This window comes from Nelumbo nucifera, chromosome 3, assembly GCF_055504915.1.
Source record: "Nelumbo nucifera cultivar China Antique chromosome 3, China Antique-T2T, whole genome shotgun sequence".
Classification (NCBI taxonomy): Eukaryota; Viridiplantae; Streptophyta; class Magnoliopsida; order Proteales; family Nelumbonaceae; genus Nelumbo; species Nelumbo nucifera.
The window spans coordinates 72,654,082-72,726,170 of NC_142651.1; the positions used below are offsets into that span (position 1 = coordinate 72,654,082).

At 39.8% G+C, this 72,089-nt stretch overlaps 2 protein-coding genes across 8 annotated transcripts; one reads left to right on the forward strand and one right to left on the reverse strand.

Annotated features, from left to right (window-relative positions):
• The first annotated feature begins 27,389 nt into the window (after positions 1-27,389).
• Positions 27,390-29,150, forward strand: LOC104590506 (uncharacterized). Its single transcript, XM_010249198.3, has 3 exons — positions 27,390-28,187; positions 28,260-28,369; positions 28,880-29,150. The coding sequence occupies exons 1-3, from the start codon at positions 27,561-27,563 to the stop codon at positions 28,977-28,979; spliced, it is 837 nt and encodes a 278-aa protein (XP_010247500.1). The 5' UTR covers positions 27,390-27,560; the 3' UTR covers positions 28,980-29,150.
• On the reverse strand, positions 28,592-56,675 carry LOC104590507 (kxDL motif protein). 7 transcript variants are annotated; one of them, XR_016084367.1, is made up of 5 exons: positions 56,449-56,675; positions 54,944-55,096; positions 40,621-40,733; positions 29,518-30,709; positions 28,592-29,121 (listed from the first exon to the last, which is right to left on the reverse strand). XR_016084367.1 is itself a non-coding variant. In XM_010249200.3 (4 exons), exons 1-3 carry the CDS (start codon positions 56,658-56,660, stop codon positions 40,631-40,633), a joined length of 468 nt encoding a protein of 155 aa, XP_010247502.1. In that variant the 5' UTR covers positions 56,661-56,675; the 3' UTR covers positions 28,592-29,121; positions 40,621-40,630. The 7 variants fall into 7 exon arrangements, 4 of the variants coding, with proteins under 4 accessions (XP_010247502.1, XP_088757953.1, XP_010247503.1 ...); XR_016084368.1 differs by lacking the exon at positions 29,518-30,709 and adding an exon at positions 35,707-35,751; XR_016084366.1 differs by lacking the exon at positions 29,518-30,709 and adding an exon at positions 35,707-35,754.
• Between the last annotated feature and the right edge of the window lie 15,414 nt (positions 56,676-72,089).

A 72,089-nucleotide genomic window follows, 5' to 3' on the forward strand; every position in this document is an offset into this window, starting at 1 on the left:
TGAGCAAGAGAAGGATATTCTTGAGACATTTCACAAAGTTGAGGTAAATATTCCCCTCCTTGATGCAATTAAGCAAGTACCTCGCTATTCTAAATTTCTCAAGGAGTTATGTACTACTAAGAAAAAGCTGAAAGGTGATGAGAAAGTCCAAATAGGGGAGAATGTTTCAGCAATCCTCCAAAAGAAATTACCTCCTAAATGCAAGGACCCAGGTATGTTTACTATCCCTTGTAAGATAGGAAACGTTAAGATTGAAAGAGCAATGTTAGATTTAGGAGCTTCAATAAATGTCATGCCCCGTTTTATCTACACAACTTTGAACCTTGGACCATTGAAAGAAACGGGTGTGATCCTACAACTTGTTGATCGATCCACTACATATCCGAAGGGGGTTTTGGAGGACGTGTTGGTTTAAGTCAATGATTTGGTCTTTCTTGCTGATTTTTATGTGATTGATATGGAAGAAGATAATTCTTCCAATTCAACTCCAATTATGTTGGGAAGACCATTTCTCAAGACATCTAAGACTAAAATCGATGTGCATAAGGGGACACTTACCATGGAATTTGATGGTGAGATTATCGACTTTAATATCTATGATGCTATGAGATATCCTAGTGATGTACATTCTGTTTTTTCCATAGATATTATTTATCTTTCGTAAAGCAAACTTTTGAGTTGGATGATGAAGATGCACTGAAGGTTGCACTTAACAACGGTTTGGTACATAAAGAAATACAAAAAGCTGAAAGGGAGTTTGTGCTAAATCCTGAATTACAAGACAACTTTTGAGCTTTAATCTCTTAAACCTACAACTCATAATGTGTCTTTTATTAGCTTGCCTCCATCTCACACAAAACTCCCTCCATCTATTGTGCGGGCACCACAATTGGAGCAGTTGAAATTCAAAGTCCAACCACAAACAAGATTTTCATGGTAAATGGTCACCGTTTAAAACCGTTCTATGAAGAATTTCAGGTGTACAATGTGGAAGAAGTAGCTCTTGAAAGCCCAAATTATATAAGTTGAAGCACGGAATTCTGTCCTCCTCACCCACCTTCCGCTGCATCAAAGCTCACTAGTCAGGGAAGTCTCTGTTACCTCTATACTACTAGAATTTTGTTCTAATAAGCTATCTTTTGATACATTGAGGACAATGTAGGGATTAAGTGTACGGGGGAGGGGGGGAAGTATAGGATTAAGTGTACGGGGGAGGGGGGGAAGTATACATTGAGGACAATGTAGCTAGACGAGTAATTTTATCAAAAAAAAAATTCAACTCTTTTAAATCAATTGAAACAATATTCTGGAAAAATTGTTCGTGAACTTAGTAATGAGATATGATTTGGGAATACATGACTTGTTCTGAGACCATTTCCATTATAGCTAATCCTAAATTCAGGTTAAAGTAAATAGGGTAAATGTTTTTATGGCTTATTAGGATGGAGCATAAAATGAACCTATTATTCAAGCATTTCTAAATGTAGGATGGAGCATAAAATGCACCTACTATTCAAGCAAGTGAAATGGAGCATAAAATGCACTCACTATTAATATTACTATTACAAAAAAAAAAGAAAAAGGGAGAGAGAGGGTCCTTCAGTAATGAGGAACTCTCTAATATGAGTGCATGTGATAGGGAGATTCATATGATGAACTCTTTAAAGGCCTTCCATCATTAGCATGAGGATGGGTCCTTCAATAATGAGGAAACGCACCAAAAATTGGGCTATCCATTTGCTGTTGGGCTTGTCTGAGTGTTTCATAAGATGATAGGGGCGTCATAGACCGATGTGGGAGGGGCTTCACCAGAAAATGAGAACTCTCTCACGGTACCTTGGCGTTCACGAATATGATAGGTAAGCAATCACTGGACAGAAAGGTTTACCTGAAAATGGCTCTGAACCTTGTCTGACAGAGGCCAAAGGGAAAACTCATATGATGAGTGGATATGATCCTTCACAGAAAGGTGGTGGGGTTATGCAGCTGAAACAGTTGGCTCCATGCACCCTATGTGATTTCCCACATTTCTAGAGACAACTCGTAGTCTCCATCACTGAGAAAGGATGGAAATCTCATAGATGAATAAATGGAAATGGAACGTAGATTAAAATTCATATCTATGAAATGAACATGAATCAAATTAGGTTGTGGACTGATGTTTGCTCTTTTATCAGAAAATGGCAAACGGACAATTTGCAAAGTTGCTTGATGACAACAAGTTGAAGGGCACAAACTATGCCGACTGGTACAGGAACCTTATGTTGGTCTTAACCTCTAAGAAATTGGATAAGGTGGCCAAGAATCTTGCTCCGGATCATCCGGGAGATAGGGCTTCTGAGGCCTGGAGAAGAGAATACCAAGAATGGGAGGAGAAAAACTCGCTTGCTCGCTGCTATATCATTGCCTCCTTAGACAACCCAATTCAGAGGCAGTTCGATCAGATCGAACTTGCTAAGGACGTATTGGACAGTCTCAAGACAATGTACGAAGAGAAGAATCGTTCTACTCGGTAGAAGGTCTTGAAACAGTTCATGACCGCGCAGATGTCCAAGGGCCAACAGGTTCACGACCATTGTCTCCGGATGATGGGCTATATCAACGAACTGGAGGCTCTTGGATCCAGGCTGGATCTGGTAACACAGATCGATGCTATTCTCAACTCTCTGCCTCCATCCTTTAATCCATTCATCATGAATTACAACATGAACAAGCTGAACGTCAGCTTGCAGGAACTCAGCAATATGTTGCAGAGGGCCGAAGAATTGATTAAAAAGGATGAGTCCATTGCCATGCTTGTTGAAACTGGCAAATCGGGCAAGAAAAGGAAGGCAAAGAGAAAGCCCCAGAAGAAGGCTGCCAAACACAGGAAACAGAGGAAGGACTAGGCATCAGATGCCTGTCATTTTTGCAAGATGACCGGCCACTAGAAAAGGAACTATTCTGCCTAGTTGGAATCCAAGAAAGGTAATTTCGAAACTTGTGTTATAGAAACCAATTTATTGGTAGCTTCTACGTCCTGGTGTATTGACTTCGGGGCTTCAACTCATGCGTGTAACTCACTGCAGAGGTTCAAGGTAAGCAAAAGGCTGAGTGAGGAAGAAGTCACACTCTACTTGGGGACTACTACAACTGTTGCAGCCGCGGCCATAGGAACTGTGGAGTTACTTTTTAGAGAAGGAACAATTGTACTGAAAGATTGTCTTTATGTACAAAATTTAAGGAGAAATTTGATGGTTATTCTGTCTTCTTTAGTAATACGATTACTATTAAAAGAAATAACAGATTCATCGCAAACGGGGAACTGGAGAATGGTCTCTATGTTCTACATCCATCTCTAGAAACTAACATAACCGAAACTACATTGGCTGAAGTCCCCAAGAAGAGAGCCCATGATACAATTAATCCCACATGTCTGTGGCATTACCGACTTGGCCACATCGGTGTTGACCGAATCACAAGGTTGGTAAAGGATGGTCCTTTGGATTTTCTAACTGTAGAAGATCTTCCCACTTGTGAGCCTTGCTTGCAAGGCAAGATGACGAAATGGCCATTTAACGGTAAGCCTGAAAGATGTACAGGCACACTTGACCTAATACATACTAATGTATGTGGTCCCCTGAGTGTTAGGACACGGAATCAATGGGTGTATTTCATCACCTTCACAGATGATTTTTTGTGATATGGTTACGTGTACCTAATGAGACACAAGTCTGAATCTTTTCAAAAGTTCAAAGAGTTAAGACAAGAGGTCGAGAAACAGTTAAGAAGAGAAATTAAAGCCCTTCGATCAGATCAAGGTGGCGAGTATCTCTCTGACGAATTCAGGGGCTACCTAAAGGACAATGGGATATTATCACAATTAGCTCTTCCTGCTACACCACAACTTAATGGTGTCTCAGAGAGAAGGAATAGGACCTTATTGGATATGGTCCGGTCGCTTCTCATACACTCAGAGTGACCCACATCCTTTTGGGGTAATGCATTAGAGACTGCGATTTACCTACTGAATCGGGTTCCAACCAAATCGGTTCCGAATACTCCATATGAACTTTGGACCAGAAAGAAACCAAGTGTCAGACACTTGAAGATTTGGGGTTGTCCAGCGCATGTTAAAAGAACAAGTGCAAACAAGTTGGAATCCAAGACCAGTCGTTGCCTATTTGTAGGCTACCCGAAAGGCTCTGTAGGTTACCTATTCTATGACCCAAGTGAGCAGAAAGTGTTCTGCAGCTGAAATGCACAATTCTTGAAAACCGATTATATACGGGACACCCATCGTCAGGAAGTTGTTCTTGATGAGGAGAACTCAGGAGCAGTGGGAGATGTCCCACAAGTTCCAGGTAGTGACCAACCTAGAAGATCCACTCAGGTATCCAGGCCACCAGTCCGTTATGGTTATGACTAGGATAGTTACCTGGTGGAAACCTTGACTAGTGAGGAGGATCCCGTGACTTACGCGGAAGCTATATTAGACATAGATTCCCACAAGTGGGTGGAGGCCATGAGAGCAGAGATGAACTCAATGGAGACCAATGAAGTCTGAACTCTAGTAGATCCGCCCTCCGGGGTAAAAGCAATTGGTTGCAAATGGATTTACAAGAGGAAGAAGGGCCCTGATGGTCGGGTTGAGACCTTCAAAGCTCGTCTGGTGGCGAAAGGGTATACTCAGAAAGAGGGCATCGATTATGAGGAAACCTTTTCACCTGTGACCATGCTTAAATCCATTAGGATCCTGCTAGCTGTAGCAGCATACCATGATTACTGAAGATATCTATATGCAACAGTCGCAAGGCTTCATTGCTGCAGGTCAGGAAAACATGGTATGTAAACTTAATAGATCCATTTATGAACTTAAGCAAGCTTCTAGAAGTTGCAACATCTGTTTTGACTCTGCTGTCAAATCGTTTGACTTCAATTAGAATCCAGATGAACCCTGTGTCTACAAGAAGTACAATGGAGATAAGGTTACCTTCTTGGTTCTGTATGTAGATGACATTCTACTCATTGGGAATGATGTAGGAATGTTAACTACGATGAAAGTATGGCTTTCACAACAATTCTCCATGAAAGATCTTGGAGAAGCCTCCTATATACTGGGTCTTCGACTCTATAGAGATAGATCGAAGCGGATAATAGGATTATCCCAATCTGCTTACATTGACAAAATAGTCAAAAGATACAATATGGAAAACTTCAAGAAAGGAAATGTTCCTTTCAGGCACGGAGTTACTCTCTCCAAGAACATGTCTCCCAAAACTTCTGAGGAGATTGATGGCATGAAAGACGTTCCCTATGCCTCTGCCGTAGGGAGCATCATGTATGCCATGCTGTGCACTCGTCCTGACATCGCTCAGGCAGTGAGTGTAGTAAGCAGATTTTAGGCCAACCCAGGGTAGGAGCACTGGACTGCTGTGAAAAACATATTTAAGTACCTTCGAAGAACAAAAGAGTTTTGTCTAGTATTCGACGGTAGCTCACTACAGATCCAAGGGTATACAGATGTCGATTTTCAGTCGGATCCAGATGATAGAAAGTCTACATCTGGATATGTTTTCACGATAGGATCGTGTGCTGTTTGTTGGAAAAGCAGCAAACAGGGGTCCACTGCAGACTCCACGACCGTGGCCGAGTACATTGCCGCAAGTGAGGCTGCCAAAGAAGCCGTGTGGATGAAGAAGTTCATTCACGAGTTGGGAGTAGTTCCGTCCAGCACATCACCCATCCTATTGTTGTGTGACAGCAATGGAGCCATTGCTCAGGCTAAGGAGCCACGAGCCAACTCGAAGTCGAAGCACATCAAGAGGAAGTACCACGTACTACGAGAGATTGTTGGTAGAGGGGATGTCCTGATTCAGAAGGAAGCATCAGTGGAAAATGTAGCAGACCCATTGACAAAGCCACTATCATAGAAAGTGTTTGAAAAACACGTGGAAAGCATGGGACTCCGGCTTGTACCTGATTGGACCTAAGTGCAAGTGGGAGCTGTTAGACAATTTTGTATGCCCTTAATTCAATCAAAATGATGTGCTTTATGAGTTTATTGTAAATGAATAAAAGTGCATATTTTTTTATTCATGTTCCCTTGGTATGTTTCTGTGCAATACCCTTAAACTAGACACTTAATGAGACTCGTGTTAGTTTAGAATGTTCACAGCCAGTGGGTCGGTCTGGGGAGACCTATCCTGATAAGGCTGACACTATGGTGCCACCAAGTCGGTTGGGGTGGCCTGTCTCAGCTGCTAGGGTGAGACCCTAGGCACATACAGTGTAGGATTAATTGAATCTTTGAATTGGACCATATATCCAATATTGCCCTGGACCTTGAAGATTAATGGGCAAAACTGGAAAGTTACACCCGACCCCTAGACTCGATTATGATACTGCACTAGGTGTCAGATTGGGCTATCTTTAATGTGCCAATTAGTGAGATCCTTAGCGGGAGTCAAAACCTGGGTATGTTGGGACAGTCTGAGAATTCATCTGAGTGGGTGATCATAGTGACAGGATCAGCCCCTTTGTCGGACAAAGGTAATGATCGGGGATGCACTCTCACTGATGGAAACCAAGACTGCCTGCAGCCGATTTCAGTCGTTGAGATTTGTTTTGCAAAATATATTTTATATGAGATATAAAAGTATATATATTATGATTTCTAGAATTTTTGCAAAAGGTTTAATTCCCGGGATCCATATAAGCAGAGAGTGCAACACTATTCCTTGTAGTCGAGGGAGAAGTCCTCTTTTGTCGGGCAGTGTTTGATCATTAAGGGCTGAGAGGTTAAGTTTAAGACCATTAAGGGTAATACCTGATGGGCTAATCTTGCATCTGCCCACAGTCCCTGGGTGTTACAAGGTGGCTTGGCCCAAGGACCACTTAGGGTAAGTGTTGGGCCCATAGAGCCCATTTGATGGGTTTCACGGGGTGCACTGTCCATAGTAGTGTATTCGGCCAAGCCTTGTGACAAAGGCTAGGCTGAACCCATGTGGCTGATGTGTAGATCAATGCTTGGGTCCCACGCCATACAAGGAAGCCCAACTGGGTAGCAGTTAGGAAGGTTAAGTGAGCACATAAGCTTAATGGGCCTAAAGCCCATTTCGAACTGGACTTATTTAATAAGTTAAATATGGGTGAATTCTGAGATGGATCAGCAGATAGGATAGGGACTTAACCCTATCCACTCAGAGTGTCCAGATCTAAATGTGATTTGGATCTAGAAACCTCTTAATAAGATTAAGAGAAGGTTGATCCAATCTGTAGATAAGATAAGGGTTTATCCTTATCACCTAAAGAGATGTTTTGATCCAAATAAGATTTGGATCAGCAACTCCTAATAGGATTAGGAGCTTATCCTTTGGGGTTACAAATAAGGAGGGGGTGGCAGCCTTTAGAGAAGAAATACTTACATCCTCTTCAGAGCTGAAAACACAGAAGAAAGATTTCTGCAATCCCTGCAAAGATCTTTCTTGCCGCCTCCTTCCTGCAGCCGCCAGACGTCCAGTTCTATCTCCAACTTTGTGGGAGAAGTCAAGATTCGATCTTGACATCAGTTCTTTGTGAAAGAAAGCTGTGTTTATGTGTCATCCTGTTGTTTCTTGTGAAGGACAAAATTCTTGGAGAAGAATACTACTGATTCTGCTCCATCCTGCACTGCGCCATCTTCAGTGGGAGCAGTCTTTGGATCCTTCCTTGGGCGTGAACACCTTCATTGGGAGATACTATTTCTCTGTATCAGGTATAATTCTCTCCTACTTCTTTTGGTTCAGATCTGGTTCAGTTTATGGTTCAAGATTGATCCTTGAAAATATGATTTTCTAAATAGGGAATGCGATTCCCAGTTGAAGGGAGAGAAAAATTTTTGAAATTCACCCCTTTATTCCGCAAGATTTGGGTGTCCATACGATGGATCTCTCATCCCTTCAAAGCAAACTTTTGAGTTGGATGATGAAGATGCATTGTAGGTTGCACTTAACAATGGTTTTGTTCGTAAAGAATTACAAAAAGTTGAAAGGGAGTTTATGCTAAATCCTGAATTACAAGACACAACTTTTTAGCTTTAATCTCTTAAACCTACAACTCATAATGTGTCTTTTATTAGCTTTCCTCCATCTCACACAAAACTCCCTCCATCTATTGTGCGGGCACCACAATTGGAGCAGTTGAAATTCAAAGTCCAACCACAAACAAGATTTTCACGGTAAATGGTCGCCGTTTAAAACCCTTCTATGAAGAATTTCAGGTGTACAATGTGGAAGAAGTAGCTCTTGAAAGCCCAAATTATATAAGTTGAAGCACGGAATTCTGTCCTCCTCACCCACCTTCCGCTGCATCAAAGCTCACTAGTCAGGGAAGTCTCTGTTACCTCTATACTACTAGAATTTTGTTCTAATAAGCTATCTTTTGATACATTGAGGACAATGTAGGGATTAAGTGTACGGGGGAGGGGGGAAGTATAGGATTTTGACTTGAGAATCTAGATGAGTAATTTTATCAAAAAAAAAAAAAACTCAACTCTTTTATATCAATTGAAACAACATTCTGGAAAAATTGTTCGTGAACTTAGTAATGAGATATGATTAGGGAATACATGACTTGTTCTGAAACCATTTCCTTTTTAGCTAATTCAACATTCTGTTTTTTCCATAGATATTATTGACTCTTTAGTGGAGCAAACTTTTGAGTTGGATGATGAAGATGCATTGAAGGTTGCACTTAACAACGGTTTTGAGTTTGAAGCATGATAGGATAGTTTGTTTGTTTGTTTTATTTTTGTTTTGTTTTGCCCGAGGACGTGCAAAGTCTAAGTGTGGGGGGGTTTGATAGTGTGCATAATCTCCATATTAATTATATTTTTGCTTCTTATTTTTGCACTTAATTGATAGATTTAATTGTGTTTTATTTTACAAAATTGGAAAACGGAGCTGAAAGGAGCTTGAAGCACATCGATTGGATTTCCAACACCTTGAAAGGAGATTAGCACGATTTCAGTAGAGGACTTGAGCATGCAAGATGTGGGCCCGCTCTATCAATCTCACAATTGAAGGAATTCAGCTAAATTGGAGGCGTGAATCACTAGAATTTAGTAGAATTTATTTTATATTGTACTTCTGAAAAGAGTCAGAGTCCCATTTTTATTAGAATTCTTATTTAGGGATAAGAAAAGATTAGATAAGGGGATGATCATTATCCCTTAATGAGGATAGACTTCTATTTGAGGAAGAACTCCAAAGAGATGCTGGAAACAACCTCTCAACGGCTAGAAAAGGGGGATAGAATAGCTAGGACGATCATCCTTGGGAAGCTGAATACATACTTCTTGCCATGGAGCTACGATCTCTCCATGAAGTGCGATTAAGCTTTTATTTTCTGGTTGAAGGTTAAGGAAGCTTTGGTTCTACTAAAATTGTGAGATCTAAATGATTTTATTTCAGTTCATTGTTTCTTGAGTATTTATATATTTTTTGTAATTTCCTGTGATGATTATTTTTATTGATTGAGCAAAAAGGATCCATTGTTCAATCGATGAAATAATCTATTGCCGATTGGATCATCAAATTCGTATATGTTTGTTAGATTTAATCTTTGTGGCAAATAACATAAATTGATTATGGACAAGTTTTTGATTTATGTTATGAAAATATATGATCTGATTTAGATGAACCGAGCTTGCGTGTTCATCGATCAGAATTGGTTCTCTCTAACTCTTAATGCTATTAACAGATTAATCCTAAGAGCTTGTTTAGGGTTGTCTATCAATAAGAAAGGTAATCGAAGAGCTTGTTTTGGTTGCCAGAAATGCAATGAGAGATTGGCTATTAGAACTTGTTAATAGCTATAACCAATTTACTCATATGCACATGAATTCGTCCATGCATCGATGATCAATTGCAAGAATCAAAGCTGAACTTATCCCTTCAACCAGAAGCTGCTTCCTATTGATTTAATCCTTATTTTATTTTCCTTTTCTTTACAACAACCCCCTATTTCTTTTTACTGATTTTCTTGGAAATAAATCAACCCAATCCCTTTGGATACGACCTTGCTCATCGCTATATACAAAAGTATCTATTTTGAGCAAGACTATTATCTTTGTTGAATTCAACACCCATCAAATTTTGGCGCCATTGCCGGGGATTGGTGTCTTTAATAAAGTTTATTTCCTTTTGCTTATTTAATGCCTCGTTCTTCTCATATAGGTGAACTTCAATACGACCCGAAGATCGAAAACACAGTTCATCGGTTGAGGAAAGAAGCCAAGCAACGTCGTAGCCAATCAGCATTGCCCCCATCTCCCGGGGTGAATTCGGCAACAGACCTCATCGATTCATCTAGCAACTCTGAAGAAGAAATCATGGCCAATATCGACGAAAGAACTCTTAGAGAGTTAGCTGCACCAGATCTGAATCAGCAGCCACTCTGCATTGAATATGCAGATCTAACGGTACCTTTTGAATTGAAATCTGGTCTTATTCACTTGCTTCCTACTTTTCATGGACTTTCAGGTAAAGATCCCCACAAACATTTAAAGGATTTTCATGTAGTTTGTTTAATCATGAAACCTCAAGGTGTTACCGAAGAGCAAATCAAGTTGCGTGCCTTTCCCTTCTCATTAGCTGATAAAGCTAAGGATTGGCTTTACTACTTACCCTCATTCTATCACCACATGGAATGAGATGAAGAAGCAATTTCTTGAGAAATTCTTCCCTGCTTCACGAGCTGCTAACATCAGGAAGGAAATTTGTGGGATAAGACAATTCAGTGGAGAAACTCTCTATGAGTATTGGGAGAGATTCAAACAACTTTGTGCAAGTTGTCCTCAACATCAGATTCCTGATCAACTCCTCATCCAATATTTTTATGAAAGATTGTTGCCAAAGGACAGGAGCATGACCAATGCTGCAAGTGGAGGTGTGTTGGTAAATAAAACTCCTACTCAAGCAAGGGAACTAATTGCAAACATGGTTGCCAATGCACAACAGTTCGGCAATAGACAAGATTCCATTCCAAGGAGAGTTAATGAGGTAAGTACTTCTTCCATTGATCAACGATTAGATACTCTCACTTCTCTTGTGGAAAAATTGGTTGTAGGTCACATACAACAAGTAAAGACTTGTGGCATTTGTTCTACTACGGATCATCCAACCGACATGTGCCCTACTCTTTAAGATGAACCCTATGAACAAGCCAATGCTGTTGGAGGATTCCCACAAAGGAGATATGATCCCTATTCAAATACTTACAATTCAGAATGGAGGGATCCTCCTATTCTTAGCTATGGAGCCAAGCCCTTCGGTCTCCAACAACAATATCAAGCTAGACAACCGGCTCCACAACATTCATCTTCCAAACCAGGTATGTCTTTAGATGAAATTGTTAAAGCACTCACAACTAACACCCAACAATTTCAGCAGGAGACAAGGACAAGCATCCAGAACTTGGAAAATCAAGTGAGTCAATTGGCTACTACTGTGAGTCGATTGGAATCTCAAGGATCAGGAAAACTACCGTCACAGACCATAGTCAACCCTAGAATATTTGTGGTAAATGATGAAGGAGAGTTGAGTTTGAAGGATGGTAGGATAGTTTGTTTGTTTGTTTTGTTTTGCCCGAGGGCGTGCAAAGTCTAAGTGTGGGGGGGGGGGGGTTTGATAGAGTGCATAATCTCCATATTAATTATATTTTTACTTCTTACTTTTGCACTTAATTGATAGAATTATTTGTGTTTTATTTTAGAAAATTGGAAAATGGAGCTGAAAGGAGCTTGAAGCACATCGATTGGATTTCCAACACCTTGAAAGGAGATTAGCACGATTTCAACAGAGGACTTGAGCATGCAAGATGTGGGGCCGCTCTATCAATCTTACACTGGAAGGAATTCAGCTAAATTGGAGGCGTGAATCACTAGAATTTAGTAGAATTTATTTTATATTGTACTTCTGAAAAGAGTTAGAGTCCCATTTTTATTAGAATTCTTATTTTGGGATAAGAATAGATTAGATAAGGGGATGATCATTATCCCCTAATGAGAATAGACATCTATTTGAGGAAGAACTCCTAAGAGATGCAGGAAATAGCCTCTCTAGGGCTATATAAGGGGGATAGAATAGCTAGGATGATCATTCTTGGGAAGCAAAATATATATTTCTTGCCTTGGAGCTACGATCTCTCCATGAAATGCGATTAAGCTTTTATTTTCTAGTTGAAGGTTAAGGAAGCTTTGGTTCTACAAAAATTGTGAGATCTAAATGATTTTATTTCATTTCATTGTTTCTTGAGTATTTATATATTTTCTGTAATTTCCTATGATGATTATTTTTATTGATTGAGCAAAAAGAATCCATTGTTCAATTGATGAAATAATCTATTGCCGATTGGATCATCAAATTCGTATATATTTGTTAGATTTAATCTTTGTGGCGAATAACATAAATCGATTATGGACAAGTTTTTGATTTATGTTATGAAAATATATGATCTGATTTAGATGAACCAAGCTTGCTTGTTAATCGATCAGAATTGGGTCTCTCTAACTCTTAATGCTATTGACAGATTAATTCTAAGAGCTTGTTTAGGGTTGTCTATCAATAAGGAAGGTAATCAAAGAGCTTGTTTTGGTTGTTGGAAATTCAAGGAGAGATTGGCTATTAGAGCTTGTTAATAGCTATAACTAATTTACTCATAAGCACATGAATTCATCCTTGCATCGATGATCAATTGCAAGAATCAAAGCTGAACTTATCCCTTCAACCAGAAGTTGCCTCCTATTGCTTTAATCTTTATTTTATTTTCCTTTTCTTTACAACAACCCCCTATTGTGTTTTACTGATTTTCATGGAAATAAATCAACCCAATCCCTTTGGATACAACCTTGCTCATCGCTATATACAAAAGTATCTATTTTGAGCAGGACTTTTATCTTTGTTGGATTCGACACCCATCAGAGAGTGACTCCTTGCCTGAAAGGAATATTTCCTTTCTTGGTGTTCTCCATGCTGTATCTCTTCACAATTTTGTCAATGTAAGTAGACTGAGATAATCCTATTATCCTCTTCGATCTATCGCTATAGAGTCGAAGACCTAAGATATAAGAGGCTTCTCCAAGATCTTTCATGGAGAATTGCTGTGAATGCCACTGTCTTCCTGTAAACACAGGGCTTATCCAGATTCTGCTCAAAGTCAAACTGTTTGATAGTAGAGTCAAACTGAATTTTCGAGCTTCTAGAAGCTTGCTTACGTCCATATATGGATCGATTAAGTTTACACACCATGTGTTCCTGACCTACAACAATGAATCCTGGTGATTGTTGCATGTAGATATTTTCAGTGAGATCTCCATTCAGGAACGTTTTGACATCCATTGGCCAAATCTAGTAATCATGGTGTGCTGCTACAGCTAGCAGGATCCTAATGGATTTAAGCATGGCCACGGGCAAAAAGGTTTCCTCATAGTCGATTCCCTCTTTCTGAGTGTACCATTTTGCTACAAGACAAGCCTTGTAGGTCTCAAACTTACCATCAAGGTCCTTCTTCCTCTTATAGATCCATTTGCAACCAATTGCTTTTACCCCAGGGGGCGGATCTACTAGAGTCTAGACTCCATTAGTCTTCATTGAGTCCATCTCGGCTCTTATGGCATCTATCAACTTTAAGGAATCTATGTCCAACATAGCTTCCATATAAGTCACGGGATCTTCCTCATTGTTTATGGCTTCCATCAAGTAACTATTTTGATCATAGCCGTAATGAAATGGAGGCCTAGATACCCGGGTAGATCTCCTAGGTTGGTTATTATCTGGAGCTTGTGGGACATCTCCCACTACCCCTGAGCTCATAACTTCCTAATGATGATTGTTCTGGATGTATTCTTCTTCCATGAAATGTGCATTTCGACTACAAAACACCTTTCACTATTTTGGGTCATAGAATAAATATCCTATAAAGGTTTTGGGGTAGCCTATAAATAGGCAATGGTTGGTCTTGGATTTTAATTTGTCTGCACTAGTCTTTTTAACATGTGTTGGATAACCCCAAATCTTCAAGTGTCTTATAATTAATTCCTTACTGGTCCATAGCTCATATAGAGTCTTAGGAATGGGTTTGGTTGGAACCTAGTTCAGCACGTATATCGTAGTATCTAATGCGTACCCCCAAAAGGATGTAGGTAGTTCCTAATGTACCAAGAAGTGATCAGACCATATCCAATAAAGTCTAGTTCTTCCTCTCTGACACACCATTTAATTGTGGTCTAATAGGAGGAGCTAATTGTGAAACAATCCCCTTGTCCTTTAAGTAGTCCCTGAATTCGTTAGAGAGATATTCACCTCCTTAATCTGATCGAAGGATTTTGATCTATCTCCCTAACTGTTTCTTGGCCTCTTGCCTAAACTCTTTGAACATTTCAAAGGATTTAGACTTATGTCTCATTAGGTACATGTAACCATACCGTGAATGATCATCGGTAAATGTTATAAAATAAACATGCAGGTTACGTGTCCCAACAATTAGGGGACCACATACATCAATATGTATTAGGTTAAGCAAGGAAATAAAAAAAAAGAGACTATAAAAATTAAAATAAATAAAAATAACAAAAAAGAAAAATAAAATAATAAAAAATATGAAAATACGAAAATAATAAAAATGATAAGGCCATTGGTTCCTTCCACCTTCCAACAATGCGCCAAGTTTGTATACTGTGGAAAGGCCATTAAGATCCTAGGAACAAGAGCCCCTTTTGCGGTCACCTAGGTGAGTCGGGATCTGCTCCTCACAAATGGGCACCTCATAGGCACATCCACTGTGTATTGGGAACATCTCCCATGAATAATAACTAATAAGTACGAGAAATGTTCCCAATGCATGGTAGGATGTGCGTGTGAGGTGCCAGGTGTGAGGAGCAGATCCGGTCTCCACCTAGGCACACTTGCAGGATTTCGTGTACTACACTAAGAAAGTAACCAAGGAGGATACCCAACTTATCAAGCTCACTGGGCATCCGATCAACAGAGAGCAGTAGGGACCCAAAGCTAATGAGTCACATCAGCACAAACCTCCCCCCAAGTAGTCACTTCCGTGGGTGACAGCTATTATACTATAGTACTAGTTAATGCTTACTACGGCGACGACATCATCTCAATGCACGAGCTGCAGTCACAACCTTTAAATCAGGTATGATACCTTAGCCACTATCATGATAGCTCTAACCATGCATTTGGTACCAACGATGCCAAAACCAGGCCTTGCTGGAAACTTGACTATCTATGACCCACCCTCCTACCACGGATACATCTCAAGTATCAACATCATTCTCGGAACAAACTATATTTGCAGCATTTGTCTCATCTCCCTTCTAGAACCCTCCTCAAAGAAAACTAGCCAAGGGAGTCTGAGAATCTTCAACAACTTCACTTCCTCGAAGCCAAGATCCCGACAGTGGAGCTGCTATCGCAAGCTATCTGTCACATTTTCAGATTTGAGCAAAATATGTTGTCCTTGAAAGTTATCAAAGCATATAACCTATCTGTCACATTTTCAAATGGTACAAGTCTTTTTGATTTGTCAAAAAAGTTTACTTGTCACTTTTTTTTAACATTTACGATCAATGAATAATATAGTTGTAGCATTTCCATGCATTCCCTTTCAATATTTCTCTCAAAGAGCAATCAATGAACATGCCTTTACAGTGTAAATTTATTTTACATTTGGTCTGTAAAATAATTTTTTTTTATTTTTAGACTGAATGTATAGGTATTCGATCTGATGTAATTATTAATAGAAATTAGGATTTCTATTTATTTTAATTTTGGATCGAAGATGGCGGCGCAGAAAAGGAGATTTCGTAGAGGAGATTTCACAGATGGTAGAATTGCAATCTGCGATTTGCAGTTTATGAAACTACAAACTATGATCTAACCTCTGTTTTGCAGGATGGATTGTGCGAACAGCCCTGTTTGACTGATTCATGATTTTCTTTTATCAGTATTTAATTTCAGATTATTTTATTGAATTAAAGATCAAACCCTAGACCCATTCAAACCAAGATTGGTTCAAACTATTTGGACCGAATCTAGGGTTTAATCAAGGCTGAAAGTCAGCCCTAATTTTCCCACTAATGGGCCTGAGGATTGATGTTTAATTAAATGGTTAATTCGGCCCAACCTGTGAAGGCCCAGTTTTAAATAGTTAAAACTGCTAAAAGCCCACTTAACACATAAAGCTATATGGACTGAACCATTCGGCCCATATACCCAAATAACATTAATGGTTAATATTATGGATTTAAAATGGGCTTCAAATGGGCCTTACAGATGATTAATTGATTGGATCAATTTATCCCTACATGAGATGTATGTGTGATGTGCTACGTACATGGGCCATAAGTGCTTGGCCCATGCTCAATCGACAGTGGCTCTTGCGCACCATGGCTGAATGCACATCATTGCCATGGTGTCCCTTTTGGTTATTGGATGACCTCCCTCAGTGGTGGGCCCCACACCTCATCAAGAGGTTACGTGCGGAACCCTAGCCGATTTAGGCCCACCGAAATCTGACTTCATGAAAGTCAGTGGGAGCCACTTTGGTATGACCTAGATCAAACTAGGGTGTAATTAACTGTTCCCTCCAGCTAATATGAGTGCATGTGATAGGGAGATTCATATGATGAACTCTCTAAAGGCCTTTCATCATTAGCATGAGGATGGGTCCTTCAGTAATGAGGAAACACACCAGAAAATGGGCTATCCATTTGCTGTTGGGCTTGTCTGAGTGTTTCATGAGATGATAGGGGCGTCATAGACCGATGTGGGAGGGGCTTCACCAAAAAATGGGAACTCTCTCACGGTACCTTGGCGTTCACGAATATGATGGGTAAGCACTCACTGGACAAAAAGGTTTACCTGAAAATGGCTCTGAACCTTGTCTGACAGAGGCCAAAGGGAAAACTCATATGATGAGTGGATATGATCCTTCACAGAAAGGTGGTGGGGTTATGCAACTGAAACAGTTGGCTCCATGCACCCTATGTGATTTCCCACATTTCTAGAGACAACCCGTAATCTCCGTCTCTGAGAAATGAGGGAAATCTCAGAGATGAATAAATGGAAATGGAACGTAGATTAAAATCCATATCTATGAAATGAACATGAATCAAATTAGGTTGTGGACTGATGTTTGCTCTTTTATCAGAAAATGGCAAACAGATCATTTGCAAAATTGTTTGATGACAACAAGTTGAAGGGCCCAAACTATGCCGACTGGTACAGGAACCTTATGCTGGTCCTAGCTTCTAAAAAGTTAGACAAAGTGGCAAAGAATCCTGCCCCGGAGCGTCCGGGTGATAGGGCTTCTGAGGCCCGATGGAGAGACTATCAGGAATGGGAGGAGAAGAACTCCCTTGCCTGATGTTACATCATTGCCTCCTTAGACAACCCGATATAGAGGCAGTTTGATCAGATCAAACTTGCCAAGTATATATTGGAAAGTCTCAGGATGATGTATGAAGAGTAGAATCGTTCTACTCAACAAAAGGTCTTGAAACAGTTCATGACCGCACAAATGACCAAGGGCCAACAAGTTCATGACCATTGTCTTCGGATAATGGGATACATCAACAAACTGGAGGCTTTTGGATCCGGGCTGGACCTTGCGACCCAGATAGATGCTATCCTTAATTCTTTGCCTCCTTCCTTTAATCCATTCATCATGAACTATAACATGAACAAGCTGAATATCAGCCTGCAAGAGCTCAGCAATATGTTGCAAAGAGCTGAAGAACTGATTAAAAAGGATGAGCCCGTAGCTATGCTTATTGAAGCAAGTAAGACAGGCAAGAGAAAGAGGAAGGTAAAGAAGCCTCAGAAGAAAGCCACTAAAGGCAAGAAGCAGAAGAAATACAAAGCATCGGATTCGTGTCACTTCTGCAAGAAGACCGGCCACTGGAAAAGGAATTGTCCTACCTACCTGGAATCCAAGAAAGGTAATTTCGAAACTTCGGTTATAGAAACCAATTTATTGGTAGCTTCTACGTCCTGGTGTATTGACTTCGGGGCTTTAACTCATGCGTGTAACTCACTGCAGAGGTTCAAGGTAAGCAGAAGTCTGAGTGAAGGACAAGTCACACTCTACTTGGGGACTACTGCAATAGTTGCAGCCACGGCCATAGGAACCGTGGAGTTACTTTTTAGAGAAGGAACAATTGTACTGTAAGATTGTCTTTATGTACAAAATTTAAGGAGAAATTTGATTTCTGTCTCAAAACTGTGTGTAGATGGTTATTCTGTCTTCTTTAGTAATACGATTACTATTAAAAGAAATAACAGATTCATCGCATACGAGGAACTGGAGAATGGTCTCTATGTTCTACATCCTTTTCTAGAAACTAACATAACCGAAACTACGTCGGCTGAAATCCCCAAGAAGAGAACCCGTGATAAGTTAATCCCACGTGTTTGTGGCATTACCGACTTGGCCACATCGGTGTTGACCGAATCACAAGGTTGGTAAAGGATGGTCCTTTGGATTTTCTAACTGTAGAAGATCTTCCCAGCTGTGAGCCTTGTCTACAAGACAAGATGACGACATGGCCATTTAACGGTAAGCCTAAAAGATGTATAGGCACACTTGACCTAATACATACTGATGTATGTGCTCCCCTGAGTGTTAGGAGACGGAATCAATACGTGTATTTCATCACCTTCACAGATGATTTTTCACGATATGGTTACGTGTACCTAATGAGACACAAGTCTGAATCTTTTCAAAAGTTCAAAGAGTTTAGACAAGAGGTCGAGAAACAGTTAAGAAGAGAAATTAAAGCCCTTCTATCAGATCAAGGTGGCGAGTATCTCTCTGACGAATTCAGGGGCTACCTAAAGGACAATGGGATAGTATCACAATTAGCTCTTCCTGCTACACCACAACTTAATGGTGTCTCAGAGAGAAGGAATAGGACCTTATTGGATATGGTCCGGTCGCTTCTCATACACTCAGAGTGACCCACATCCTTTTGGGGTTATGCATTAGAGACTGCGATTTACCTACTGAATCGGGTTCCAACCAAATCGGTTCCGAATACTCCATATGAACTTTGGACCAGAAAGAAACCAAGTGTCGGACACTAGGAGATTTGGGGTTGTCCAGCACACGTTAAAAGAACGAGTGCAGAGAAGTTGGAATCCAATACCAGTTGTTGCCTATTTTTAGGCTACCCAAAAGGCTCTGTAGGTTACCTATTCTATGACCCAAGTGAGCAGAAAGTGTTCGGCAGTCGAAATGCACAATTCTTGGAAACCGATTACATCCTGTACACCCATCGTCAGGAAGTTGTTCTTGATGAGGAGAGCTCAGGAGCAGTGGGAGATGTCCCACAAGTTCCAGGTAGTGACCAACATAGAAGATCCACTCGGGTATCCAGGCCACCAGTCCGTTATGGTTATGACCAGGATAGTTACCTGGTGGCAATCTTGACTAGTAAGGAGGATCCCGTGACTTACGTGGAAGATATGTTGGACATAGATTCCCAGAAGTGGGTGGAGGCCATGAGAGCAGAGACGGACTCAATGGAGACCAATGGAGTCTGGACTCTAGTAGATCCGCCCTCCGAGGTAAAAACAATCGGTTGCAAATGGATTTACAAGAGGAAGAAGGGCCCCGATGGTAGGGTTGAGACCTTCAAAGCTCGTCTAGTGGTGAAAGGGTACACTCAGAAAGAGGGCATCGATTATGAGGAAACCTTTTCGCCTGTGGCCATGCTTAAATCCATTAGGATCCTACTAGTTGTAGCAGCATACCATGATTACGAGATTTGGCAGATGGATGTCAAAACTGCATTTCTGAATGGAGATCTTACTGAAGATATCTATATGCAGCAGCCGCAAGGGTTCATTGCTACAGGTAAGGAAAACATGGTATGTAAATTTCGAGCAGTTAACATACCATGCTATGTAAACATGGTATGTAAACTTCTAGAAGTTGGAACATCCGTTTTGACTCTGTTGTCAAATCGTTTGACTTCGAGCAGAATCCGGATGAACCCTGTGTCTACAGGAAGTACAATGGAGATAAGGTTACCTTCTTGGTTTTGTATGTAGATGACATTCTACTCATTGAGAATGATGTAGGAATGTTTACTACGGTGAATGTATGGCTTTCACAGCAATTCTCCATGAAAAATCTTAGAGAAGCCTCTTATATACTGGGTCTTCGACTCTATAGAGATAGATCAAAGCGGATAATAGGATTATCCTAATCTGCTTACATTGACAAAATAGTCAAAAGATACAGCATGGAAAACTCCAAGAAAGGAAATGTTCCATTCAGGCACGGAGTCACTCTCTCCAAGAAGATGTCTCCCAAGACTTCTGAGGAGATTGATGGCATGAAAGACGTTTCCTATGTCGTGTGTTGTTTCATGCAAAAGCAGCAAATAGGGGTCCACTGCAGACTCCACGACCGAGGCCGAGTACATTGCCGCAAGTGAGGCTGCCAAAGAAGCCGTGTGGATGAAGAAGTTCGTTCACGAGTTGGGAGTAGTTCCGTCCAGCACATCACCCATCCCATTGTTGTGTGACAACAATGGAGCCATTGCTCAGGCTAAGGAGCCACGAGCCCACTCAAAGTCGAAGCACATCGAGAGGAAGTACCACGTACTGCGTGAGATTGTTGGTAGAGGGGACGTCCTGATTCAGAAGGTAGCGTCAGCGGAAAATGTAGCAGACCCATTGACAAAGCCACTATCACAGAAAGTGTTTGAGAAACACGTGGAAAGCATGAGACTCCGGCTTGTACCTGATTGGACCTAAGTGCAAGTGGGAGCTGTTAGACAGTTTTGTATGCCCTTAGCTTCAATCATAATGATGTACTTTATGAGTTTATTGTAAATGAATAAAAGTGCATATTTGATTCATGTTCCCTTGGTATGTTTCTGTGTAATACCCTTAAACTGGACACTTAATGAGACTCGTGTTAGTTTAGAATGTTCACAACCAGTGGGTCAGTCTGGGGAGACCTATCTTGATAAGGTTGACACTATGGTGCCACCAAGTCGGTTGGGGTGGCCTGTCTCAGCTGCCAGGGTGAGACCCTAGGCACATATAGTGTAGGATTAATTGAATCTTTGAACTTGACCAGATTTTTAGTATTGCTCTGGACCTTGGAGATTGATGGAAAAACTGGAAAGTTACACCCGACCCCTAGACTCGATTATGATACTGCACTAGGTGCCGGATTGGGCTGTCTTTGATGTACCAATTAGTGAGATCCTTAGCGGAGGTCAAAACCTGGGTATGTTGGGATAGTTTGAGAATTCATCTGAGTGGGTGATCATAGTAACAGGATCAGCCCATTTGTCGGACAAAGGTAATGATCGGGGATGCACTCTCACTGATGGAAACCAAGACTACCGGCAGCCGATTTCAACCGTTGAGATTTGTTTTGCAAAGTATATTTTATATGAGATATAAAAGTATATATATTATGGTTTCTAAAATGTTTGCAATAAGGTTTTAATTCTCGGGATCCATATAAGTAGAGAGTGCAACACTGTTCCTTGCCGCCGAGGGAGAGGTCCTCTCTTGTCGGGCAGTGTATGATCATTATGGGCTAAGATGTTATGTGTAACACCATTGAGGATAATACCTGATGGGCTAATCTTGCATCTGCCCACAATCCCTGGGTGTTACAAGGTGGTTTGGCCTAGGGACCACTTAGGGTAAGTGTTGGGCCCATAGAGCCCATTTGATGGGTTTCAGGGGGTGTACTGTCCATAATAGTGTATTCAGCCAGGCTTTGTAACAAAGGCTGGGCCGAACCCATGTGGCTGATGTGTAGATCAATGCTTGGGTCCGACGCCGTACAAGGAAGCCCAACTAGGCAGCAGTTAGGAAGGTTAAGTGAGCACATAAGCTTAATGGGCCTAAAGCCCATTTCGAACTGGGCTATTTAATTAGTTAATTATGGGGCAAATTCTGAGATGGATTAGCAGATAGGATAGGGTCTTGACCCTATCCACTCAGAGAGTCCAGATCTGAATGTGATTCAGATCTAGAAACCTCCTGATGAGATTAGGAGAAAGGTAATCTAATCTGCAGATAAGATAAGGGTTTATCCTTATCACCTAAAGAGAGGGCTGGTCCAAATATGATTTGGATAAGCAGCTCCTAATTGGATTAGGAGCTGATCCTTTGGGTTAACAAAAGATGGAGGGGGCGGTAGCCTTTAGAAGACACATAATCAGATCCTCTTCAGAGCTGAAATCTCAGAAGAAAGAATTAAGCAACCCTGCAGAATTCTTTCTTGCCGCCTCCTTGTTCTTGCCGCCCTGTTTGCCAGTTCGATCTCCAGTTGTGGGAGAAGTCAAGATTCGATCTTGACATCAGTTCTTTGAGAAAGAATTGATAGGAAACTGTGCTCACGTGCCATCCTGCTGTTTCTTGCGAAGGACAGAGTTCTTGGAGAAGAACACTGTTGATTCTGCTCCATCCTGCACTGCACTATCTTCAGTGGGAGCAGTCTTTGTATCCTTCCTTGGGCGTGAGCACCTTCGTTGGGGGATACTATTTCTCCATATCAGGTATAATCCTCTCCTACTCCTTTTGGTTCAGATCTGGTTCAGATTATGGTTCAAGAATGATCATTGAAAATATGATTTTCTAAATAGGAAATGCTATTCCAAGTTGAAGGGAGAGAAATTTTTTTTTTTTCGCCCCCTTTATTCCGCAAGATTTGGGCGTCCATATGATGGATCTCTCATCCCTTCAAATCTAATAGAAGCAGAAAAGAAAGAGTGAATCAGCCTACTAGCAAAGTTCAAAGACATATTTGCATGGTCCTACATTGAAATGCTAGGCTTGAACCATGGTTTAGTAGCACACTCACTTCACATAGAACTGTTGGAAAAATGGGATCACTATAACTTTGGAGAAGAAGCTCTGAGGCGCGTCTGAAGACACTATTTTTAGAACGTTATTTGCCCCCACTTAGTTTTACCGAGTTTGCTGTTGGGTTACAAGCAAATCCGTTCCCAGGTACAACAGAGCCTTGGGTGAGAATCTGCAACCAGAAAAGTTGAAGAATCTCCGAAGAAACCTTCTGTGAGACTATAGCAAACCGGACTAAGAGAGAGAGAAAGTGGATTTTGAAATTGTGTGTTTTTGGAGTCTGATTCCTCCTTAAATAGTTTATGAAGAGGCATGAAGAAAAGGTAGGTGCTGGTTCAGAGAAGGCACCTTGAACAGTCACAATTTCAAACATTGTGATTGTTTAAAAAGTAGTTAACAGTTAATGACTGTTAACTTTGAATTGTGCCTCTTGATCACACCCGATCGAATCGTGACCATTGATCTCATCAATGGTGATCAATGGTCAGCATTGCACCAATTCAAGGATCTTAGGTGGCATTCCTTTTGAGAGAGTGATGCCATGGTTGAAAGGAACGAATCCTTTCTTGGAATCTTGCATATTGAATCTTTTGACAATCTTGTCAATGTAACTAGATTAGGACAATCCAATTGACATCTTCAATCTATCTTTATAGAGTCGAAGTTTCATGATATAAGAAGCTTCTCCAAGATCTTTCATGGAGAATTACTGTGAAAACTATACCTTCACTGTTGTTAACATTCATGCATCATTCTTGATGAGCAAAATATCATCTACATATAGAACTAAGAATGCAACATTGTCTCTCAAAATCAAACTATTTGACTGTTGATTCAAAACAGATTTTCCAACTTCTAGAAGCTTAATTTAATTCATATATGGATCTATTGAGCTTACACACCATGTGTTTCGGACCCTTGGCAATAAAGCCTTTCGAGCATATAGATGTCTTCAATAAGATTTTCATTCAGGAACGTAGTTTTGACATCCATTTGCTAGATTTCATAATCGTAGCGTACAACTATAGCCAATAATATCCTAATGGATTTAAGCATGGCCACGAGCAAGAAGGTTTCTTCATAATCAACTCCTTTTTTAGTGTAACATTTCTCCATTAGTCAAGCTTTATAGGTCTCAACTTTTTCATCAGGGCCCTTCTTCCTCTTGTAGATCCACTTGCAACCAATTGCTTCCACTCTAGGGGTGGGTCTATCAGAGTCCAAACTCTGTTTGTATTGATTGAGCTCATCTCGGTTTTCATGGAATCTACCCACTTCAAGAAATCCATCTCTAACATAGCTTTCGTATAAGTTAAGGGATCTTCCTCATTGTTCATGACTTCCATCAAGTAATTTTTCTTGATCACACACGAAACATACAGGAGGTTTAGATACCTGAGTAGATCTTCTATGTTAGATATTGATATCTAGAACTTATGGGTTATCTCCCATTACCCCTAAGTCCTACAAATAGGCAATGACTGGTTTTGAATTCCAGTTTGTCTACACTTGTCTTTTTTACATGTCTTGGACAACCCCATACTTTAAATTGTCTAACACTTGGTTTCTTGCCAATCCAAAACTCATATGGAATCTTAGGAACCGACTTGGTTGGAACCCGGTTCAATACGTAGATCACAGTCTCTGATGTGTGTCCCCAAAAGGAAATGAGTAATTTTGAGTGGATGAGGAGTGGTCGAACCATATCTAATAAAGTCCAATTTTTTTCTCTTTGATACATTGTTTAATTGTAGTGTAGCAGGAGGAGACAATTGTGATTTAATCACTTTGCCCTTTAGGTAGTCCCTAGATTCACTAAAGGGATATTCACCTCCTCAATATGATCTAAAGGGCATTGATTTGTCTCCCTAATTGTTTCTTGACTTTATGTTGAAATTCTTTGAACTTTTCAAAAGATTCATACTTATGTCTCAATAGGTATATGTACCCATACCGAGAATAATCAATTGTAAAATTTATAAAATAAGAATGTTAGTTATGTGTCCTAACATTCATGAGACCACATACATCTGTATGTATAAGGTCAAGTGTGCTTGCATTTATTCCAAGCTAATTTATAATTGACATCTTGATCATCTTGCCTTGAAGGCAAGGCTCACAAGTTGGTAGATCTTCAGAACCATTTTCCACCAATCATGTGGTTCATTTTATGTTTGTGTCCAAGCTGGTAAACATCCTTTAACTATTTCTCGTGTTCTTTTCATGGAAATGTCTTCTGAGGTTGTTTTAGTCTAATTTGTTTCTAGAGAAATGTGGAGTATATAGAGATTATTCTCAAGTTCTCCATAAGCAAGGAATTTGTTATTCAACGTAATTGTAATCTTATTACTAAATAAAATAGAATAACCATTCTTACATAACATAAAACTAAAAATCAAATTTCTCTCAAGTTGCGAAACACACAGACAATTTTTAGGGTAATAATCCCTTCTCTAAAAACTAAGTTTATTGATCCTATAATAGCAGATACAACCATTAAGATGTACCCATGTAGAGCACAATCTCGTCATCACTCAGTCTTCTACTTTCCTTGAACCCCTACAGAGTGTTACATATATGAGCACAATCTCGTCATCTATGACTTGAGTTTTGAAAATACCTTCTTTCTTCTTAATGGATTCCAGGTATTGAGGACAATTCCTCTTCCAAGGCCTAATCTGTTTGTAAAAGTGGCACTCATCTAATGACTTTTGTCTTTTTTGCTTCTTTGATTTGCCAACCTTCTTCTGAGGCCTCTTAGAAAGTTTTATAGAATTTATAGATAATATGAGCATGTTTTTAATATTATATGTTCTTCATGGTGTACAAAAATATGTATGATAATGAGAATTATTGTTATTAAGGATGGAAGTGGCCAAAAATACAAAAAATAAAGAAACCAAAAAAAGAAGGGATTAATGCCTTACCTATGACCCATTGGCCTAATCGTATAGATCACTGGTTCAACAAGAAAAGGTCATTCACTCATTAACCAAGTCAATAGACTTTTTTTTTCTTAATGAATATGGTTTTACTTGAAGCATACTACAAAATTTGTCTAGGCGATTGTGTCAATCAATTCAATTGCCCAATTCAACCCCAAGTTGAAAACATTGATATATATCGTAGGTAAAAAGAGTTGGAGCTAGGTATTTAGGTTGAAAGGCAACAAATCATTAAAATTTTATCATTATCATCATTTAAAATTGACACATGCAATACATGTGCACATTTACTAGTACTCCTTAAATATAAAAATTGGAAATATAAAGAGAAATTGGGGTCAGATGCCTAATAAGAAATGCAAGATAAGAAGATAAGCATCTTATAAATTTTTTCCTAGCGTCTTATAAAATTTTCGTATTTATGAAAAATCTTGGTTAGGTTCCTCTCAAAATGACCTTGGTGGAGGTTTAAGGAATTTTCCTTTTATACAATCACAACTTTTTTAGTAAAATTTCCAATTTTTCTCTATGCAAATGGGACCCATTCAGTACTTATCCCCTAATTTTCTATAATTGAACAATGGCAGGGTACCAGCTCAAAAACACCTCATATTTCTTCTTATGAGGTAAAATGGTACAACAACCTAAACGGTGTCTCCTTAAATAAATTAGATTAAGGTTAAAGATATTGTGAACTACTTTATCTTCAAAAAAAATCTACTTTTCCCTTTAGTAAAGGGAACAAGGGCTTACCCTTCTCAAGCAAACTCAAAATTCTTTCTTTTCTTTGTTATCCAAGCAAACTCAATCTTTTAACTTCTATTAAAGTTCAACCTAACCTAAATTAAAATATTACCCAAATGTTTTTTTTTTTTTCTTTATCAAAAGATTAGATTCTCACGCAAACTAAAATGGGTTTCTTTCTAGTCTCGTCCCACCATGGAGACTCACTAGGCAAAGATTGGGCTTGAAACATTGCTTTTGATCCCACGATTCTACTCCTTAATGAAACTCCTCAAAGCAATCCACAAATCAAAGGGGAAGTGGAGGTTACTGAGCTCTCAAGCTGCTCCAACCCAATGGTAGGCCCTAATCCTCTGACCTAACAATAGAGCTGGAATCAGGTAAGATTCCAATGGATCCAGCTACATCTGAATTCAATCTTATTATTGAAAATTGAAATCCAAATCCAATCGGTCGGTCTTGAGATCTTGAATAGGATTGGACTCGATCACATCTTATTATTGAATATAATTATCTATTTATATATTATAAAATTTAATGGGACTCACATCTTAATCTGATCAGATGAGATTAAATTTACGTCCATCTGAATCCGAAATAATCAGATTGGTTGCCGGATTGTGGGTTTCGGATCTACATACCAAGTTCCCACGGGCCTATAGTAAACTATGGTTCCTGTGCCTGCATTAACCATTCTTTTCTTTCCTTGGGGTAAACGGTTAGTTCCACGTAAACTAAATTCTTTTCTTTTTCCGTTCAATCAGCACACAACCTCTTAACATATAATTAATCATTTCAGCCTAACCCTACACTCTATAATCCTTTCCTTTTTATTCTTGGTATGAACTTTATGGGTAAGCTTCCTCCACAAACATATCCAAGCCCCATTATAAAGCGGAGGAGAAGAGTGAAAATGCATCTCTAATTCTAAATTCCTAAAGAACAAGAAGAGGAGAAAAGAAAAAGTAAGGAGAGACTCAAATTCTCAGACATCCAAATGGCATCTGAAATAAACTTGAAGCTTCTGGTAGATATGAACACCAACAAGGTCCTATTTGCAGAAGCAGGGAAGGAGTTAGTAGATTTCGTCTTCCATCTTCTTAGCTTGCCAATGGGCTCCATAATGAGACTTCTCATCCCACTAAGCTCCAGTAATGGATGCTTTGGCAACCTGTACAATAGCGTCGACAATCTGCATGAAATGTACATTCAGGCTAACACAGACAAGGCCCTTCTGTTGCAGCCTGAGATTGCATCTTCAACATCATCTGGTTTCGGCCAGGAAATTGTTCTACTTCAGCCTCAGAGTGGGATCAGGGCTAATCCTTTGCCAAAACTGAAATTCTACAGGTGTCCGAGGACATGCGGGACCGTGACCAATGTTATGTTTACTCGGTGTACTTGTGGATATGAAATGTCCTCTGAAATGCAACTAATTGAACCAGCGGTGGCGGCCACACCTACCAGAAGAGGTTATGTAAAGGAAGTGGTCACCTACATGATCACTGATGATTTGGAGATATCACCTATTTCTACAGTCTCTACTATCGCCCTCCTCAGCAAGTTTGGTATTAACGGAATAGATGCCTTAGAAGAGATGGTTGTGGAGCTTGGCAGGGACGAGGTAGCACGTAATCTCTACACCCGTCCACCTCTCTCTCTCTCTCTCTCTCAAGGCTGTTTTGGTTTTGTACAGGGGTTGGCTTTGTTAAGGGCTTCATTACAGCCGAAGTCAGTTCTCACAAAAGTTTTCCAGGGGGAGATATCTAAAAGAAGTCGTCTATCAGTTCCATCAAATCCGAGGAGGTCTCTATAATCTGTTTTTCCATTGATATTTGAATAAAATATAATTAAGATGATCAGAAGGCTCTATTTATTGTTACTAGTGTATTTTATTTCATTTACCTTGTGGGGAGTTTCTATTTATTTCTATGATATAGAAACACTTATTATCTTGCATGCATTTCATGCAGTAGCTAAAATCCCCACAGTTTTCCATCCATTTCGAGGTGCACATACCTCAGCTCATAGTCACATGATGTTGCAAAATGCATTAAGCACAGGGTGCAACCTTTAATATATATAAGCTACACTTTTTTTTTTGAATTGAATAGAGTAAAATTTGCACTGTTTTTTTTTTTTTTTTTTTTTTTTTTTCTAATGTCGCTATAGTTCTGTGAAATCTGAATATTCACTTAAGAGGGTTTTGCAATTATAAGCACTACTAGAGAAGCATATAGTTTTGTTTCCTTTTCGAAGTTCCCTCTAGGATGAAAGTAGCAGCATGGCTTCTAACTTAATTCTTTTGGATGCCAGCACATCTGATAAGAATTCTGAAGCTGTTCAAACTGCATCAAATGATAGGAAAGTGCAAACGGAAGACATTCAAATAAGCGTGGTAGATGGGGAGAAGTAAACGGCAGGCCTGGTCATGGAGCCAATTATGAACTTCATTGATTCAACACCATCTGGAAGCTATGGCATTCCATCACATTCGACCATGATTCTTGTTTACAGCCTTCTATTACAAATGTACTCTTCGGCCTCTGGCTTTTATCCTACAATAAAATGAAATGGGTTTGTATCAGTTGAGGAAAAAAACTCTAAATTCAAAATTGATGAAGGCCTTGTCATTTGTGATTTAGGAGCTTCGTTCTCCTGAGTTTTTTTTTAAAAAAAAAAAAAAAAGTAACTGTATAAAACATAACATCCAATTCTGCATTGAGAATATCTCCATACTGGATACTGTGCTCTCATGGTATTTACATGGTTTTTGCTTTCAGGAAATCCTGCCTCGTGTTTTAGTCCTTTGCATAAACAGGAATCAGTGGATGCTGAGACAATTATGAATTGAGATCCACATATGAGAGCTAAACATGGTGTGTCCTGATTGACACCAATATTACGAATAAAACCGTAGAGGATACGAACTTGGGTCTTTTATGTTCGCTCACCCAAGGAGTCTTTACAGAACATATCAAATACTGCATTGCTACAGGAGTTCGAATTTGCGCCCCACCGCCTGGCACCCCAAAAACGTCCCATACAATAGAAACCCACCGCGTGTCCTGCCCCCGCAGGACCGTGCCAAATTTCACCCAAAACAAAAATTTTCCCCCATTCTTGCTCATACTCGGTCTCTCAACCTGCCCAGTTTAACCAACCCTGACCCCTGTACCTCCTCCCCCATCTGAGCTGGGCAAAAAATCCGGCATCGACAACCGTTCCAGCAGACACATCACATACCGGAGGTATTCTCCATCCCTCTCATGATTGAGGAGAAAAAATGGAGAAAGGAGTAGTTTCTTCTATTTCTTAACTTATAGGGTTCATTTTACAAATACTGCAGAAACAAAAACTTTGCGCTTGTGAAACAATTTAACCTTTGTCCTCGCCAAGTAGAAGTCTCTGGTTTCATAACAGAAGAGCCAAGTATTCATCTGTTCATAATTTTCCTATTTTGTGCATAATATATGTTTGATTGAAGTGGGAGTTGATTAAAAACTTGTTTTGAGAAAATGGGCTTGCATTAAATTTCCATTTCTTTCTTGAAAAACGTCTACTGGACGAAGTTGAAGCAAACGGAGGTAGAGTACGAGTATTTAAAGCGTGCTGCGAAACACTGACGGAAGAGAACAGGAGGTTGCAGGAGGTTACAGGAGTTTGCAGGAGTAAAGAGCCCACCCCTTCTACATGCAACTCCCAGCGACCACCCTGACCATGTGCCCCTCCTGCGAGAGCGTTCCCACCACCTTGACAGATCCCTCCACCATGACAGGCACCAGCGCCGCCACCACCACCCCAGCCACAAACAAGGGATGGGAGGTACCTCTAGTGTGCCTACCAGAACAGTCGTCCACGCCAGAATTCTCGCCAATCTCAGATGAGGGAGGTGCAGAGGTCAGGGACTCGGGTAACACAGGGCAGCTCAAGAGACAGTATGAGCAGGAATGGGGGGAAATTTTCAATTTGGATCCGCACGATCTGAGGGGGCATGCGTGTGGGAGGACACGCGGCGGGTTTCTATTGTGTGGGACATTTTTGGGGCGCCAAGCCGTGGGGTGAAGATTTGAACTCTTGCTACTATGGCAAGCAATTGTGCTTTGGAGTTGCAACTTCGTCCAGGTTAGCCCAATGCAAACGGACCTGATCAAATAATCGAATCTTATCCATCGGATTTATATAGGATTCGTGTCAACTCAATTTACAGTCAGATATTGAATAACATAATTAATAAGTTAAATTGAAGCGAAAAAAATTAATAAGTTAAATTAAAAGTGATTGAAATATTATACATCATGAACAAAATATGTTGAAAATAAATTTTATGGAACTTCAATCAATGACTCTTAGAATATAAATTTCAAGTATATATAGCAACATATACATTTGAATATTAATTTGGACAATGTCTAGGGTAAGAAATATGAAAGGGGTGATCCAAGTGTTTGAGAAAATGTCAACTTTTAAAATTACTTTCATAAAGAGTTGTGTGGTGGGGATCAATATGAATGAAAGAGAGGTGACAGAATGTGCAACCATTTTGGACTAGAAGTTTCCGGTGGCCAATGAATTACTTGGGATTACCTTTGGGAGGAAACCCAAGAAATGTGACGTTCTGGAACTTGGTGGTGGACAGGTCTACAAAAACAAATGGAAGGCTAACTCTGATCAAGTCAACTCTGGCCAACTTACCTGTCTACCTTCTTTCAATTTTCAAGATTCTTGTGAGGATTTGTAAAAGCGTAGAAGAGTTAATGAGGGATTTTTTTGGAAAGAATGGAAGGACCACAGGGTTAGATGGGAATTAGTAAGTAGAAGTAAGGAGTTTGGTAGCTTAGGGACTGGGAACATCCACAAGAGGAATATGATGTTGTTAGGTAAATGGTTGTAGAGATTACAAAAGGACAAGGACAAACTGTGGACAGAGCTTATTATAAGCATCCATGTGCTAGCGGCTGATGGCTGGGATGCCAGAGTTTTGGCATGAGTTACTAGTGTGACGCCTTGGAAAGCTATTCATGCCATCCTTCCACACTTCCTACCCTTTGTTAGGTATAATCTGTGTTCAAGGAATTTGGTAAGATTTTGGGAACATGTGTGGGTGGGGAGATTCACCACTTAAAGATCAATTTCCTCTTTATATTCTTTTTCTAGTAGTAGTTATAAAAATGAGCATGTTTCTACCTTCTTATCCTCTTCTGGTTTAGAGCCTGAACTAAATTGGGACTTGGGGTTAAGACGGGGTTTCAGAAACTCAGATGTGGACAATATCTTGGATTTGATCCAAATTCTCTAAAAGGTTCTCTTGGATCCCTCTAAGTTGGAGTCTCGAATTTGGACCCTTTTTTCCTCTAGTTGCTTTACTTGTTCCTCCTTCAAAGCCCTATCACACCTTCCAGTCCCAACATTCTTTCCCTATTAAAGAAGTGTGGGGAAACTGATCCCGCCAAAGGTTGGGGCATTCTGCTAGGAAATATTCTTGGAAAGAGTTAACATTTGCAACCTACCTCAAATAAAGAAGCCTTTTTGGTGCTTGTCTCCTAACCGGTGTACTTGTAAAAATGGCAAGTTTTGTTACTACTTATTTATCTCTTGGCCCTTTATTTCTTCTATTTGGGTTTGGTTTCATTCTCTATTTGGTTGCAGGTGGACTCCCCCACCAAGTCTACAAAGCCTCTTTGACTCTTCTATTGGTAGATGGACAAAAAAAGAGGGAAAAAGATTGTAGAGATGTACAAGGGCAGCAGTTTGTTGGACAATTTGGGAAGAAAGAAACCAAAGAATTTTTGCTGAAAAAGAAAAAAGCAAAGAGGCAATCAAAGAAGTGATCACTTCCAAGGATTAAAGTATCGATATCGGGTATCATATCAGACCACTCGGATACGGATATGGATATGCTTTGGAAACACATGGATACAGACGAAAAGATATGGATACGCCAAAAAATGCATACAAATTCCATAAATATATTAATAACATTATTTTTAAGATCAAAATAGCCATAATTAATGTATATATACATAGAAAATGTATATTCTAAAGGTATATGTGAAGAAATATACTATAATTAATATAGTGGGATGCATAGAAATCATAAAATTTTATTAATATGGTATGAATCAAGAATCCTGGAACATATATATATATATATATATATATATATATATATATATATTACAAATTAATACATGCACAAAGCTATTATTATATTATTTTCTATTTACTTTCAAGGCACAAAACATATGCAACTATTATATGTGAATTACTATATCGATTATTTTATAGCGGGATGCATAAGAATCATAAAATTTTATTGATAATGTATCAATCAAGAATCCTGGAACACATTATATATTTTTTTACAAATTAATACATGCATAAAACTATTATTATGTTATTTTCTACTGAATTTCAAGGTACAAAACATATGCAACTATTATATGTGAATTATTATATCGATTATTTTCTATTTTACTATTTTTAATTTTTAATATTAACCGAAAGTCAACTAAAAATTAATTCTCAAATGTTAAGTTAACAATACTTCTAAGATACACATCATATGAAAATTCAAATTTTAACTACTAAAATAATTATTCCATTATTAATATTTTTATTTCCATAAATTTTGAGATAAAAAAATCATTTTTTGATATAAATGTAGACTAACGACTTTTACAAATTCAATTTATATTATATTCTCGTGGTTTTTGTATATAATATTTTTATTTTTATAAATAATATACTTTTATTTAGTTCAACTTAAAATATTAATTAATAATTTATAAAATGTTAAGATACATATCATGTTCAAATTTATAAATATTAAGTACTAAAATAATTATTCTATTATTAATATCTTTATTCATATAAAGTTCTTGAGATTAAACAGATTTTTTATATAAATGTGAATTTAAGAAATTATTTATTCTATTATAATATTAGTTTTGAATTTTTTTTATTTTGCTGGAATTGTTAAACACAAATGTAATTTATCTGCATTACATGTGGACACTAGAATAGAAAAAAAGCTATTTTATTTCATTAAATTTCATAAGATGAAAAGTGGCCTAGTGGATTAAGCGCGTGGATAAGGCTTTAACGCTGGGGGATATTTAAATCCTTGGTCACTTCTACTTCTAGGGTGGTGCTTTGGGTAAAAACAGTGGAGATATTCAAGGACACCCAGACAACGACACTACTGAATTGGAAGGAAGTAGCAGAATTGGCTTCAAGCAGAAGTGTTGCTCAACTTCTATGGTCTCTACCTTGTGCAAGGTTTGTTAAGCATAACTTTAAGGGAAGCAGTGAAGGTAACCTTGGTCCATCAGGAATTGGTGGAGTTTTTAGAATGGAGGAAGGTTCAGTCATAGCTTTGTTCTCAGGCCCAATTGGTGTGGGAGACTAATTGCCTGCAAAAATGATGGTTTTGATGGAAGGTGTGAAAAGGGATAAGGAATTAAGTGTTAACAAGATGATCATTGAAGGAGATTCTAAAGTGGTAATTGGTTGGTTAGGGAAGGAAGGTGATGGATTGTGGACATACATTAATGAACGAAGACAGTTCACGTGGCTAACTCAAGGTATGGAGGTGAGAGTGCAATGGGTAAAAAGATGTGCCAATTCTTTTGCAGATGCACTAGCTAAACAAGGATAGGGAAGAAATCAGTTACATAGGGCTACCTTGTAATGGTATCTTTTGGGGGAGAGTTAAGAGAACCTCCCCCCACCATTGTAATTGACTATTTCTTTTTAATGGAAAGTAATTGTTATTAAAAAAAAAAAAAAAAAACATATACATTTAAGTTGAATAGAATGGATTATATTGAATGGGATAGGGGTGGATCCATATTCAATCCAATTATAAATATATTGAATTCAAAATCAGATAACAGATTTTGTAGCCCTACGCCCAAATCCAACCCAATAAATTGGGATCGATATTGGTATCTTGAAGCACCATATCTTTGTACACACATATGACTAGCCTCCTCAGAAAAAGAAGCAAAACAAATTTTTGGATGAATATCTAGTAGTGATAAATCAAATCTAATATAGTTTCTACATCTGTTATATATACAAGTATATGGTCCAGGGCCTGGTTTGAGTTAAAAATCTTTTATTTTTGTAAAGAAAATTTCATTTAAAAAGAAAGAAAAAAAAAGGAATACATGACCAGACCACACTAATTAACCAGGAGACAACTCCAACCTAATTAACTCAAGCTTTTATAACATTAACCAAGGCCTTTAGCGGCATTTATATCCTGGGTTCAACTAAACAAACCATAACCTATCTGAGATGGGAAAAAGATTGCTTCTTTATGCCATCCAGTCCATCAGGGCAAACCCTGCATCCCTTCACAGTATTTCAGCTTTGCATATCTTCCAGCCTCCCTTAAACTCTTTCAAAACCCTCAATGTGAGGTGAGAGAAACAGTAGTATGACATGGATTTTGGGTATTCTTTTCTGAAAAAAAAAAAATAGCATGCAACTTTGTGGAGGCATTGAAGCTGGGAAAGGAAAAGAGGGATTACTGACATTGGTAAAATCTCTCTATTGCTGATAACATGGATCAATCTTTTTCTATATCTGGTATAAAGGTATAGAAAGACATACAACCTTTTTGAGGAAGAGAGAATAATTAAACTTTAGAAATTTATAGAGGGAAAAATTAGAACTGAAATTTTAAGATATGGTTAGAACTACCTGAAACTCAAGAGAGTTCTCTTCACACCCCCATCTAACACAATATGCCACAGGCATTGGGTGAAGAGTAGAAAACATTATTTACAATGCCTTTATACATAACAACCAATGTATTCTTCCAGCAATCAAATATTCAATCAATGTACATTAAATCAGCTTACTTATTTCCAGTAAAACATACAAGTAACACTAGACAAATTAAAGAAACTTCAAATGAAGTTACCTTCTCACTTTTCTAATTTCCTTCCAATGGGGGGACTTAAGAGAGAGTTGTGTGGCCAATTATCTGATTAGAGATGGACATTTTGGCCCATCTATTAGAACGGTAACAGGGACTGTCAAAGTGCATTCTAAATTTCAAATTTCTAGTACATACATCTCAATGTAAAAGGCAGACAACAAAATGTTAAACAGTGCTCATGACCCTTCACCTTAAGATGTAAGGTTTTCCTCTTGTACTTGTATCCATGGGTGGTCTACTGTCAACAGAATAGCAGAATGAGACGGAATGAGAAATCAAAAACCAGAGTCTTAGTATAGAATTAGAAAGGGATGAGAAACCTAACAGCATAAAGAAATACTTCTGATGAGTTGCTCATCTGATACAGTCCTTGGGCTAAGGGTACGAGGAAGGATTTTCCTCATTGGTAATTATGTTTTTTCCCAAGATAGATGGACATAAATTCTAAGCAAGGATTTTTGTTTTTGTCTTCTTTAAATATAGTAACAATGGCACTTGCTAAATATAATTGGACTTTTTCTTGTTTTCCCTTCTCTTCTTCTCTTCTCTTTTCAGTTTTGCAGGTATTCATACTGAAAACAATTGTGATGTCTGTCTAGTGGGGATGGTGAAAACGATTGGAAGATGGTGCAACCATGAATACATAATTGGGGCCAGCAAATGGGGATGATTGGAAGATGATGAGAGGCAAATCGAGGAAATCCAAACACTAGAGTGAGTCCTGGGGATGAAACGAGTGGCACGAAAGTCAGAAGAAAGCAGGCAAGTGTTGGTAGTAGTTTAAAGTGTTAGACAGTGTATGCCCTTAGCTCCAATCAGATTGATGTACTTATTATCATTTATTGTAAATGAATAAAAGTGCATAATTGATTCATGTTATTTTGGTGTGTTTCTGTGTAATACCCTTACACTAGACACTTATGAGACTCGTATTAGTTTAAAATCTTCACAGCCGTTGGATAGAGCTGGGGAGATTTATCCTGCCAAGGCTGACACTGATGTGCCACCAAGTGGGTTGGGGTGGCTTGTCTTAACTACCAGGGTGAGACCTGAGGTACATGTAGTGTGGGCTTTCTTGAAACCCTGAACCGGACCAAATTTCAGTATTGCCCTGGACCTTGGAGACAAATGGGCAAAACTAGAATGTTACACCTAACCCCTAGACTCGATTATGGTACTACACTAGGTGTCGGATTGGGCTGTCTTTGATATGCCAATCAGCGAGATCCTTAGGGGGGTCAAAACCTAGGTATGTTAGGGTAGTCCGAGCATTCACCTGAGTGGGTGATCATAGTGATAGGATCAGCCCCTTTGTCGGACAAAATGAATTATCAGGGAATGCACTATCTCTGATGGAAACCTAAACTACCGGCAGTTGATTTCAAACTAGTTGAGATTTGTTTTGCAAAATATATTTATATAGAGATATACATATATTATGGTTTCACAAAATATTTGCAAAAGGTTTTAATTCTCAGGATCCATGTGAGTAGAGAGTGCAACACTATACCTTGCAGCCGAGGGAGAGGTCCTCTCTTATCAGGCAGTGTTTGATCATTATGGGCTGAGAGATCAAATGTAAGACCATTGAGGGTAATACCTAATGGGCTAATATTGCATCTGCCCACAGTCCTTGGGCCTTCATAAGGTAGGACCCAATGACCATTTAGTGTAAATGTTGGACCCATTAAGAGCCCATACTAATGGACTCAAGGGTTCACTGTGTTCTGTAGTAAATTCGGCCAGGCCTTGTAACAAAGGCTGGGCTGAACCCATGTGGCTGATGTGTAGATCAATGCTAAGGTCCCACGCCATACAAAGAGAGCAAAGTTAGCAGCATTTAAAGGGAAAGTGAGCTATGTGACTAAATGGGCCTAAAGCCCATTTCAAACTGAGCTTAAGTGAGTTAATTAAAAGGGGGCGAATTCTGATTTATAATCTGATAAGGATTAGCTAAAGGATAAACCTTATCCATTTAAGAGTCCAGATCCAAATATTAGATTTGGATCAAGAAACTCTTTCCTAATTGGATTAGGAAGTTAATCCAAAGAAGGCTATAAATAGGGGGCAAATTCACCAGTTTATGCATTCAGCAATCTGCAGAATTCTTCCCCAGTTCTTGTTACCCCTACCCAATTCGATTTCCACTCTTGGATCTGATCAAGAATAGTTCTTGATATTGTTTCTTGCTAGAAGAAACAATCTAAAGTCGTGCTCACCTGCCCCTTGCGTGATTCTTGCTAAAGAATTAGGGTTCTTGTTGAAGAACCACTTTGTTGATCCTGCCTCATCATACGCTATGTCATCTTCAGTGGAGAAGGGTTTTGGTCACCTCTTTGGGCATGAACACCTATGTTGGGAGTTACTGTTATTCTGTATCAAGTGCATCCCTACTTGCTTCCTTTTGGTTTCAGATTTGGTCCGGTTTGTTTCAAGAACGAACTTTGAAAATTCAGTTTTCTAAATTAGGGAATAGAATTCCCAGATGGGAGAAAGAAATTTTTGAAATTTCACCCGGCCACCCCACATGGTTCGACCATCCATATGATGGATCTCCCATCCCTTCATAAAGAATGTTTTGGTGGGAAGGGAGTTCAGAAGGAACCTCTTCTCAGGATCGCATATTGTCAATTCAAGAGACAAAGCTGGGAGGCAAAGAGAAAAAGGAGCATTTCGTGGAGAAGGCCAGACTGCCAAGCTGGCCGACAGAAGGGAAGGTAACATTAAAGGTGGGTGCTGAGTGTTTTTACCTTGTATCTGATGGGCAGGGGAGATAAAATGGAAGCAGTTCTTAGATGCTTGTCTAGTGGGGATGGTGGAAACGAAACTTACAGTGGAGGAATTGCAGAGGTGGGCTTCAAGGAATAGGTCAAGACCTGGTTCAAAAGGATACCCCTTTGGAGCTGGGCCAACCACATTTCGGTTTGAACTCAATACTAGGCCAGAGTGGAGGAAGTCTCTCTGACTTAGGAAGTTCACTAAACACCCGTAGAGACCAAAACCAAAAGGAAGAAGCAAGGCATCTTGGATCTGTTGCTGACTCAATGCTTAATCAAGTGGAAGCAGGGTCCGCAATAGACAAAGTTCAAGGGGATCGCCAAAGCTTGACTCCATGAGGAGGGGTAGCTGAAGCTGAGGAATCAATGGAATCAGGAAAAGATCAAAGGCAGATGGAGATCTCTATAGTTGAACATGAAATTTTGAGCTCTCCAGTTGGAACCATGACCTTGGATGAGGTTCCAGTGGATCAACCTTTAGTAGTGATTCCGACAGGTGAGTGGCCCCAAACAGATACGCATTTGCAGGGCTTGGGGAAGCTGAACCAAGGAAGATTGCAGCTGATCCCTAGTGTGACTGGTGTGACTTGGAGGATCCATCTCTATGGGTGTTACCCAAGATGTTGAGCTTCTGAGAATTCTTGGGGGTCTCAATGAAGGGTTTGGAGGAAGAAGCAAAGTTTTTCTTAATGGAAGTTGAAAAAAGGGTGCTGGAAGAGAGGGGAAGAAAAGGGAGGAAAATGGAAAGGGAGTTGTTTAACTATCTTGGGGTTTAAACAATAAAGTAGGCACCCCTTGAGGGGGTGGAAGAGCCAAAAGAAGATGAAGAATAGGGTATAGGGGGAACAAAGTCTCTCGAGAATTCTACCCAAAACCATTACCATGAAAATTATCTCTTGGAATGTAAGAGGCCTAAATTCAGGACGAAGGAGGGTCGTAATCAGTGCCTATATCAGAAAATGGAATCCCAACATACTATGCCTTCAGGAAACAAAGATGGAGACAATGGAAGCAGCAGATATCAGATCATTGTGAGGAGTCAGAAATTGTGAATGGGCAAGTACTGTCAGCAATAGGCACTGTGGGAGGCCTAGTAATAATTTGGGATCCAGATGTTTTGAAGTTGACAGACAAAGTAGTCAGTCAGTTCTCTCTCTCTATTCTCTTCCGTTTTTGCGAAGATGGGTGGGAATGGATTTTTTCAGGGATGTACAGACCAAATGAGAATGCACTAAGGAGATTCTTTTGGGGGGAATTGGATGAGGTGAGAGGTAGCTGGGAGAAACATTGGGTGGTGGGTGGAGACTTCAACACAATTAGGTATGCACATGAGAAGAAAGGTGGGATAGGATGCCAAGAGGGGCGAGGGGTTTTGCAAACTTCATAAGCTGATGGGATTTGGTGGATATTCCTTTGTTGGGGTCTAAATACACTTAGACCAATAACCAGGAAGATCTAACTTAAGTGAAGCTTGATAGATTTATGGTTTCAACTGAGTGGGAAGAAAAATTTGGACAGTTATTGCTAGAAGCCCTTCCCCGTCCCCTATCCAGTCACACTCTTATCTGTTTGGATAGCAAAGGGATCCCCCCTAAACCTTCCCTCCTTTCAGATTTGAAAATCTTTGGTTGGAAGAGGATGGTTTTGTGGGGTTATTGGAAGTCATATAATCGGCAAGAAACTGAAAGGTTTAAAGGAAAAGTTAGAAGTTTGGAGAAAATTGGAATTTAAAGGAGTGGAGGTGAAGAAGAAAGAGTGTTTAGACATCATTGTTGAAGTGGATAGACTGGAAGAAAACTCTCAATTATCAGAAGAAGATAGAAGAAGAACTAAGGCCAAAATAGAGTTTGATAAATTATCATTCCAAGAGGAAATTAAATGGAGGTGAAGATCAAAATGCTTGTCGCTGAAGGAGGGTGAGTTACAATAACCTCCCTGATGAGTTACAGACAGTAACCTCTTCCCAATAAAAATAAAAAAAGAAAAAAAAAACAAACAGAAATACTTCTGATGAGTTACAATAACCTCCCTGATGCAATACATCACTAAAAATACAACTTTCCACGGTTTTACTGCAAATTTTCCATACAAGAATAACCAAATTCTAATATCACCATACGGTTTTGGATCTACATCTTTTTCTTTTTTTTTATAAACTACATCTTTTTTCTTTTCCCTTCAGACAATTCTTGATCTTTTAACCGACAAGCAATAAAATGTATGTTTACCACTAATGTGAAATTAATATGAAATTTCACTGATATTGCCAAAAAGAAGAAAATAGCATAACATGACCAGTTTCAAAAGTTAGCATGACTAACTCTTACATAGATGGTGTTACTGAAGCTTTTCCAGATCTGGCCTTTGGTCAAGTATCTTTTCTGTCGAACCATCAGGAAATGCATCTGGATAGGTAGCCAAGATCTTCCCTTTCATGCTTCTGTTATTAAAATTATCAATACTAAATCAATATCAAGAACACAACCTTTTGGAAAAGAAGATTATCAGTAAATAATGAAGGTTCAAGACTTCAAGAGTATTCTCCTTCCGAGGAGATTATTAGACCCAGTGACACAACTAAACAAACAAAATGTCTGAAATGTAATCTCAATATAAAAGAGGGAGGCATGCAACTTAACTTGGTAACATCAAAGGATTAATAAAAAGAAATAATGGAGGTTCAAGTACATCTGAAGCATTGTATTGAAAGAATAAACTGGACCTATGGTAGGTTTTCCATCAACAATAGGAACTAAAACTATGATGATTAAGTTTTCTATCATTCATATTAGGATACCTGTTTTGTCATGTTTGTTTCACCTACAAAGTCTCAGCCAATTGAAAAACCTTCTATCCCTCATATTAAGTTACAACAACCAGAAAATATTCTGAGGTTAATTAATTCAGCACTTGGAGAATTAATAGCCACTCAACATTGTTGCCAATACAGCAATGGGGAAATAGTTGTTTTAGTTTCCTTGTATGGTAAAAATAAAATTTCATTAAAAGAAAACAAAATGTACAACCTAATAGGTGATAAGGTATCACCACATACAGCTTGAAACAAACTACAAAAAGCATTCAATATAATTCTCCACTTTACAAATTTGAAACCCCAGAACTTCCCCAAGATCCTCCCTCGTGATTTGTCTAAATTCTGGTAACAGTAACACCCAATCTGGCATCAGATTTGCGACAACTTCCACAATTTTATCCAAACTGTGTTTTGTCTTCAAAAATTCTTCTGTTTCTTTCCTTCCATATGTTCCAGCAGATTGCAAATGGAATGCAGCTCCAGATCGCCTTTTGCTTTCTTGCTTCCTCTTATCTTTGGCCCCAAACATAGCAGCAAACAGCCTCCACAAAAAGCCAGAAATCTTGCACAAATAAATGACTAACATTTTCCTCTTGCTATTTACATAGGAAACACATATTGGCCATATTGAACCCCTTAGATTTCAGATGGTCCACAGTCAAGATGCTACCCATGGCCATAAGCCATGCAAATGCTTCTGTTGAGTTTTGGGCTGATAACATTTGTTTTTATTTACAAAGCATAGTTAGAAAAAAGATGGGAATGTTATCTTCATCAACTAATTGGCCAACAAAAATCAGATTTGTAGTGAGACTAGGAACAAGTAAGGTCTTGGTAAGAGGGAAAGATGTAGTGGGTGAAAGATTAAGAGACAGGTCATTACTAGCAATGATGTTTAACTTTTCACCATTGGCAGTAACAATATGTTTGTGATGGGTTTCAGTAAGGTCACTTGGTTGGTCAGGGTAGGCTCCTGTCATATATGATTGGTAGCTCCAGAGTCAATGATCCAAACATGAGAAGGAGAAGAACAATAACTAGAGAACTCACCAGGTAAGCCAATAGTAGAAAAGGCAGAAGAAATAGCAGATGTTACCAGTTGTCGAAGGTTTTCCCTAACCATAGATGCTAGAGAATCACCTTTAACAAAAGAATCACCACCAGTAGTAGATTTCTTACTCCCATGTGCTACAGCAGCAATGCCAATCCCATAGGCCATTTCAGCAAGAAAGCAACAGTCCAGACACAAGGATATCAGAGAACCAAATTCAGCAACAGTTCCCTCTAGTCCAGGACGAAAGACAAGTACTCCAATGCTAGAGAAGGTCAAGGGAACCCAATAAAATACCATAAACAGCTTCAGCAATCAAGGACTTGAGTTGACAGTCCAAAAAAGGCAAGTTTTAGGATTGTCAAATCTAAAATCTCTCAAATTTTGAAATCTGAAACAAAGAAGGGAAGCAAGAAAACCCTAGGACGAGACCAGATCTACTGTTATAGGTTGATCGATTCAGGCCGATTGAGAGATAATTGTGGTTTACCAACATATCAAGTGTCTTTTCCAAGAACAGAGAAGTATCTTGTGCTGATCGAAACAGCCCTTAGAAGATTCCAAACCAGAAACTGAGTGTAAGGATAAAAAGAGCTTGAAAGAACCCTTCAAGTTAGAGAGTATTGCCGCCCCAAGATGGCCTGAAATACAAAGTTGTTGCAGTCCAAAAAAGGAAACTGTATAGTATTGCTGCCCCAAGAAGAAGATCAGAACTCCTTCAAAAACTTCACCCAATCAAATGTTGTTTGTAGGGAGAATAGATCAGGTCTAGCCAACACCAGATCTGAAGTTTGGCCTCGAACCAAAGTCTCCCAAGAGAAATCTAATAAAATCTCTCCTGCTGGTTGCACAGAGAAGACTTAACAGAAAAGGGTTGATCAAAACAGCCCCGATACAACAAGATTACTACTTCTAGTGAGGTTCAAAAGAGAGAGAGGATAGATCAGAGAACAACCTGCTCTGAAACCATGTCAACACTCTGGCTGAATAGAGAAAAGAATAAGAATAATTTTAGAGGTGTCAAGAATGAATTCACCCCCACCTCAAAGAGTCTTTTATATATTAAAAGATATGTACAATTACAAGAATGCCCATATAGGGCTGAAAGAGAAAAAAGAATAATATACATAAGGGACTATACTAATAAGATACATTAAGTCACAGAGTCTCCACAAGTAGTAACTGGGAAATATGGGGTAGTGAGGTTTGGTTGGGAGTCAAGAGAAGTCTCAAATTCCTATGGGGTGAGTGTGTGGAAGGGGATAATGAATTTTAATAGAGATTTCAAAGCATTGGTCAGGTGGGGGGAGGGGTCAAGAATGAGATTTTGGGAAGACAATTGATGTGGGCTGGGGAAGCTGAGGGAGGTTTGTCCAAGACTTTATAGGCTCTATGATCAGCAGGTGAGGGTGGATCAATGCTTTGAGATGAGAGGAGGCCAAGTGGTGTGGAGCCCAAAGTTTAGAAGGCCATTAAGAGATCATGAGATTTAGGAATGCTTGCTGCTGTTAGAAAAGCTATAACAGGTTGATGTTTCTACTGTTGCTAGTAGGGGTGGCTACAAGCCGAGCACTTCACGAGCTACTCGAGATCGGCTTGGCTCAGTTTCAACCGTGCTTCGAGCCGAGCTCGAGCCCAATTTATAGGCTCGTTTATTAATCAGGCCAAGCTTGAGCCTAATAAAGCTCGGCTCGTGAGGCTCGCAAGGCTAATAAAATTATTATTATTTTTTTTTTCATATATAATAATAACTAATTATTATAATTCTTAATTTTTTAAATATCAAATAAAAAGTATTTTTTATATATAATTTTTTTTTATTTTTATAAAACATTTTTCTCAAGTTGAGCTCAAGCTAAAGCTCGAGCTCAAGGTTCTAGCTCGAACTGAGCTCTAGCTCAAGGTTCTAGCTCGAATAGCTAGCTATTCGGCTCGGCTCGAATCCACCCCTAGTTGCTAGAGACGGTCTGTGGTGGAAAGAATGCAAAAATGAAATTTTCACTGTGAAATATTTTTACTTAGCTTTGATAAGGTAGCAGATGACTGCAGATCAGGTGGACGGAGTGGGGGAATCCTACCCCTCCTAGGGTGGAGGCCTTTGCATGGTTGGTGTCGCTGGACAGTATTTTAACTTCTGACCACCTGAAGAATAGAGGTTTCTACATGGCAAGTATATGTTACCTTTGCTGCTCGGATGAGGAAACAGCCTTCCACCTGTTCTACACATGCAAGATGGCTCATATCATTTGGAGTTTCTTCTACTTTTTATTTGGAGTGAATTTATTTCAGCCTTTGTCCACGACTGAGTTATTTTCCTCCTGGCCAAGATTCAATAGGTGCAAGAAAGCAAAGATTGTTTGTAGCTGCATCCCTTTCACGGTTTTCTGGGTCCTATGGAATGAGAGAAATAGAAGGATATTTGAGAACAAACAGAAGAAAATTCAAGGTCTTTTAGCCTTGACTGTAAATCTGGTCTCAGATTGGGTTTTGGTGCATCCAGACTTCAATCAGATTAGTAGAATAGAGCTGGGGAAGAATTTTTGGAATGTTCTTGAGTTACAGTCTTGTAATCTTGATCAGCTCTGCTGTTACTGACTTTTCTAGTGTAATGTAATGTTATCTAGGTTGGGAGCTAGCTTAACACCCCCCGGATGTATGGCTCTTTTCTTTTTAATGAAATTTTTATTCTGATTCCTCAAAAAAAAAAAACATTTTTGCTCTCTTTGGGTGCAGGAAGATCCCTCATTTAAATCTCTTGAGCTCAAGTTTCCTAAGGCAACTGAAGCAAAGAGGAAGAGTAATGTGAAAGGCAGTTAGAGAAGCAGTAGTGTGGACTATTTGGGAAGAAAGGAATGAAAGAATCTTCAATGAAATAAGTAGGCTCAAGGAGGAAGAGTAATGTGGAAGGCAGTTACCCAAGGAGGAGAAAATAGACACTATAAAGATCAAACTGACACATTGGGTAAAGACTAGGGAAATTTTTCAAGATTTTTCAGTGAATGATAAAATAAGAAAATGGGCTGGAGTAGCACAACCCTCAAAAGGCAAAAGACAGGTTGGTTATGGAATGGCAATCTCCTCCAAGTAATATGCTAAAGTTGAACTTTGATGCGAGTTCTATGGGTAACCCAGGGCCAACATGTATTGGTGGGAAGGGGGGGGTATTCAAAGGCACCATAGGAAGTGTGGTGGCCATGTATTCAGGACCTATTGGAGTGGGAGATTCCCTGAAAGCTGAGCTGATGGCCTTACTGCAAGGCCTAAGACCAGCAAAGCAATCAGACTCTCAAAATCTGGAAGTAGAGAGGGCCTCAAAGTTAACCATCACTTGGGCAAAAGGCCTATGGGCTATGCCAAGTCCCTTGGATTTACAGGCTTGTCTTGAGGGAGATTGATTGCTTATCAAGGGAGTTAAACACTTCCTACTTATGAGCCAGAAGAACTACAAATGGGATGGTGAATTCTAGCAAAACAAGGGCTTAATAGACATCAGTTATTTTGGGCACTAATGTAAATCTTATGTATTTGGGTGGTTGTATTATCTCCACAAGATGTACTAAAATTCTCTCATTGAATTAATAAAATCTTTTTTATTGATCAAACAAAAATGTTGACTTTGACTGTTTTTGTAATTTTTCTCTTACTCTACCCGTAGTTCTGTGTACAGAAACTCATTGTACACAGGGCATAATGTATACCATTTCTTTTTGTTACTTACCTTTTCAAAAAAAAAAAAGGCCCCTTGAGGCAAGCCAAAACAAGTCCATGTGATTTGAGGCAGTGCCCCTGACCTAAATTTTTGGCCCATATATATAAAGAAATTGGTTTTGTTATTTAAATACACTTCATTCTATTTTAAGATTAGGAACCAGATATTAATTGTATTCTCATTTATTCTTTTGTGAAAATTTGCTATTTGAGATCCTATTTGTAAGAACTAAGACTTCAGGCATTTGAAAGGTTCTTGCTTTTGTTTATTACTAGTGCACAAACAGCAATAAAAGGTAATTTAAAAGTTGATAACCCATTACAAAGGTGTGAATCCACAACAAAATAATAACAAATGGAAGATACTATTATAATTTGGCCTGCCTTTGAGTCCTGTTAGTCTGATAACAGTCGAGAAGAGAGAAGAAGAAAGAAGAAAGAAAGAGAGAAAGGAGAAGAAAAGAAGAGAAGAAAGGGAGAGAAAGTTCTGGTTTGAATGAGAGAAAAGATTCACTCTCCCATTCGGCCAGATGTGTTTTATATTACTAACATAATGGAAAAGACACATGTGCCCCTACTTAAGTGAGGGGCACTAGTTCTACATAATCTTACACATCAGCAACCTCAACATAACCATAAAGATGGAAATACCCCTACATACTTAACACTAACACTCCCCCTCAAGCTGGTGAGTATATATCATATAGTCCCAGCTTGTTACATATGTAGTCCACTCTTCCCCGACTCAACCCTTTAGTAAATAAGTCTGCCCACTGGTTCCCTGTGTTAACATATGCAGTGTCTATCACTCCACTCAGCACCTTCTCTCTCACAAAGTGACAGTCAACTTCTATGTGCTTGGTTCTTTCATGAAACACCGGATTAGAAGAAATATGAACTGCAACCTGATTGTCACAGTAGAGCTTCATTGGAGTGTTAACATTGTATCCCATCTCCTGTAGAAGGTTCCTTAACCACACTAATTCACAAGTAGTATGTGCCATAGCTCTATATTCTATCTCCGCACTGCTTCTCGCCACAACTGTCTGCTTCTTACTTTTCCATGTCACCAAATTACCCCCAAGAAAAGTGCAATAGCCTATGGTAGATCTCCTATCAAAGATAGAACTGGCCCAATCAGCATCAATATATCCTTCTATTTCAAGTTTTCAACCACTTTTGTATATCAAACCACGACCAGGAGCCCCCTTTAAATACCTCACAATTCTTAGAACCGCATCCCAATGAGGAACCAGAGGTTTCTGCATGAACTGACTTACCTTACTAACCGCAAAATGAAATGTCTGGCCGAGTAATGGTAAGTTAATACCAGGGTCCTCAAACACTTCACCCATATCACTGCTCAGCTTAGTGTTTGTTTCCATAGGTGTTTCAGCTAGTTTAGTACCTAACAAACCTGTTTCTTCCAACAAATCAAGGACATATTTCCTCCGACACAAGTTAATACCATGCTTAGACCTTGCTACTTCTATCCCCAAGAAATATTTCAATTTACCAAGGTCCTTTGTTTGAAAATGTTCCTGTGGAAAAGTCTCCAACCTGTCAATGCCCATTTTATCATTCCCGGTAATAACAATATCATCTACATACACCACCAATAGGATCTTTCTTGCCTAAGAGTCATGACTGAAGACTGAATGGTCAACTTGGCACTATTTCATACCAAACTTCTTTACCACCTCACTGAACCTACCAAACCATGCTCGAGGAGACTGTTTAAGCCCATAAATGGTCGTCTTTAGTCTGCATACCTTACCATCCTCCCCCTGAGCAACAAACCCCGGTGGTTGCTCCATATAGACCTCCTCGAGCAAATCACTATGCAAGAAAGCATTCTTGATATCAAGCTGATAGAGGGGCCAATCATACATAGCAGCAAGAGAGATCACAACACGAACCGAACCAATCTTAGCAACCGGGGAGAAGGTCTCTGTGTAGTCAATACCATAGGTTTGGGAGTACCCTTTTGCAACCAGTCTAGCTTTCAGCCACTCTACACTACCATCAAGTAAGTAATTAATAGTATAAACCCACTTACAACCGACTGATGAGGTCTCAAGTATGATTATGAGTTAGAGTTGAGAGTTCTTCTTCCATTGCATGGCGCCATCCTAGAGAGGCAAGGGCTTCCTGGACATCCTTAGTGACAACAACAAAGGATAACAAAGAGATAAATTGGCGATGGAAAGCGGAAAGGTGAGTGAAACATAATTAGAAAAAGGATGAAGGGTACAAGTGCATTGTGTGGGGACAACTACCGGATCTGTCGACGTTGATGGAGCTGGAAGAGCAGCCGGTACATGTGGGCGATGTGTATAGACTTGATGGATAGGTGGTCATTCAACAGGTGGTGGCACCAGAGGCAAGGACTTGGTCACAGCTGGAATAAGAGGAACAGAATCCGCAACTGGAAGAGGAAGAGTTAGAGGAAAAGGAGGAGGTGATGAGGAAGAAGAAACATCACCAGACCCCAAGAAAAACAGAGTAGACTCAAAGAAGGTAGCATCAGCACAAACAAAGGAACGTCAAGAACTAGGATGATAACACTTATACCCTTTCTGAGTCCGGGAATAGCCAAAGAAGATGCACTTAATGGATCGTGCATCTAACTTGTCCTTCCCGGGGCCCAGATTATGGACGAAATAGACACACCCAAAAACTCGAGGAGAAAGAGGAAACGGAGACAAGGTAGGAAACAAAGTAGTGAATGGGGAATGACCATCAAGGATAGACATGGGCATCCGATTAATCAAGAAGCAAGAAGTAAGCACCGCATCACTCCAAAAGGGTTTGGGAACATTCATGTGATGCATGAGAGGTCGAGCTGTTTCCAAAAGATGACGATTCTTTCTCTTAGCCACCCAATTTTGTTGTGGGGTGTAGGTACATGAAGTCTGATGTATAATGCCATGTTGGTCCAAGTATTCTTGAAATGATGAAGAGAAATATTCATGGCCATTATTGGAATGAAAAATTTTAATATGAACACCAAATTGGTTGCGAATCTCAGCATAAAATTTTTGGAAAATGGTAAACAATTCACTCCTTTCTTTCATTAGATAGAGCCACGTCATCCTTGAATAATCATCAACAAAAATGACAAAATATTTATATCCATTGTATGACATCACTTTATAAGGACCCCAAACATCTGAATGAACCAATGAAAAAGGACTTGACATATGGTTATCAACCCTAGGACTAAAGGGAACATGATGATGTTTCCCAAACTGACACGACTCACAAACCAAAACAGAAAGTTGACTCAACGAAAGAACCAAAGACTTCAAAACTTTCAGCGAAGCATGACCAAATCGGCAGTGCCACTAGAGAGGAGAGAGAGATGACTGGAGAACAGTTGATGTTCTTCCACCACCGTCAAAATAATACAATCCACCAGTTTCATGCCCTCCACCAATCTTTATCCCCGTCTTGAGATCTTGAGAAACACACGAAAAGGGTAAAAAGTAATAGAGCATTTGAGTGTCATGGTCAACTTACTAACAGACACAAGGTTAAATGGAAATTTAGGGACATACAAAACTGAGGATAAAGGTAAGGCGGTCATGGTAACATTGCCAACACCACAAACGGAGGATGTGGAGCCATTAGCAAGGGTAACAGATTGTGATGTTGAGCAAGGAGAGATGGAAGAAAACACACATGGAGTTCCAATCATGTGATTGGAGGCTACAGAGTCAATAATCCAGGGATTGGGTGTGGATGCCAGACAAGCCATACCTGAGTGTACGAGAGTGGTAATGTTCTGCTGAGATGTGGCCTGGACAAACATCTCATACTCATCACAGGGGGCACTCATCATCTCCTTCCCAGGAACATCTATGGATGTAGGAAGCATCTGATCAGTTAAACAACTCTCCTGTCTGAAGCTGTTGTCACTAGTCATGGCATGATTAGCCCAAGTTGAGGGTGGACCATGCAAGTCATAGCAACAATTAATGGTATGTCCATCCATACCACAGTGAGTACACCTCGGACCCGAACTATATCCTCTGCCACGGGCTCCCCCTGAATCTCTACCTCCAGTACAACCACCACCACGGTTATATGTAGGTCCACCACCACCATTCCGGCCATATACCGATCCACTGCTACCACTACGGCCTTACTGAGCTCCACCTCTAACACCATGGCCCCTCAATACTACAAAGGCTAATCTGTCGAAAACACTAGAGTTCTTAGTAGATCCAATGGAAATCCTCCGAAGTCAAGTAAACACCTCTTCTAAGGAAGGGAGAGCTGACCCTCCTAGTATCTGAGCCCGCATTGGTTCATACTCAGATTTCAGCCCCACCAAAAACCGAGTCACATAAAGCCATACAAGCATAGTACTCCTCAAGACTCTGATTGCCCTGTTGCAGATGAAAGTATTCCTGATATAGCTTATATACTCTGTTGAATTGTCTTGGCCAAAATACAACTTCTTAGCATGGTCCCACACATCTTTGTAAGTGTCAAGAAACATGAAATTTACACTAATCTTGGGTTCCATACCGTTCCATAACCATGTGATAGTCTGTACATCTTCTTGCTCCCAGTCATCAAACTCATGAGAATCAGTGAAAGGTTTTTCTTCCCTTATGTGTTTCACCTTCTTCTTTGCCTTAAGAAAAACTTCTACAGATTTAGCCCAAGGTACATAATTTTCTCTATTCAGTTTAATGGAGATCATTTGAACATTCAGGTAGTCAGTAGGGACCATCACATTAGACTTGTTATTTCTACTATCTCCCATTGCTGAATTCGGCACACTGCACACCAGACCACACCACACATTGATCACATTGGTTTAGCACTTGTTTTTGCTGAAAATTGCACTCTTTACACCACAAACCCTAACCCACGACTACCTGAAATCTCACCACACTGTACGAGGACCACTCTCCCTTCGAATCACACTGAAAATAGCATAAACCTTAGCACACTACAGTCTGAAATCCCACCATACGATCTGAAACATACTTATTACTTGATTCACAACAAAAAAAATGCATAGAAATCTCTTACCTAATCACCCGAAAATCAAACCACACAAGACACCCACTGCACCACACGAATCATCCCTCTTCTCTTCATCGATTAGGGGAGGGCTTCTTAGAAACCACAGCAACCAACCACAAACAGCAAAACTGGAGGCATAGAAACCTCTAAGGGAAGAGGGCGATCACTCCTTTTCAGCCCTTTCCCTTATATCCAACTGATGTCAAAGAAACCAAGAGAAAACCCTAAACTGGGTGCACAGAAAACAGAAATCTGGGCAGATCCAAGTTGCTTAGTTGAGCTCTGATACCATATTATAATTCGGCCTACCCTTGAGTCCAATTAGTCCGGTAACAGTCGAGAAGAGAGAAGAAGAAAGAAGAGAGAAAGAGAGAAAGGAGAAGAAAAGAAGAGAAGAAAGGGAGAGAAAGTTCTGGTTCGAATGAGAGAAAAGATTCACTCTCCCATTTGGCCAAATGTGTTTTATTTTACTAACATAATGGAAAAGACACATGTGCCCCTACTTAAGTGAGGGACATAGTTCTAGCATAATCTTACACATCAGAGAAGAAAAGAAGAGAAGAAAGGGAGAGAAAGTTCTGGTTCGAATGAGAGAAAAGATTCACTCTCCCATTTGGCCAAATGTGTTTTATTTTACTAACATAATGGAAAAGACACATGTGCCCCTACTTAAGTGAGGGACATAGTTCTAGCATAATCTTACACATCAGCAAACTCAACATAAGCGTAAAGACAGAAATACCCCTACATACTTGACACTAACAGATACATTTAAAAAAGGTCCACACCTAGGTGCACCAAATGTGTGCCTTTCGAAAGAGGTTGTGCAGCAGTTCAAGCAAGGAACATGCCTTGCACCTAGGGATGCTTGAAACGCTGCCATATTCAACTAGCTCAAAATCTGATTCAAGCACTAACAAAGATCCAAGAGAAATTGTGATGTGGAACATGTATAAAAAAGAAATAGGTGAATTCTTTATAACATAGAAATCTTTTTTTTTTTTTTTGAGTTGTTTCTATGTGCTAATGAGCTTATTTTCTTCTGTAATACATCATAGAAACAATTCAAATACTATAGACGTATCCTAAGAGTTTCTAAAGCAGTATCAATCCTTAAATCTAATAGTCTGGTTAATCAAAGTGGAATTTACATAGATAAATGGAAAATAATTTTTAAGGCAACTATTATGATAGAGTGCATAGTGAGCTCCTACTCCTATGGAGTAGGGAAACACTTAGTGTTCTATAAAGCAATAACTTAGAGGTGGTACAATTTACAAATCAAAATGAAGTAATATCAGTCTTAGTTGGAATACTCTTTTCTAACCTACAAACGTTTTCTTCCATTTTACATTCAAAAGAGGTGGACAACCGGTGACATTTTGGAGGCTGAAACAGAAACATCCTTGGAAATGAACAAAGGATACTAATTTACTAAGAATCAAATAATTGGCTGGAATAAGATATGCAGATTTAAAAAGGTGAATGATTTAGGAGTGCAACCTTCAAGTTCAATAAATAAAAGCCTTCTGGGTAATTTTCTGATGGAGAGCTATTTTAACCAAATATAGAATTATAATAGGATTGATAATGGGACTGACAACACTAATGGAGATGAGTGTGTGGGAAGGCATCTAATAGTTATTTGAAGAATTCTACAGAGCATTCTGTTTTAATGTTGTAATGGAAGAAAGTGCATTCTTTGGGAGGATAACTAGTTTACAATGCTTCCTCAGGATTTCACTAAGCTATATACTTGGCATATGAAAAGAAGTTAATGACAGATGGTTATTTTAAAGAAAACAGAAGATAAGTTCTTTGATCCACTATACTTTGGAAAAACTTGAACAATTAGGAAGTAGATAGCTTAGTTGGAAGATAGGAAATGAATGAAGTTTTAAAAGATGAGTATATCTGAAACTGGAACTGGAACAAGAACAGACTTTCTTTTCTGGTGAGAACTTTTCTTTAGAAATGTTAGAAGTTCTTTCCTGGGGATGTTGGAACAAGAATACTCCTGATGGAGAATGTTGAGCTGCTATTTCTTTTCTTTTATGCACTGTTTTATGTTCTTTTTATTTGCTATATTGGTCTCTTATAGAGGCTGTTATTTGCTTTTATTTCATGTTGGTAAGGGGAGTGTTGAGATTCTCTTCTTTTCTTCATTATGCCCTTCTCTATTTCTGTTTTCTTTTGTTTTATTGAATCATAAATGCAAATTAATGTCAATTTCACTTATAAGTGATTATGATGATAAGGATGAGGAGAGCAATATAGCAAATAAAAAGAACATAAATACCATATACAAAGAAGCAAAAGGCATACCACCAAAGAGCATTTACATGGTTATTCAACCTATACATTAAAGGTCAAATTACAATGTATTTTGTACAATCTTCAGAGTTTTCTACATTTAAACCCAAAAAGTACCCTGAGAATAGAAGCCTAAACAGCAGCATTCTCTCTGGCTTCCCTTTGAGTTGATCAACCTCTTAAGTCTTCTTAAAAATTCTTTTTCCCTTTCAGTCTGCATTAACTGGAAAATGGCAAAAAGAACCAAAGCTCCAAAGCACAAAACATCTTTGGCAAAATCCTCTTGGTAGTTAAGACTGAACTAGAGAAAGAATAACCTTGGGGTCCTCTGTTCAAAAAGGGTTATAAAATGGGATGAAATAATTGTTGAGAATAGGCGATGTAAGAGAAGGTGGGGGTGGGTCAGCAATGCCTTGAGATCAGTAGTATCATTCCAAAACAATCTGCTCACATGAAATATGAACCATGGTGGCAATGTCAGAGACCAAATCCAATGCCAAGGTAAGGGATTTTCCTCATTAGAGAAGGATAAAAACCAAGACTTCTCCAAGAAAGCAGCCAATGTAAAACAGAACGACTTAAGTTTTTATCCCATTTGAGGGAACATATAGTTCCTTATACTTCTGTGGAAGTTAAATTCACATACTAATTCAGACCAAGAAGTCAAACTATCTAATCCCACCATTTAGATCTCCCCTTTAGAAGTTCATGTGATCAAATGATACTTCTCATAAACGACCTTTTCCCATGCGGTATATATCTTAATTGTCCACAAGAGGACCATAGTTGAACGCCTAACATCACTTTGGGTAGTGAATGCATTCGATTTTTCTCAAAAAAAAAAAAAAAATGAATGCATAACATCACTTTGGATTTCTTGGGTGGAAGAACAATCTGATAAGCATGCAAATCATGTGCATTGTCAAGGCAACTTATAAAAACTTTTCTAGCTTGCAAATAACAAAAACAATAATCTAAATATAAAACATACCATAATGGCTAAGATAAAAGAGTAACAATAAATCAACTACTATCCAAATACCACAACAGTCAAATTCACCCATTGCTCCATACATACAAAATTACAAACCACTTAAGCATGAAAAATCTAGCAGGAAATTACTTAAACCTCCCCGTGTTTTCTAACAAATATTTAAACCTTCACTGTACTTTGACATCCACAGAAACCTCCCTTCACATTTCAAATAAATATGCAAGTGCACCCTTCCATCAATTGTCCTGACAGAAAATGCTGATGTAATGATTTAATGTTTTTAAAATCTCATCTTTGCCCATGAGAAACTTTATTGGGATGAAGATTTACCACATTATCCTCATAAAGGTGATTCACTTTATTTAAGTAGGTTACATTTTGTACTTAAGTGAACAACAAAGGCTAAATTGCGGTTGAGCTTAAACCTTCCTTATTAGTAGAAACACCATATTCAGGCAACCTGAAGAGCGAACAAAAGTGTTCACTGTGCACATTCATGACAAGGGCATAGTTGTAATTTTAACATCTCCGCTAAAGGATAGTTAAAGGAAGGGGTGCATTTGCATATTTATGTGAAATGTTTAGGGAGGTTTTTGCAAAGGGTCCAAGTACGGGGGAGGTTTAAGTATTTGTCAGAAAACACAGGAAGTTTAAGTAATTTTCCCAAATCGGGTTGTAGGATATCATATTGAAAGCAAGAAACCAGGAGAAGTGGTGTTCTGGTACCTTAGTTTCTGAAAAATATAATCAAGGTCTGATTTCATGGACCTTAAAAGACGTGTATTCTTTGATAAATCACCAGAAATCTCTGCAAAACACTGCTCTGAGTATTCATTAAAATGTGATAAGACTGCATTGCTGTCCTGTAACCTTCCCAATCTGCAATTGGTGCATGAAGTGGAAAAGTTTCATAGTCAATACAAGGACTGATAAAAATTCCATCAATTAGATCATAGGAAGCAAATTTGATGGTAACTTGAACGAACCAAGGTGCTACAAAAGAGTAAGAATTTGGTTTTGGAAAATAATTTCTTGTGTGCTAGTATACTTTGAACAATACCAATGGGATGCCAAAATGATAAATCAAAGTCCCAATCTTTTAACTGTCAGGGGTTTTAGCAAGAATCTATAAAGAACTTCCTGCAAAGATTTTCAACATCAATGCAAGAAGGAAATCAACAGAAAAAAAAAAAAAAATCCATATAGTTCTCTTGTAGCTTCTTGTCATTGACACTTTGGTTTAAATTTACTAAATTACAACCCTTTAACCTGACTTCTTTTGCAAAATAAAAAGAGAAATATATGAAGTAACAACAAATGAGCATCAAACCATTAGGCCCCCTTTGATTTGGCAGGCCAAAAATGAGAACCAAATTCAACCCTCCACAAATCAGGAGTGGAATAAAATTACACAACCCCCACCCCCCCTAACACATACCCCAATCAAAGGGGAAAAAAATTAGTTGCCAAAACCCCACCCCCTTCTCAATTAATTTTTGCCAAAACAAAGGAAAAGATCCCTAGAGTTCCACCACTCCGCATGGAAAATTCCCATACTACCTTTCGTTTTCTGTCACAATCCAAAAACAGCCTCACTCCACATCAAACTATTGCTTCCTTGAAATAAGCACCATATTTAACTATGTAATTATGATTTTCTTCTTAAACTCAATTATTAAATAGACTTAAACTCTGTATGTCAGCAAAACAGACAAAAAAAAAAAAAAAACAAACAGAAAGGGAAAGAAAAGTTTCCATTACAATGCAAAACAACCAAGATCCACGTTTGGGCTCAGATACAGAATCCAAACACGAAAATCCAAATCCTAAATATGAGAATTTTACTTCCTTTACCTTTTCTACCTTCAAAACACAAATCCAATTTTCAGCAATTTCTATCAAGTTAAATTTGCATCCATCCACCAGTTAATTAAATGGATCGAACAAACTAATCATTAACTAACCTTCTTACCGTTTCCTCTAATGAGATTCTAACTATATTTCCGGAAAACCATAAAATGCCAGATTATTAATTACGAAAAAAATGCCAGATCAAAACCACAATCAAAGTCGGTAAAAAGATTTCTGAACACTTAAACAATGAAAAAAAATCCAAATAATGCCAATTCTAGAACTCAATTTACAAATGGAAAAGATCTTAGCACCAAAATCATAGCTTAAAAATCCGAATATCAGCAGTAACTAGAGAGAGAGAGAGAGAGAGAGAGTACATGAGGTGCTGTAATTGCTTGAGCTTGTCGAGATCATCGGTGTTAATCAGGGTTTTGAACTGCTGAGAAACCTCTTCAGAAGCAGCTATGATGCATTCCCTTTCCGACTGCTCCATCACCGAAGCGATCACAGACTGGCTGACGAGACGGTTCTTGACACAGCCAAGCACGGTTTGTTCTGTTATATACATATCCACCCTCCCCTTATCCATTCCCAGCTCTCTCTCCTTTTTCTTAGGCCTTGCAGTGCAATTTTATTTGGATTAGGACATTTTAATTTTGTTTGCAGTGCAATTTTATTTGTACTAGGACAATTTAATTTTGCTTGCAGTGCAATTTTATTTGTACTAGGACAATTTAATTTTGTTTTGGATTTTATTTTAGGGTAAAATACCAAAACCTCTATTGAAGTTTCTCACAACTATAAAAACCTTTCTTTTAGTTTTGCTTTAGCAAAATACCTCCCTTAAATTTTTAAAGAATTCAACAAAAACTTCCCTTACATCATTGGCCGAAACGGAAAACGTTAGACCAATAAATCAAATATTTTTAAGAGAAAATTCCTTATCAGTACCATGTACTTTGGCTCGAGTGACATTTTGGTCTCCGAACTTTAAAATATGACAATTTAGTACATGTCGTTAACCAGTTCCTTAATTAGCCATTAAGTGACATTTGAAAAGTAAAAATGCCCTAAGAATACCATCTAATCATCTTTATCAACCATTCAAACATTGACAATAAAATGAATAGTCCCAAATTCTAGATTCTTCTAAATAGTCACCAACTTTTTTGAATAGAAGAGGCTAGGATTTGGGACTATAGTTTTTTGTCAATATTTGGATGGTTGATAAAGAGAATTATACGGCATTCGAAGGGCATTTTTGACTTTTCAAATGCCACTTAACAGTTTATTAACGGACTGGTTAACGATAGGTATTGGATTGTCACATTTTGAAAGTTCGGGTACTGGATTGTCACATTTTAAAGTTCAGGGACCAAATGTCAATCGAGCCAAAGTATAGGGTATTGATCGGGACTTTTCCCTATTTTCAAATACCCATTTTACATTTTTTTAAAGGGAAAATTCCATATTAGTACCTGATGTTGGTTAGCTTGGCCCAGCCCCCATAGGGCTAGAGGGGCCTAGCCCACTAGCACCTGCTAACGTCAACCACAGTAGGCGAGAGCCCTATTGTACGGCTCTCATCCGAGGCGTTCATTTCTACCTACCACCAGCACGCTCGAGTATAAATAAGAGGTACTACCCCTGAAAATGTGCCAAAATAGAGTAACTCCAACATTTACTCACTCATTTACTTTCTGCATGCACATTATCTATCAAGCATTAATTCTGAGAGATCTGGTGCATCCAAGGACTTTCTCCCGGAACACTCTCACATCCTCCCTAGCTTTACACCTCATACTAACTTGAGCATTAGAGCCCCCGCCTTGGGTATCCACCCCGAGGCCTCTAACACTCTCTATCTTGCAGTGCCTCAGGTCGCCAAGGACCTCACCTCACCTAGTAGTCCTTGGCTACCATAGCCCTCGCCTTGGTTTACTATCTTCGACTGCAGTCAACCTCTTTCGAAGCCTCGGGGTCCTCGTACCACGCTCAAAACATGAAGAGTAAATTTACCTCGTTGCCCTTTGCCAAACCGCGCGGCAACAATTGGCGTCGTCTGTGGGAATCTGTTGCTTAGACGACCCCCACTTTAGGATAAACAATAATAACACTCTAAGATCATCCAAAACCCCTGTAAACTCGAAAACCATGGTGAGGAGAGCCAGGAACACCCCAAACTTGGTTACCTACGAACTGTTTCAAGTCGTTCTTAATCGTTTGGACCGCCTCACCCAACGAATGGAAGAAGTCTGCCCCCAAGCAGGAGGTGCCTGTCAAGGCGACCACCCCACTGGGGTGTCAGAGGATCAGGGTTAGTGCGATAACATCGAGATATCGACCCTCGGCCATGGTAATCCGCTGGCCGAACCATCAAAATCGGGCAATAACCGCCTCCCGGACTCACCTCGAAGGAATGCCTGTCCTCTGAGTCGAAGGGAGAGTGCGCCCACTCAGTCCGAAGATAGTCATTAATCTTCGGAGCAACACCACCGCTGTCGTAGGGAGGTCCCCCTATACGATGGCAGGCAGTTAGGTTGCCCTGGAGTTCGCTCTTGAGAAGAGAGCCGACACCATCCCACTCCCCCTCCCGTCTCAGACCTCAGGGACGTTCTGAATGACCGTCGCGACCGCAGAGGAGCACGTGGCCCTGCCTCGAAGTATTTGAGAGTCCGAGCCGACGCCCATCGGGTACGTGAAGACAAGAGCAAGGCCCATGCCTGTGCCGATCCAGGGATCACCGAGTTGCGAACCGAGATTGGGGCCATCAAGGACGAGATCCACCAAGTTAAGGAGAGTTGAGCCGACGCCTCAACCAGTGACGACACCTCTACTGGTCGAATGGACGCATTCACCCAAGAAATCATCTTAGAGCCTCTCCCCCCACACTTCAAGGCTCCCACAATAGAAACGTATGACGGAAGTGACGGGATGAGAGATCCATCATATGGATGCACGAACCCTATAAGAAGGTTGGGTGAAGTTTCAAAAATTTCTCTCTCTCCTACGTGGGAATCACATTCCCTTCAAGGATCAATCTTGAACCTAAACCAGACCAGATCTGAAACCAAAAGGTAGGGGAGGGATATACTTGATGCGAAGTAGAAGTAACCCCCAACTAAGGTGTTCACGCCCAAGGAGAATACCAAAGACTACTCCCACTGAAGATGACACAGCGTAGGGTGGAGTAGAATCAACAGGGTGGTTCTTCAACAAAAACCTAATTCTTCACCAAGAATCTGATGGAGGGCGAATGAGCACGACTTTAGATCGCCTTTTCTATCAAAAGGTGATATCAAGAACCCTTTCTTGATCGCTCCTACACGTGGAGATTGAACTAGTAATGGCGGCAATAGCAGGAGAGGGCAAGAGCAGAAGATGGCGTTAGTCCAATTCTATGCTATCTTCTCTCTTGTATCAGTAAGACTGAAGGAGGACTTGGGGTTTGCCCTTCTCCTCTATTTATAGTCTTAAAGATAGGTTCTCCTAATCCCATTAGGAATTTCCTAATCCAAATCTTGTATTTGGATCTGGACGCTCTTTAAGATATAAGGATAATCCCTTATCTTATCTGTAGATAAAGATTAGCTCTCCTAATCTAATTAGGAGTTTCCTGATCCAAATCCTTAATTGGATCTGGACTCTTTGAATGGATAGGGACAATCCCTTATTCTATATGCTGATCTAAATCCCAGAACCGCCCCTCTTTAATTAATCTAATTAAGCCAGTTCGAATTGGGCTTTAGGCCCATTAAGTTTGTGTGCTCACTTATCCTCCAAACTACTGCCCAGTTGGATATTCTTGTATGGCGTGGGACCCAAACATTGATCTACACATCAACCACATGGGTTCAGCCCAGCCTCTGTTACAAGGCTTGGCCGAGTTCACTATAGGAGATAGTGAACCCCTGAGTCCATTACCATGGGCTCTTAATGGGCCCAAATTTACACTAAATGGTCCTTGGGTCAAACCACCTTATAAAAACCAAGGACTATGGGCAGATGCAAGATTAGCCCATCAGGTATTACCCCCAATGATCTTACACTTAGCCTCTCAACTCATAATGATCAAACACTACCCGACAAGAGAGGACCTCTCCCTCAGTTGCAAGGTACAGTGTTGCACTCTCTACTCACATGGATCCCAGGAATTAAAACCTTTTGCAAACATTTTGAAACCATTATATATATATCTCTATATAAATATATTTTGCAAAACAAATTTCATTGGTTGAAATCGGCTGCCGGCAGCTTTGGTTTCCATCAGAGAGAGTGCATCCCTGATCATTCACTTTGTCCGAAAAGGGGTTGATCCTGTCACTATGATCACCCACTCAGATGAATTCTCGGACTGTCCCAACATACCCAGGTTTTGACCCCCTCTAAGGATCTCACTAATTGGTACATCAAAGACAGCCCAATCCAACACCTGGTGCAATATCATAATCGCGTCTAGGGGTCATGTGTAACATTCCAGTTTTGACCATCTATCTCCAAGGTACAGGGCAATACTAGAATTCTGGTCCGGTTCAAGGTTTCAAGAAAACCCACACTACATGTGTCTCAGGTCTCACCTTGGCAACTGAGACAACCCACTCCAACCAAATTGGCGGCACATCAGTGTCAGCCTTGGCAGGATAAATCTCCCTAGATCTATCAAACGACTGTGAAGATTCTAAACTAAAACGAGTCTCATATGTGTCCAGTTTAAGGGTATTACACAGAAACACACCATAATAATAACATGAATCAAATATGTACTTTATTCATTTACATTAAATGTCATAAGGTACATCATTCTGATTGGAGCTAAGGGCATACACTGTCTAACAGGAAGCACTGACCCCGATGACCACTTGGAGGGTTTCAGAGCGCTCATTGACGTGCCAGACCTTCCAGGCTACCTTTAGGGGAGCTGCACACCGTTGGTTCTCCAGTCTTCCTTCTTGATCAATTAGTTCATGGGAGCAATTTACAACCCTATTCCTTGCCTGCTTCATCAGTAGCAAGCAATGCCAAAAGAGTGTGGTCTCTCTGATGTCACTTAAACAGGAGCAGGTGAAAGTTTGCAGTCTTATATCGACCGCTTCAAGAAAGAAAAGTTCGACGTTCGAGACCTCGACCCTATGGTCTCCATGCCTGCGGCCATCAACAGACTTCGCCCTGGCTCGTCTCTCAAGTGCTCGGTTGCCAAAACCCCACCGAAGACCAAACTCAAATTCCTCAAGAAGGCTCAAAAATACATCGCGGCCAAAGAGACTTCGGTCGGAGACAACCAAGCAAGAGCATCCGAGCGCCATGACAGGCCCCCGGAGAAGAAGAGGAAAGTGGATACCAGCACAACCCTGGCAACAATGGCGGCAAAGACAACAAAAAGCCCACCACCCTAGCCTACAGGGACTATATGCCACTCAACTCAACCCGCACCCATATTCTGATGCAGATAAGGGAAGAGAAGTTCGTGAAATGGTCAACGAAGTTGAAGCGGAACCCCAAGAGGGGGAACCCTACGAAATACTGTAAGTATTAGACAGTGTATGCCCTTAGCTCCAATCAGAATGATGTACATTATGACATTTAATGTAAATGAATAAAGTACATATTTGATTCATGTTATTATGGTGTGTTTCTATGTAATACCCTTAAACTGGACACATATGAGACTCGTGTTAGTTTAGAATCTTCACAGCCGTTGGATAGATCTGGGGAGATTTATCCTATGAAGGATGACACTGATGTGCCGCCAAGTTGGTTGGGGTGGCTTGTCTCAGTTGCTAGGGTGAGACCTGAGGTACATGTAGTGTGGGTTTTCTTGAAACCCTGAACCGGACCAGAATTCCAGTATTTCCATGGACCTTGGAGATAGATGGGCAAAACTAGATTGTTACACCTGACCCCTACACTTGATTATGATAGTACACTAGGTGTCAGATTGGGCTGTCTTTGATATGCCAATCAGTGAGATCCTTAGAGGAGCTCAAAACCTAGGTATGTTGGAACAGTCCGAGAATTCATCTGAATGGGTGATCATAGTGACAGGATCAACCCCTTTGTCGGACAAAGTGAATGATCAATGATGCACTCTCTCTAATGGAAACCAAAGCTGTCGGCAACCGATTTCAACCGTTGAAATTTGTTTTGCAAAATATATTTATATAGAGATATACATATATACATATATATATATATATAATGGTTTCAAAATATTTGCAAAATGTTTTAATTCCCGGGATCCATGTGAGTAGAGAATGCAACACTTTTCCTTACAGCCGAGGGAGAGGTTCTCTCTTGTCGAGCAGTGTTTGATCATTATGGGCTGAGAGGTTAAGTGTAAGACCATTGAGGGTAATACCTGATGGGCTAATTTTGCATCTACCCACAATCCTTGGGTTTTTATAAGGTGGCTTGACCCAAGGACTATTTAGTGTAAATGTTGGGCCCATTAAGAGCCCATGGTGATGGACTCAGGGGTTCATTGTCATCTACAGTGAATTCAATCAGGCCTTGTAACAAAGGCTGGGTTGAACCCATGTGGCTGATGTGTAGATCAATGTTTGGGTCCCACGCTATACAAGGATACCCAACTGGGCAGCAGTTTGGAGGATAAGTGAGCACATGGACTTAATGGGCCTAAATCCCAATTCGAACTGGTTTAATATGATTAATTAAAGAGGGGCGGTTCTGGGATTTGCATCAGCAGATAGGATAAGGGATTGTCCCTATCTACTCAGAGAGTCCAGATCCAAATAAAGATTTGAATTAGGAAACTCCTAATAAGATTAGGAGGACTGATCTTTATCTGTAAATAAGATAAGGGCTTATCCTTATCTCTTAAAGAGACTCCAGATTCAAATACAAGATTTGGATTGGGAAACTTCCAATGGGATTAGGAGAACCTCTTTTTAAGGCTATAAGTAGAGGAGAAGGGCGAACCCGAGATCATTCAATCGGATTACTGATACAAGAGAGAAGACAGTTGTAGTTGGACTGACGCCATTTTCTGCTCTTGCCTTCTCCTATTGCTGCTGCCATTGCTAGTTCAATCTCCACCTGTAGGAGCGATCAATAAAGGTTCTTGATATTAGTTTTTGGAGAAAAACTGATCTAAAGTCGTGCTCACTCGCCCTCCATCAGATTCTTAGTGAAGAATCAGGTTCTTGCAGAAGGACCACCCTGTTGATTCTACTCCACCCTACACTTTGTCACCTTCAGTGGGAGCAGTCTTTGGAGATCTCCTTGGGCGTGAACACCTTCATTGGGAGCTACTACTACTTTGTATCAGGTGTATCCCCCTCCTACCTTTTGGTTTCAGATCTGGTCTGGTTTAGGGTTCAAGATTGATCCTTGAAAATGCAGTTTTCTAAAATAGGGAATGTGATTCCCACATGGAAGAGAGAGAGAAATTTTTGAAATTTCGCCCAACCTCCCTATGGGGTTCGGCTATCCAAATGATGGATCTCTCATCCCTTCAGTGGTATCAGAGCCAGGTTCAAATCTTGAACCAAAATTGATTAGATCTGAAACTGCACAAATGGGTAGAAGGCGTTCTACCCGATTTGTGCAGATAAGAGATTTTCTGGGAAATCGGTTCCCAAATTAAGGGCGATTGATTTGAAATTAAATATTTTAAATCTGATTTATATTTAGAATTGTTCTTCATATTTATCTTGATTGATGGGTTGTTCGTACGGTGGAGATCGCAATCTTGATTGGCGCAAGAAATCAGCGCTTTGGAGTTATTTTACATTTTGATTCGTAATTTTTTTTTATTTTCTAGACTGAATGTATAGGAATTCGATCTGATGTAATATTAATAGAAAATTAGGGTTTTTCTATTTTATTTCAATCAAGATCAAAGCTGATTGCGCAGAATGAAGGATTTTCGCAGATTAGGGTTCGCCCATCTACGATTTGTAGTTTGAGAAACTGCATGCTGCGAACTAACCTTTGTTTTGCAGGGTAGCAAATCTACGAACAACCCTTGTACTGATTCTTGATTGTCTTTTATCAGTAATTTAATTTCAGATCATAATATTGAATAAATTTTGAATTAAAAATCAAACCCAAGACCCATTCGAACCAGATTGGATCAAATTGGTTGGACCAAATCTGTGGTTCGATGGGGGCTGTTCTCAGCCCTAATTTTTCACTCTTGGGCAAAGGGATTGATAGTTAATTGCAAGATCTAATTCGACCCTCACCTGTAAAGCCTAGTTTTAATGTGTTAAAACTGCTTAAGCCCATTAACTACATAAAAGATATATGGGCCGAACTGCTCTTTGCTATCCAGCCCATATACCTAGATAATATTAATCAGTAATATTATGAATAATTATGGGGTTTAATAATGGGTTTTACAGATATTAATTAATTGGATCAATTTTATCCCTACATGTGATGTATGGATGTGTGATATGCAACGTTCATGGGCCATAAGTGCTTGGCCCATGCTGATACGATAGTGGCGCTTGCGCACACCATGGTTGAATGCACATCATTGCCATGGTGTCCCTTAAGATCATTGGATGATCCTCCCTTCGTGGTGGGCCCCACACCTCCCCAAGAGAAATCGTGCGAAATCCTAGTAGTTTAGGGCCCACCGAAATCTGGCTTTATAAAAGTCAGTGGGAGCCACTTTGGTTTGACCTAAATTAAACTAGGGATGCCATCCTAAATTCTTTGCCTCCTTCTTTCAATCAGTCCATCATGAATTATAACATGAACAAGCTAAATGTTAGCATGCAGGACTCAGCAATATGTTGCAGAGGGCCGATGAACTGATTAAGATGGATGAGCCCATTGCTATGCTTGTTGAAGCCAACAAGTCGGGCAAGAAGAAGAGGAAGGCAAAGAGAAAGCCTCAAAAGAAAGCTATTAAGTCTAAGAAGCAGAAGAAAGACAAAGCATCAGATGCTTGTCACTTCTGCAAACAGGCCAGCCACTGGAAGAGGAACTGTCCGCAGTACCTGGAATCCAAGAGACAAGGTAATTTCAATTTTGTGTCATAGAAACCAATTTGTTGGTAACTTTTGCTTCCTGGTGTATTGACTCTGGGGCTTTGACTCATGCATGTAACTCACTGTAGGGGTTCAGGATAAGCAGAAGACTAAGCGACGGAGAAGTAATACTTTACTTGGGGACTTCTGCAAGTGTTGCAACTACAACTATAGGAACTGTAGAGTTAATTTTTAGAGAATGAACTATTGTACTAAAAGATTGTCTTTATGTATAGAATTTGAGAAGAAATTTAATTTCTGTTTCAAAACTGTGTGCGGATGGATATTCTGTTCTTTTTAGAAATACGATTACTATCAAAAGAAATAACAAATTCCTCGCATACTGAGAACTTGAGAGTGGTCTCTATGTTCTCCATAATTCTCTGGAAACTAACATAGCCGAAACTACGTCGGAAGACATCCCCAATAAAAGAACCCGTGGTACAGTTAATCCCACATGCCTGTGGCATTACCGATTTGGCCATATTAACATAGATCGTATCACAAGTTTGGTAAAGGATGATCCTTTGGATTTTCTAACTGTAGAAGATCTTCCAACCTATGAACATTGCCTTCAGGGTAAGATGATGAAATGACCATTTAACAGTAAACCTGAAAGATGTACAGGCACGCTTGACCTTATACATACTGTTGTATGTGGTCCCATGAGTGTTAGGACACGTAACTAGCACGTTTATTTCATAACATTCACCAATGATTACTCTTGCTCTGGTTACGTGTACCTAATGAGACACAAGTCTGAATCCTTTGAAAAGTTCAGAGAATTCAGACAAGAGGTTGAGAAACAGTTAGGGAGAGAAATTAAGACCCTTCGATCAGATCGAGGTGGCAAGTATCTCTCTGACGAATTCAGGGACTACTTGAAGGTCAATGGGATATTATCACAATTACCTCCTCCTACTACACCACAACTAAACGAGGTTTTAGTGAGGAGGAACCAGACTTTATTGGATATGGTCCAATCACTTCTTGTGCACTCAGAGTTACTCACATCCTTTTGGGGTTTCGCATTGGAGACTACGATATACGTGCTAAACCGGGTTCCAACCAAATCAGTTCTAAAGACTCCCTATGAGCTTTGGACCGGTAAGAAACCAAGTGTGAGACACTAGAAGATTTGGGGTTGTCCGACACTTGTTAAAAGAACGAGTGCGGACAAATTGGAATCCAAGACCAGCCGTTGCCTATTCGTAGGCTACCCCAAAGGCTCTGTGGGTTACCTATTCTATGACCCAGGAGAGCAGAAGGTGCTCTATAGTCGAAATGCCCATTTTTGGAGGATGATTACATCTTGAACAATCATTGTGAGGAAGTTGTTCTTGATGAGGAGAGCTCAGGGGTAGTGGGAGGTGTCCCACAAGCTCCAGGTAATGACCAACCTAGAAGATCTACCCGGGTTTCCAGGCCTCTAGTTCGTTTCAGCTTTGACCAGGATAGTTACTCGGTGGAAGCTACGACCAGTGAGGAGGATCCCGTGATTTATATGGAAGCTATGTTGGACATAGATTCTTTGAAGTGGGTAGATGCCATGAGAGTTGAGATGGACTCAATGGAGACCAATGGAGTCTGGACTCTATTAGATCCGCCCCCGGGGTAAAACCAATTGGTTGCAAATGGATCTATAAGAGGAATAGGGGCCCCGATGGTAAGGTTGAGACCTACAAGGCTCATCTTGTGGCGAAATGGTACACTCAGAAAGAGGGAATCGATTATGAGGAAACCTTTTTGCCGGTGGCCATGCTTAAACCCATTAGGATCCTGCTAGGTATAGCAGCATACTATGATTATGAGATTTGGCAAATGGATGTCAAAACTGCATTCCTGAATGGAGATCTTAGTGAAGATATCTACATGCAGCAACCGCAAGGATTCATAGTTGCAAGTCAAGAACACATGGTATGTAAATTAAATAGATCCATATATGGGGACTTAAGCAAGCTTTTAGGAGTTGGAACATCCGGTTTGACTCTACCGTCAAAAGGTTTGACTTTGAGCAAAATCCGGATGAGCCTTGTGTTTATAGGAAATCTAGTGGGGATAAGGTTACGTTCTTGGTTCTATATGTAGATGACATTCTATTCTAGGTCTTCGACTCTATAGAGATAAATCGAAGAGGATAATAGGATTATCACAATCTGCTTATATTGACAAGATAGTAAAAAGATACAACATGGAGAACTCCAAGAAAGGAAATGTTACTTTCTGGCATGGAGTTACTCTCTCCAAGGGCATGTCTCCCAAGACACCCGAGGAGATTGAGGACATGAAGGACGTTCCCTATGCCTCAGTCGTAGGGAGCATCATGTATGCCATGCTGTACACTCGTCTTGACGTCACTCAGGCAGTGAGTGTGGTAAGCAGATTCTAGGCCAACCCAGGGCAGGATTGGACTGCAGTGAAAAACATACTTAAGTACCTTTGAAGGACAAAAGAGTTTTGTCTGGTATTTGATGGTAGTTCACTACAGATCCATGAGTATACTGATGCCGACTTCTGGTCAGATCCTAATCATAGAAAGTCTACATCGGGGTATGTTCTCATGATAGGATCGTGTGCTGTTTGCTGAAAAAGCAGCAAACAGGGTCCTAAGTAGTAAGAATAACAGTACACAACCCAAGCCGAACACATTCCCGTAAGTGAGACTGTGTTATGGATGAAGGTGTTCATTCTGGAATTGGAATTCAGCATATCACCCATTCCACTGTTGTGTGACAACACTGGATCTACGGGAGATTGATGTTAAAAGGTTGCATCAGTGGAGAATGTGGTAGACCCATTGACTAAGCCTCTGATACAGAAAGTGTTTGAGAAACACATGGAAAGTCCAGGACTCTGGCTTGTAACAGATTGGACCTAAGTACAAGTGGGAGCTATTAGACCGTGTATGCCCGTAGCTCCAATCAAAATGATGTACATTATGACATTTAATGTAAATGAATAAAGTACATATTTGATTCATGTTATTATGGTGTATTTCTGTGTAATACCCTTAAATTGGACACATATGAGACTCGTGTTAGTTTAGAATCTTCATAGCCGTTGGATAGATCTGGGGAGATTTATCCTGCCAAGGCTGACACTGATGTGCTGCCAAGTTGGTTGGGGTGGCTTGTCTCAGCTGCCAGGGTGAGATCTGAGGTACATGCAGTGTGGGTTTTCTTGAAACCTTGAACTAGACCAGAATTCCATAATTTCCCTAGACCTTGGAGATAGATGGGAAAAACTGAAATGTTACACCTGACCCCTAGACTTGATTATGATACTGCACCAGGTGTCGGATTGGGTTATTTTTGATATGCCAATCAGTGGGATCCTTAGAGGGGGTCAAAACCTGGGTATGTTGGGACAATCCGAGAATTCATCTGAGTGGGTGATCATAGTGACAGGATCAGCCCCTTTCTCGGACAAAGTGAATGATCAAGGATGCACTCTCTCTGATGGAAACCAAGTGGCTGATGTGTAGATCAATGTTTGGGTCCCATGCCATACAAGGATACCCAATTGGGCAGCAGTTTGGAGGAAAAGTGAGCACATGGACTTAATGGGCCTCAAGCCCAATTCGAACTGGTTTAATATGATTAATTAAAGAGGGGTGGTTCCGGGATTTGGATCAGCAGATAGGATAAGGGATTGTCTCTAGCCACTCAGAGAGTCCAAATCCAGATAAAGATTTGGATTAGGAAACTCCTAATTAGATTAGGAGGGCTGATCATTATTTGCATATAAGATAAGGGTTTATCCTTATCTCTTAAAGAGAGTCCAGATCCAAATACAAGATTTAGATTAGGAAACTTCTAATGGGATTAGGAGAACCTCTCCTTAAGGCTATAAATAGAAGAGAAGGGCGAACCCTAGATCATTCAATCAGATTATTGATACAAGAGAGTAGACAGGTGTAGTTGGACTGACGCCATCTTCTGCTCTTGCCTTCTCCTATTGCTGTCGCCATTGCCAGTTCGATCTCCACCTGTAGGAGCGATCAAGAAAGGTTACTGATATTAGTTTTTGGAGAAAAATTTATCTGAAGTCGTGCTCACTCGCCCTCCGTTAGATTCTTAATGAAGAATCAGGTTCTTGCTGAAGGACCACCCTGCTGATTCTGCTCCACCCTACAGTATGTCACCTTCAGTGCGAGCAGTCTTTGGAGATCTCCTTGGGCATGAACTCCTTCATTGGGAGTTACTACTACTTTGTATCAGGTACATCCCTCTCCTACCTTTTGGTTTCAGATCTGGTCTAGTTTAGGGTTCAAGATTGATCCTTGAAAATGCAGTTTTCTAAAATAGGGAATGTGTTTTCCACATCGGCTATCCATATGATGGATCTCTCATCCATTCAGCAAGTACCACCGCAGCACTGGATAGACACCGAGGACTACCACGATCTAAAGAATGAAATAAAGTCCCTCATTCGCCGAGGACACCTCAAGCAGTTCGTCGGAGGAGGGGCTGGCGCATCGTCATCCCAGCAACAACAACACTAGCAGGTGGCAGGTGTCATCGACATCATCATCGGGGGTATGGCCTCAGGTGGAGCCTCGGCTTTGGTTCGAAATGCCTATGCCAGGTAGCTTAACATCCAGGAGCCTGCCCCGAAGAAGCAAAAATACCTGGACACTCCACAGAGGCCAAGATGTTCACATGCCCTCGTCTTCACTGACGAAGACCTAGAGGGGGTTATTGTCCCCTACGACAATGCCCTCGTGGTTACAACCATCATCTTCAATTTCATGGTGAAGAAGATTCTAGTGGATAGCGGATCGTCAGCCAACATAATTTTCTATGACACCTATGAGAGAATGAAGCTCGCGTTAGAGAGGCTCCAACTAGCTGACGCTCCTTTCGTCGATTTGTCTAGTAGCGTCACCAGACTGAAAGGAAAGATTACCCTGCCCATCACAGTGGGGACAACGCCACACCAAGCGACTTGGATGCATGAGTTCCTAGTGGTGTGGGTTTTCTCTCCCTACAACGCAATAATGGGAAGACCAACCCGTCATGCACTAGGGGCATCCATGTCTTCTTATCACCTAGCCCTTAAATTTCCCACGAGCACGGTGTTGGAGTTGTTCGTGGGATCCAACAGATTGCTGATGTGGCTCATTGTGACACTGGCAAGTGCACTAACCGTTCAAGTAGTAAAGTAATGAATCAAGTATCGTTCCCACAAGGATTTAGGAAATAACTATCAATACTAAATTGAATACTTCTTATCTAATTAACAAATAAATCAAAACTTTAATGAAAGCTAAAAAAACCTAAACTAAAATCTATCTAAATAATTGGCCCAATTCCCTTCAAATCAGGTTAAAAGCAGTAAATGTCAATCTCAGAATTCAGCAATCTATCAATTTGGATCATTCGAATAAATCATGATTGAGCCTTGGGTTGGTTAGACCCCAAGCTCATGAACAGCCTCTTTCGAGTGCATGTTCAATCTATGCATGAGTGATGATCCCCATATCTTTATCAAGGATTTAATCCTCATGCATACATTTCTTCAAACACATCTAAGGTATCAATTCAAAACTGAATTGATCACCAACTGAATTGTGCAAGTTATCTCTAATCTTGCATCCAATTCAGTTCTTGAATAGTAGATCCGAATTCCTAGAGTCTCTCTCAAGCACTTTAGGAATTCCAAACTTTAGATCCATTCGGCCAATCTAAATTTTGCAGATCTGAATTCTCTTTCAAACAATACAGATCTTGCAATTTCAGATCTGAGAATTCAGATCTGAGTTTTGAAGGTTAATTGGCAGAATTAATCTACAATAACACCCTTATTCAAGAAACTTCAAATACAATTCATAACCATTCGAATGAATCAAAAAGAATTTAATTGTTGAACTGAAATTTTACAAGCTGAAATACATCAAGGAAGAATGGAAGATGGAGAAAGAAGAAAGAAAATATAACAAAGAAACTGAATTCAAATTAAAGGAGAATGAAACTAATTTTGAGTTATTACAAAAGATCTCTGAATAACAAACCCCCAATTTCGAACTCACCTTCTCTTCTTGCTTGCTTGACTTGAACTTCCTTCAGCCCTTCTTCTTCTTCTTCCTTGCGCCTAGCCTTCTTCTCTTCTCTTCTCTCAAGGTGGTCGAACCTCTAAGAGTGGGAGAGCCTTCCTCTCAAGCAATTGAACACCTCTCCCCCCTCCTACAGGCCTCCTTATATAGTTTTTCAAGGGGCACTTGCCCCTTCTTGAAGCCTCTAGAATGGGGTGTATTACACCCCTTTCTTGAACTTTCTAGAGCTCTCTTGAAAGCCTCCTAAGGGCTGCCGCCCCTAGCTCTTTGGGCAGCTATTTGGGCTGCACTTAGGCTCTCTCTTAGCACATGATAGCTATGTTTTGAGCTGCTCTTTTGGGCTGAGAATGGGCCTTCTTTGCTGGGCCAAATTCTACTCTTGGCTAGGCTTTCTTTTCTTGGGTTTTCTCAAGGAATCCACTTGCTATTCTTGGGCCAAAGTGCTCTCTCTTGCTTCCACAATCGGGCTGGGCTGAATTTGGTCTTTTTGAACCTTCTTTCCTTGCCTTTTTCCTTCCTTTTCTTGGATTAATTACCCCTAAAACTTATTCTTAGCATTAAGCTAGATTAAGGCAAAAATTAATAAAACCGGCATAAAAATCCTTGCTAAAGTCCTCAAAAATTATAGATAAATTGTAGGTTCATCAATTGCTCGCCAATGCTACATGGCAGCGCTAAAAGGAAAAAATAAGGAGGCCTTTTCATTGGAGGGCCTTGACCCCCAGGAAGAACCAGCGAGCCGAGGCCAACCAGCTGAGGACCTCATCTCGGTTCCCCTAGATGAGTTAGCTTTGGAAATGACAGTCCGTGTTGGGTTTAACCTCCCCCCTGAATGCCTATCTGAACTAGTAAGTTTCCTCAAAACTAACACCGACGTCTTTGCTTGGTATGCTATTGACATGCTCGGAATTGACCCTTCGGTCATAACTCACAGGCTGAGCATGGACCCGAGCTTTAAGCCAAT

Bases quoted from the DNA above. Each gene is read 5' to 3' on its own strand.
- LOC104590507 (XM_010249200.3), bottom strand. From the start codon at position 56,660: ATGGATAAGGGGAGGGTGGATATGTATATAACAGAACAAACCGTGCTT. The intron at 55,097-56,448 runs GTACTCTCTCTC...CACCAATTGCAG, and splicing joins AAGCAATTACAGCACCTCAT to ATTGGGAAGGTTACAGGACA. The intron at 40,734-54,943 runs GTACCAGAACAC...TTTTAATAACAG, and splicing joins TATATTTTTCAGAAACTAAG to AAGCATGAAAGGGAAGATCT.
- LOC104590506 (XM_010249198.3), top strand. From the start codon at position 27,561: ATGGCATCTGAAATAAACTTGAAGCTTCTGGTAGATATGAACACCAAC. The intron at 28,188-28,259 runs GTAGCACGTAAT...GGTTTTGTACAG, and splicing joins TGGAGCTTGGCAGGGACGAG to GGGTTGGCTTTGTTAAGGGC. The intron at 28,370-28,879 runs GTCTCTATAATC...TTTGGATGCCAG, and splicing joins GTTCCATCAAATCCGAGGAG to CACATCTGATAAGAATTCTG.